The 72,089-nt window shown below is 43.0% G+C and overlaps 3 protein-coding genes across 3 annotated transcripts; 2 read left to right on the top strand and 1 right to left on the bottom strand.

Moving 5' to 3' along the window:
- Positions 1-18,988: 18,988 nt before the first annotated feature.
- On the top strand, positions 18,989-44,975 carry LOC147451126 (peptide methionine sulfoxide reductase A1-like). Its single transcript, XM_086520094.1, has 4 exons — positions 18,989-19,187; positions 43,387-43,528; positions 43,634-43,810; positions 44,551-44,975. The coding sequence occupies exons 2-4, from the start codon at positions 43,445-43,447 to the stop codon at positions 44,800-44,802; spliced, it is 513 nt and encodes a 170-aa protein (XP_086376220.1). The 5' UTR covers positions 18,989-19,187; positions 43,387-43,444; the 3' UTR covers positions 44,803-44,975.
- A 5,444-nt stretch (positions 44,976-50,419) lies between these two features.
- On the bottom strand, positions 50,420-58,032 carry LOC147451127 (Polynucleotidyl transferase, ribonuclease H-like superfamily protein). Its single transcript, XM_086520095.1, has 6 exons — positions 57,493-58,032; positions 56,983-57,042; positions 56,783-56,895; positions 56,422-56,490; positions 51,252-51,303; positions 50,420-51,175 (listed from the first exon to the last, which is right to left on the bottom strand). Exons 1-6 carry the CDS (start codon positions 57,934-57,936, stop codon positions 51,029-51,031), a joined length of 885 nt encoding a protein of 294 aa, XP_086376221.1. The 5' UTR covers positions 57,937-58,032; the 3' UTR covers positions 50,420-51,028.
- Positions 58,033-70,357: 12,325 nt separating this feature from the next.
- Positions 70,358-71,205, top strand: LOC147451128 (uncharacterized). The gene is made up of 2 exons (XM_086520577.1): positions 70,358-70,921; positions 71,029-71,205. The coding sequence occupies exons 1-2, from the start codon at positions 70,358-70,360 to the stop codon at positions 71,203-71,205; spliced, it is 741 nt and encodes a 246-aa protein (XP_086376703.1).
- Positions 71,206-72,089: the final 884 nt, after the last annotated feature.

The following is a 72,089-nucleotide window of genomic DNA, read 5'->3' on the forward strand; positions in this document are numbered from 1 at the left end:
GGCAACCACCAAAGATCCCTTTGAGATCTTCCACCGTTTGTTTTCGAATGCAATGTTGTGACCTTCATCATCCAATTGTCCTGTAGAGATCAAATTTTTGCGAAGAGAAGGAACATGCCTAACATCTTTAAGCTTCCATTCATTTCCATTAGCAGTTTTGACAGAAACTATACCTTTGCCGACAATCTCACAAGCTTCATCATCTCCCAAGTATACATACCCAAAATTACCTTTGGTGTAGTCTTGGAAATGTTGCTTGTGTGGTGTCGCATGGAATGAAGCCCCGGAATCTACTATCCAGGAATTAGACACATTGTCTAATGAGAGAATTAGAGCATCTTGCTCTACTTTACCTGCCACATTGGCCTCCGATGTTGGCTTGTTGTCTTGAGACTCTGTCTCCTTCTTCTTCTTGGACCAGCAATCCTTCTTGACGTGGCCCTTCTTGCCGCAGTTCCAACATTCAAGAACTGACTTTGTGCGTGACTTGCTCCGCCTTGAGCGATCACGACCCTTTTGGTTTTTGAACCTCTCCTTAAGCCTTCCTCTTGTTTCCACTGATAGTGCAGCACTTGATGATTCTCCTGTGCTTCTCCTTCGCATTTCCTTGCTTAGGAGAACACCCACAACATCATCAAACTTAAGAGTATTTGTGCCAGAGATAGAATTACTTACAGCCATCACAAGGCTGTCCCAACTATCCGGTAGAGATGATAGTATAAGGAGAGCTCGCACTTCGTCATCGAAATTGATTTTCACTGATCGAAGTTGACTTATGTTTGTGTTAAAGTCATTTAGGTGTTCTGCAACTGAACCATTCTCTGCCATCTTTAGATTGAACAAGCGCTTCATAAGAAATACCTTATTGGATGCCGATGGTTTCTCGTAGAAGTCATCAAGTGACCTCATCAAGTCCTCCGTGGTCTTCATCTCCGAAACATTGAAGGCCACCGTTGACGCCAAGCTTAACCGGATTGTTCCCAGTGCCTTTCGATCAAGGACAATCCATGCTTCATCTGCCATTGTTGCGGGCTTCTTCGCAAGACCGCCTAGTGGCAAATAGAGGTCCTTCTGGTAGAGATAGTCTTCAATCTGCATCTTCCAATGTTGGTAGTTTTTGCCGTTGAACTTCTCAATCTTGAGCTTCCCTTCCTCCTCCATAACTCCCACTCAATTCAAGGAATCCTTTCCTTGAGATAATTTAGCTACGAGCAAACCTTGCTCTGATACCAGTTGTTAGGAAATAAGACGTAGCTAAATAGATAATTGAGTAGATTACTTAATGGAGAGAGACAGATTTACATACACGAGATTATAGAGTAGAGAGAGAGAGAGAGAGTACACACGATATACGTGGTTCACCCAATGTGGGCTACGTCCACGGGAAAGCAGCCACTCAATGGCTTTAGTACTTTAAAACAAGAAGTAGTTTACAAAGGGATTATACCCTTAATGGAGCTCCCGCCTTGCTTCACTCTCACCACCTCACACTCACCTTGTTGCATCAACTTCACACTATGAAATGTGTGTAGAAATGGCCTCCTTTTATAGGCCAAAAGGGCTTCCCTCTCTTATGAGAGACAGCCATGTGTAGCCGCCCTTGTGCGAATAAGTCCAAATCGGACCCTCCAATCCGCCCATGTGTGGCCGCCCTTGAGAAGACAAGTCCGCTTTTGAATTCGGCCACCGGCCATTGAATTCGGCCACCGGCCACCGGCCATTGACTTCCGACCACCGGCCAACCGACCGGTTGTTTTCCGACCACTTTCCGGCCGCCATCCGGCCATAATATTCCGGCGAGAAAAAAGTCTCGGGGGCCTCCGCCCCCCGAGGCCTTTAAAGTTTCCCTTGATTCTTGTCCGTGAAAATTTTGGTTTCCGGTGAGTGATTTTCCTTCACGCACGATGGCTTCTCCTCATAATGGGGGCCTTACAAATGTGCGATTTTACCACAAAAAATTACAAGGGTAAATCAGGCTCCATACTTAACAAAGACATTGCCAACCCAAAAGTGGCAATTATGTGCCCGTTGTACAACCAGCACTTCCACATGTGCACTAAGAGGCCACAGAAGTACAAGATGCCTCCAGGTGTAATTGCCACGACGTTTACTTGGGCAATGACAAAAGGCACCCCAAAGATAATCAACTATGCGGCATACATACATGACAGCTTGGTAAAGATGGGCAACAAAAAGCCAACCTACATAGTGCCAAGAGAACTCATAACCAAGGTGGTTTATGCAGCACTACACGCTAAAGGAAGGTGGCCTGACCCACCATCTCAGAATGATTGGCTAAGGGTAAAAGAAGACAAGGAAGATGAGCCACAAAGAGCACCAAGGGTGGCTACGAGATTGAAGAGACGGTTAGAGCCAGTTGAAGAGGAGCAACCTGAGCAGAAGAAAGGAAAGAAGGAGTCTGCTCAAGTGCCGGCCAAAGAAACCAGGTCTCAAAAAGCGGCAAGACTCGAGAGGATGATGGAGAGTTTCCGAGTAGAAAGAGCCCTCAAGGGTGATTTAAACGAACTCTGGAAGCCATCTCTCGAGTCTATGTCCGGATCATCCAGAAGAGTGCAGAGGGACCGCTTTGAAGATTATATCAAGAATTTCGAGATTCTTGATGCTGCAGCGGAAAACATTCCCCATGTCCCTTTCACCGAGGAGGAAGTGGAGCAGATAAGGCAGACATTGCTAGATGAACAAGAAAGCCAGGAAAGGGAAAGAAAAAAGAAAGCAGACAGGGACTTAAAGGGAAAACCGGCAGCTTTACCAAATAGCCCTAAACCCAGTCCACAACCATCTCCACCGCCCTCACCACCTCCTAGCAGCCCTCCACCAGAAGACAAGGAGGCTGAGGACAAACACGAAGAAAGGCAAGCTGAGGAGCAAGAGCAAAGGCAAGAACCTGAGCCAAAGGAAGAGGCCAAGCCTGAGTCTGAGCAAAAAGGATTAGACCAGGCCTATTATGCATTTTTGGACCTGCTAGGTGTAGGCTATACAAAGGAAGAAGCCGCCACAGTCGCATTAGACTTGGCGAGAACAGGGCATAAAGATCAGATGCAAGGCATCTGGCTAGTGGAACTTAAAGAAATTGCTACAGACACTGTATACCTGCACCCGCCCTCCAATGACTGGGGTGTGGTGATGACAAAGCTAGCCGGATTGCGAGCACAATCCATGGCTTCAGAGGAAGAAATGGTGACTCTCAAAGCCACTAAAGAACAGATAAAAAAGGAAGTGGATTCTCTACAGGCACAAAGCCAAAGGCAAAAAGAGAGAGAAGATGACCTGCAGGCCAGCTTGGCAACGGCTCTACAAAACTGCCAAGCAATGGAAGAAGCAAATGAGGAAGCAGCAAAAATAATACAAGCAGCTGAAGAAGAGTGTCTGCAGCTCAGCAAGTCATTGCGAGATGCTGAAAAAGAAGGAGATAATCTAACACTACAGCTGGTAGAAGAAACAAAAGAAGTAGAGGCCATGAGAAATGCCAAGGAAAAGGCAGAGATAGAGCAAGAAGCAAGCCTGGATGAAGTCCTTGAGCTCAAGGACCAATTAAAATTCAAAGATCAAACCATCCAGAGGCTGCGAGCATCACCTGCTAGAGTTAGAGCTACGAGCTCGACTCAAATCATTTCCGAGAGTCAAATATATGAAGAGCAAATGCAAGAACTTCAGAAGGAGTTGACTCTCGAGAAAAAGCAAAGGGTAATGATGGCTGAAGGATCTATCGCAATGCAAACAAGAATGGAGGACAACCAAAAATCCCTACAAGAAGAAGTGGAGAGCATAAAGATAAATCTCGAGGAGGCGGAAAGAGTAAACGCTGAACTTAATGACCTCCTCATGAATATGGGCGGAGAAGCTGAAGCGAAAAAGCAGACACTCCTCAGGCAAATTGAGGAGTTGAAAGGCCAGCAACAAGCAGAGGCAGAAAGCTCAGGGCCAGCCGCCAATGAGGGCATCGACCTCGAAAATGTGGCAGATCCTGTGGACACACCCACGCAAGAGGAAAGCATAGCAGGATCCTCTCAAGAGCCGCAGGATCTAACACAAGAAGAGGAGGAAAAATTGCGCAAGGCAATAGAGGCAAAGCTAAGAGAAAGCACAAAGGAAGCCTTGGAATGGGAGCAGAGGGTCTTCAAATCTATGACAATTCAGAAGATCGACGCCAGCAATCTCAGGCGCGAGTGGCTTCAACCCTATCTCCCATATCCATTGCTGAAGTATGAAGCAGCAACAATAAACAGGCGAATCAGAGAAGAGCCAACGGTATCTCTCTACAATGCAGACACCTCGAGGCCAGAAGGAGTTAAGCTCATAATGGATTCTCAGCCAAAGTGGAGGAAGGCTTGGCTTACCAAGTACCCACAATACCTAATCCACTTGGTAGAGGCACCTAAACATATCAGAGACAACCTCAGCTTCTGTCCTCTACCAAGGGTTAGGACATGGAAGGCACAAGAAATTTTGCAAAGAAGCCAACCCACTTGGTTGAATTACCCAAAGCTGCCGGGCGTGAAGGCAGGTGAGAGAATAAGTGTCCAATACATGGTGAAAACCCTAACGGGCGCCATAAAATTGTTCATTGGCTCACCTGACCTTACATGCATTATGATGAGAAAAATCTGCAGAACCATCCTAGCAGTGTTCGAGACCTTCAAGCCGGGCCAGGTGACCGACAACATATTCTTCTTCCAAGATACATACAGATGTGCTTACGATCTGTCAGGTCAGCCTTCCAAGGAGGTGATACATGCGCTGTACCAAAGAATCATGTTTCTACCATCCTATCACCTCCAAGATTTTGAAGAAGCATTCTATACGGGGTTCTTCACCATGAATACAGATATCTTTGGCCTGACAATGCTGAACCTACATGCAAGGTACGAATCACTACTAAAGATTCAGGAAACGATAAGATGAAGCAGTTGATCAAGGCCATGTCGGGGACGACATGAGCAAGGAGGGGGGGATGTTAGAAGCTGGACACACCCCACGGCATCTAACTACTCGGCGGACTATTATCTTTGTAATTGAAGGAGTACGAGTGGAAGTGCGACGCGAGAGAGAGTGCGAGAAGAAGATCACGACGATATGGTGAACTCGCTCTACTGTAATGTGTAGAGCATAGTGAGTTCTTATTAGGTTTTTACAAAAGAATATGTGTACATACCTGGCGGACCGCCCACTTACATGGGTGACCACATTGGGCTTTATACCCCAACAATCTCCCACTTAAAGTCCAATGTGGTACTTTAAGTGTGACAGAAGCTACTATACAAGCTAATATACAAGAGATGTAGAGAAGTGATGTACTACCCTACACCTAACTACTTGAAAAAATGCGCAAAGCTCTCTGAGGGAAGTCCTTTTGTAAGTAGATCAGCAGGATTTTCTGTGGTGTGAACTTTGACAAGCTGAAGTTGCTTATCCTCGAGCATTTCCCTGATGAAATGATACTTCACATCCACATGCTTTGTCTTTGAGTGATAAACTGGATTGCGAGCCAATTGTATAGCACTTTGACTATCACAATATAACATAGGCATCTCTTCTTTGATTCCCAAATCTGTTACTAGTCGATTAAGCCAAATTGATTCTTTGCATGCCTCTGATGCTGCAACATATTCAGCCTCTGTAGTAGACTGAGTAACACAATCTTGTAATCTAGAACGCCATGATACTGCTCCACCAGCCAATGTAAAGACATACCTGGACGTAGACCTTCGGTTGTCTAAGTCACCTGCATAATCTGAGTCTGTAAAACCCTTTACACTTAGCTCGTGACTCCCATAGCATATATGCATACTCTTTGTAGCTTTCAGGTATCTCAATATTCCTTTCACTACCTCCCAATGTTTCTTGCCTGGGTTTGACATGTATCGACTTACTACTCCCACTGCAAATGCAATGTCTGGGCGAGTAGCAATCATTGCATACATCAAACTACCCACTGCAGACGCATATGGAATCTTATCCATTTCAGCATGTTCTTCCTCAGACAAAGGACAATCTTGTTTGCTAAGTTTCACATATGGTGGCAATGGAACACTCAGTGCCTTTCCCTTCTCCATATTGAAACGTTGCAAAACCTTGTCAATATACTTTGTTTGAGATAACCAAATCAACTTCTTTGATCTGTCTCTCTCAATGCGCATACCAAGTATATGACTTGCCTCACCCATGTCTTTCATGTCAAACGATTTTGCCATCTTTGACTTCAAAGCTGAAATTTCTTCCAAGTGCTTGCCAGCAATCAACATGTCATCCACATGCAAAATAAGGATCAGCCAACTACCATCCTTAGCCTTCTTTGTATATAGACAGTGATCGAACTCACTACGTTTGTAGCCTTGAGAAAGCATAAACTTGTGGAATTTATGGTACCATGCCCTCGGTGATTGTTTTAAGCCATAAAGACTCTTTAACAACTGGCATACCCAATCTTCCTTGCCTTTCTCAACAAACCCTTCTGGCTGCTGCATGTAAATTTCCACATCTAAATTACCATGCAAGAACGCTGTCTTGACATCCATTTGGTGCAACACCAAATCTAATATGGCAACCAATGCAAGAAAGAATCTCAATGTAGTCATCTTGACCACCGGAGAGAAGACTTCATCAAAGTCAATGCCTTGTTCTTGCTTAAAGCCCTTGACAACAAGCCTTGCTTTGTACTTTGGCTGACTATCATGAGCGGTGATCTTATACCTGTAAACCCATTTACAGGGTAGAGCCATTTTGCCCCGTGGTAATTTAACTAGCTTCCATGTCTGGTTTTTATGCAGAGCTGTCATCTCTGACTGCATGGCCAATTGCCAATTCCCGGAGTCCTTCATTTGCACTGCTTCCTTGTAACATGAAGGCTCATTGCAATCAGTCAACATGACATAGTTCATAGATGGAACAAACCTATCAGGAGGTCGCGTGACACGTCCAGATCTACGCACAATAGGTGGCTCAGTCTCAGCCACAACCTGTGGTTCCACTCTATCTTGTCCTTGCTCCTCTTGAGCCCTGACATTTTGTCTTGCACGTGCAGGTCCATCGTCTTGGAAGACAACTCTTCTAATCTCCTCAACCCTCTCTGGTTTAGAATGATATTTGGATTCATTAAAGTGAACATCATTGCTGCGGACAACCTTTCTGGATTCAGGATCCCAAAGTTTGTACCCCATCTCACCAGAATTACCATAGCCTAGAAAGATGCACTTTCTACTCTTTGGCTCAAGTTTGTTCCTAAATTCTTTTGGAACGTGAGTATATGCCTCACAGCCAAAGACTCTGAGATGCTTGTATGAGGGCATTTTGCCTGACCATACCATCTCTGGCACTGAATCCTTCTGCAAAACCTTGCTAGGAGATCTATTTACAAGATGAACAACTGTTGATACAGCTTCAGCCCAAAACCCATTTGGCAGATGTGCATTAGACAACATACTTCTGACCTTCTCTTGTATGGTCCTATTCATCCTCTCAGCAACACCATTTTGAGGAGGATTGTAAGGAGCAGTAAGTTCACGTTTTATACCTTTTGACTCACAAAAGTCCTGAAAGGCCTTTGAAACATACTCTCCACCATTGTCAGTGCGTAAGCATTTAAGCTTCTTGCCACTCTGATTCTCCACAAGTGTCACAAACGTTTTGAAAACACTAAACGCTTCATCCTTGTGCTTGAGAAAGTAAACCCATACTTTCCTCGAGTAATCATCTATAAATGTCATAAAGTAAGAAGCTCCCCCTAGAGATAGGTTAGGCATAGGTCCACACAAATCACTATGAACAAGTGCCAACTGTGTATCTCTTCTACTGCTTCTATGCTTATGTGGCTGCTGTGTTTATTTACCATACAGACAATGTTCACAGAATTCAAAATCATTAAATGAAAAGCCAGGCAAATAACCAGAACGAGACAAGATTTCCATTCCCTTCTTGGACATATGTCCTAACCGGCTATGCCACAAAGAAACGTTCGGCTACTCGGTTACATTGATTACATTTTTAGAGACATTTGATACATAAATCATGTAAATTCCTCCAGACTTTACTCCATGTGCTACTGTCATAGAACCCTTGGATATCTTCCACATGTTCTGTCCAAAAGTGGTGACGTAGCCAGCATCATCAAGTAAACCTGTGCTGATCAAGCTCTTTGTAATTGCGGGAACATGTCTCACATTCTTCAGCGTGAAAGAAGAGACATTCTGAAACTTCAATTGAACATCTCCAACACCTAAGATCTCACATGTCTGCCCATTGCCTAGCCGAACATGATCTTTAGTGGTCACATAAGAAGTAAACCACTCCTTGTTTGGAGACACATGAAGTGATGCCCCTGAGTCTATAATCCAGTCACTCAGTGCATTTCCATCAAATGTTGTAAGAAGAGCCGAGTCCATTGTATTCTTCAAGAAGTAGATGTCTCCTGACACTAGACTGTCATCCTCTGCAACAGTGTTTGTCACATTTATTTCTTGAATCTTCACTGAGGACTTGTTCTTCTCACCATGGTCTTCAGCTTTCTCTTTGCGTTTTTCTGCTTTCCATTCTCTGCAGTCTCTTTTCATGTGACCCTTCTTGCCACAATGGTAGCATTCTATGTCACTCTTGCCTTTAGCACTGCGGGACTTGCTACGAGACCGATTCCTCTTTCCACCTTTGTACTTTTCTTTGGTCCTTCCCCTGACAACTAAGGCTGTTCCTTTGCCTTTGTCCATTGTCTTTCTAATAGTTTCTTCAGTAAGCAGACTTCCTTCTACACCTGCTATGTTCAAACCATCTGGAGGTGCAGAATTACTCAAAGCTGTGCGAAAAGTGTCCCAACTTTCCAGCAATGTGATCAACAGGAACATAGCTCTAACAGTTTCATCAAACTTGACACCTTGAGCTGACAACTGTCTGTAGATGGTGTTGAATTCATTCAGATGATTGGACATAGGTGTCCCTTCTTTCATCTTCAAGTCAACAAGCTTCTTAAGCCAATATACCTGTGAAGCTGCACTCTGCTTCTCATAAAGATCACTCAGCTTTAACCATGCTTGATAAGCAGACATCTCATCTGCTACATTGAAGTAAACGCTTTCTGCTAAAGTCAGCATAATGGTAGAAAGTGCCAATTCATCCATTTCGCTCCATTCATCTTCGTCCATATCTTCTGGTTTTATCCCCTTGAGCTTTATAGGTTTTATCTACTTCTTTTGTACCAACACGTGCCAAATCTGCTTCTTCCACAATGGGAAATTGGTTCCATCCAGCTTCTTGATATTGTAAAGAGCAGTGTCCTGTGATCCAGCCATAGCTACGCTTCACAGTAGTTTACTTTCCTGGGAAAAATTCGGCAGAGTTTCCCCTGTAAACTGACCTCTGAACCAATATCAACCTGTCAAATGAACCAAGAAAGCTTCAGATTTTGCATAAATTTCGGTAGAGTCTCCTTTGTAAAATGGCTCTGGTGTACTCAAAAATAGACCAAAAAACAGCTCAAAAACACTGTCTCTCTGACACTGTAAGCTGTGGGTAAACCTGTCCTGCACCTGTACTGTCTCTGACTGTCCTGTCACTGTCCTGTAAGCATAGACTGCGACAATGCCTCAACGGCAGTAAAGCAAAGATGCAATCCCAACTGTCTAACTCACAGTCAATACATCCTAGCTGCCTATCTAAGGGTGCTCGATGGATCGCTCCAAGACCTGTATCACCGAAAGGATCTCAACATTCGAGAATCCCCCAGCTCAATAAAACCTCACTCGACCCTCAACAAAGGCTGCAGTAAATCTGACAGTACATAGACTTCCCACAAAGTCATACATCCACAAATTTCCCATTGTATGCTGTAACCGCTACGGCGGTTGTTTGCTGCTTGACTCACAGCCAGCAAACCCTCAACAGACATACATCATCTCTGACAATACATCCCATGTGGAAGTACCTGCAATGTCACGATGAAATCTGGAATATCAAGCAGCAAACACAAGCTACCTGATGAACTAATGGATGTCGCCTACAGTCTGTGTGTAGATGCGCCGGTGTAGTATGTGACACGCCTCCAAGAACTGTGAGCCGTCCTTCGATGTGTAGACAGCCACAAATCAACACTCTGGGAGTGTCGATATCCTCAGCACCTGCAGTCGTAGGCCGAAAACCCCAAATTTGCAGAGTCGGATCTGCGCCCGCTGAGACCACGTAGTTGAAAATGGCCTGCGCAGACCTTTGTCGAAGCCGAACGGTGGCCGTGATGACCTCAGAATGAAATTCTGACAACACCAAGCCCTTTGGGCTTACCCACGAGATTTGGGTCCGTGTCTTCGCCTGTCGAATTTCACTCCAATCTGAGTTGGTGACTCTAGCCTCCTGCAGTGCTACCCCGAGCCTCGATCTGAGCTCTGATACCAGTTGAAGGAGTACGAGCGAAAGTGCGACGCGAGAGAGAGTGCGAGAAGAAGAGCACGACGATATGGTGAACTCGCTCTACTGTAATGTGTAGAGCATAGTGAGTTCTTATTAGGTTTTTACAAAAGAATATGTGTACATACCTGGCGGCCCGCCCACTTACTTGGGCGACCACATTGGGCTTTATACCCCAACAGTAATTATTCATTCATTGAGGAAAACCCGATCTTTTACCTTGTAAATATTGGGACTTACAGAAGTTTCCGGATTGTATCCCAGTTTTGATAGTTAGATTGAGTAGATGGTTGATTTTGGAACTTTAGGGTTTGAGAAGTTGTAAGGTATATATACCACTTTTTGACCTTAATGAACAAGACCTTTTGTCATTTTAAAAAACAAGTTTGAAGTCTATGAGTGAGTGTACTGTGTACGAGAGAGAGTGTGAGCTTCGTCTTGACGCTACGAGTTCTACGGTGGTCGGAATCGAGTGCGGAGAAGTGCAGCGTGTTGCCCCCGACTAGAGCTACGCGCCGATACTAACATTGCGCGCGTACAGCCCGGCTTTGTGAGCTCCTTCTACGAGCTTCATCGGTTGTTTGGGTGAGCATACGTTGTCCGATTTTGCATTGCAGCATATCCACGCATTCACATTGAGTAGAACTACACATTAGGCACTTTAGATTTCGAAAACGAAGACCTGCAGATTTCGGCCAGACATCCTACATGTTTCTGCACCGGGTGTTTTGGGTCGTGATTTTGGTTCATAGACCTTAGGGAGAGCGGCCTATTGGTATTAGTAGGGTCTCCTTCAAGTTCTATGGTGTTTCGAGATTGTTTGATGGGTGTTCGGCTCTAGAAAGCGTTGTAGGAAGTTTCCTCTTTTGCACTCTTGAAGGCTGTGACTTAGACAATTGGTAGAGACCTCTGTATGAATTAGTTAGGAGTCGGTCAAGTGTAGGTTGACACCTTATGCTTGCTTCCACGCGCCTGCGGGTTGAGCTTCGTCCTTAGCTGACATTACATGTTAGGTGAGTTCTCGCTGTGCTGACGTCCATCGCGGTGTATCCATCTAATAGTAAGCCTGAGCATGAGCTTGGGCTTGGGTCTAGGCTTGGGTCTAGGAGATATTCCCGATTCCGGTCCTACTTTTAAATTTATTTAGTTATTATTTATTAGTTTTATTTTTAAGGATAAGGTCACCGCGGCCTGCGCGAGAGCACACACACACTCTACCTACCTACTTCCAACTAATACACATATTGTTACACACTAACACACTCTATTAGCTCTCACAGATCTACTTCCTACTTATTGTACATTACATTACACAGAACTAACAGCCTTAATACTAACACCTTACACAGAGAAAAAACACAATACCTTTGAAAAATCCATTAACAAAAAAAATACACATTAGTAACACAAAATCCTTCTTCTCAACACACACACCCTCCTTCATTACCTTTCCTACAATTGAAATTGCACCACAAAAGAAGCACAGAGTGCCATTCAAGCTTAGTGTATGGCATTCCCCGGCAGCGGCGCCAAAAATGTGCGCGTATGTCGCACGTGTCAATGCAAGGAACTTGCCGATACACTGTGTGCAAGCCACACATGGCTCTAAGCACACAACAAGCCTAAACTAGTAAGCTCAAAGATGGCGTTGGTGTGTCACTCACCGCTCTACGCTTCCTGTCGTGGAGGATTCCTCGCCGCGAAGAAGAGGGAGACGCCGCTACGCCGCACTCAACCGCCTTGCCGCCGTCGTGCTGTCGCAATGCTCAATCTCTCTCTCTCTCTCTCTCTCTCTCACACACACACACACACACACACACACACACACACATACACATACACATACACACACACACACACACACACACACACACACACAAGGAGATGAAGAAGAAGGAGATGGAGATGGAGCAAGAGCACTCTTCAATTGCACAAATGAGAGAATGAGTGAATTTTAGGTTTAGTTGACTTTTATATGAGCTCGCCCCATTCACACTTGGGCGTCCATGCTTAGCCAACTAATCCCTTGAATGTTCCAGTTAGAGTGCGCCTCTCATCGACGATCACTCTTACCCTTTTCCTATTGGACCGACAAGCCCGGTACCTGACTCTACCAAGTAAATAATACAACGTCCGTCGTAGGTGATAGGGTGTCCGTGAGCTGTGAGGGTTAACATGCCTAGAGATTGCTCAACAGGGTCGAGCCTTCGACTTTCATAGCCTATGGTGTGCCCTTCTTGGAGCAAGATAGTTCCAAGGAAATCACCACAAGCATCACATTGGACCTCAAATGGCTTTGAGAGATCCGGTAGTGTAAGCACAGGTTGAGAGATAAGTTTTTCTTTAAGCTTTTCGAAAGCATTGTTCTCCTTGGCAGACCAAGTATACCTAACGTTTTTCTTTGTTAGGTCATGTAATGGTCCTACTATTAGTGAGAACTTTTCTATGAAGCGTCTATAGTATGCACACATACCTATAAAGCTTCTTAGTTCATGAAATTTCTTGGTTTAGGCCATCCTTTTATTACCTCTAGCTTTGATGGATCCATTTGGATGCCATCTTGAGAGATAATGTGATCGAAATGCTGAATCTCTTGCAGGGTGAAAGCATGTTAATCTGCCATGCTTTTTCATGTCCCGGACAATGCTAACTAGCACAATTTTGACATATGCTAACTAGTACAATAACTTGAGCTACATCTCCAAGATCTATGACATATGATATATCAATAGAAAGCACTTGAAACAAGGAATCCATATGTACAACCTCCGACAAATTTTGATATTATTTGTAAAAAATTTACCGAACGCCCAACTTTTTGAAGATGTGCTAACTTGAAACTGCTAACTAGCACAAAAAGCGCGACAGGTTAACATGCTTTCACGCTGCAAGAAAAATCACTTTTCTTTTGATTAACACAAAGTTTATTCTCTCTTAGAACTTGAAAGATTACCTGGAGGTGTTGCTTGTGTTCATCTAATGAATTAGAGTAGATGATGATATCATCAAAGAACACTCCAGTAAAGGTTCGGTGAGGCCCGAATAGCTTTCCATCAAGCGGTTGAATGTGGCTGGTGCATTGGTCAAGCCAAAAGGCATGACAATATATTCGTAAAGACCAAACGTAGTGCGAAATGCGGTCTTTACAATATCTTGATCAACTATCCTTATTTGATGATAGCCACTTTTTAGGTCAATCATACTGAAGTAGGTAGACCCTTATAGCTTATCAAATAGGTCTTCTACCCGTGGAACGGGAAACCTATTCTTGATAGTGATCCTATTTAGTGCTCTATAGTCGACACACATGCAATATGTGCCGTCTTTCTTTTTCACTAATAGCACAGGTGAGAAAAATGGAGATGAGCTAGGCCTGACCATGCCCTTCTCAACTAACTCATGCACTTGCCGCATAATCTCCTCTTCTTGAGCTAGAGAAACTCTATAATGAGGTTTATTAGGCGGTGAACTTCCTGGAAGAAGTTCAATTGCATGGTCATGATTGACTCGTCTAGGAGGAAGCTCACAAGGGATGTCGTCAATAAAAACATCTTGAAACCCCTTGAGAAAATTGGATAACTCTAATTCCTTTTTATTGTGTATATTTTCTTTTGCTAAAACATTAAGTTCATTTTGAGAGTATTTAACAAAAATCATGTACACGGAAATAGAGCTCTTTATTGACTTATTGAAAGCTTGCGTATGTACAATGGGTATGGTGTTACCCATTTCCTTAGCATCCATGTACATGTCTTTTTCCCTGAACTTAAAAGGAGATTCTCCTTTCAAGGAATTTAACATTGGTAGCCATGCGATCAAACCATGGTGCCCCTAGGATTACATCCTCATGCTTGAGAGGAGAGATAAAGAAGTCCTCTTTGTCCACATAGCTTTGGACATGGAGCCTCAATTTCCCAATTAAGGGCGTGACTGAAGCTTCTTGCCCCTCAAAAGCACCGTTTGCGGGTAGGACATCTCCCATCTCGTAGGCTTGTATGCCTAGCTTGGTGGCCAACTCTATCGTTATAAAATTGTGAGGAACCAGGGTCAAAGAGAATAAAAGCATCATGTTCTCTTACCTTTCCTCAAGCATGGCATAGAGGAGATGCTTTGTGGTGATTTTTCTCCTCTTGGATTTCGACCAAGGTAGCTCTAGGACGTTCATGGCGGGTGTTCTTTTGGGGACAAGCGCGGTACGCATGCCCTTGCTCGCCGCACTTGAAACATCGGTTATCCTTGCGATAACGCTCAAGCTCTTCAGAGGAGAGTTTGTTTTTGCCTTTGTAAACTCCCTTCTCTTTAGCTTTGTTGGAGTTGCCCTTAGGAGACTTTTGGACATTTTCCTTCCCCTTAGGCTCATTGGAACCCTTGTTTGTCGTGGGCTTAGAATTTCTTTTAGTCCCCCGTTTGGAAATTGATTCGAGAAGCCACCATAGTATGGTGTATAACCGTCGATAGGGTGCGTGGCCTTTGGGAGTTGACACACTCCACCATTTCTTCGGTTAAGCTTGCACAAAATTGTTGCTTTTGCTCTCCAAAATCCAACCTTTTGAAGACAGTGGCTTTGAGTTGTAGCTCCCAAAACTTGTCTACATATTTGTGAATGGATTCGTAAGGAGAGAGCTTCAAGCTTCGCCATTCGGTGAGTACTTTGTCTTTGGCATCGGTGGCCAAAAACTGCTTCATAATGGAAGCTCTTAAAGCTTTCCATGTTCAGGGAGCTTCACCATTGGCCCGTAGGCTAGACCACCATTGAGTGGAGGACTTTTGAAAGTGCATAGCTACATGGCATAGCTTAGAGGACTTCGTGAAGCCCTCATCTCCAAACGCCGCATCAAACTATTGGATAAAGGCCAAGACTTTGTCCGTAGCACCAAAAGTGCCATTGTAGGTAAAAAAAGAGATGCTCTTCCCTCCCTCTTTGAACTTCTTGAGCTTGGACGACCTCTTCCACGCGGCATAGAATTTCTGATGGCCTCTTCTTTTTGATGGTTCAAAAGTTGCACCATCACTTTCTTCAACAGATGAAGAATTTGAGGAAGATGGAGAAGAGGGTGACCTCTTTCTCGCCTTTTTCTTGCCTTGATCTTCTTGGTCTTCACCATCACTTTCATAAGAGGAAGAGGATGAAGAAGATGGAGAAGAGGGTATCCTCTTTCTCGCCTTTTTCTTCTCTTGCTTTTTGTCATCCCTCTTTGAACTATGGTGTGGAGAAGTGTGCGATGGTCTTCTCCGTTTTGGAGGTGATGGAGAGCATTTAGCCCGTCCTCTTCGTGGAGCCACCTCCGTTGAGGTGGCGGGAGACTCACTTCTTTCTCGTTCCTTTGGTGGAGGCTCTTGATTTCTCCTTTAAGAAGAAGATGCGTCATCAAGGAGAAAATTTTTGAGCCCTTCGTATGGATCCTCTTCTTCTTCCCGAATGTCTCACAAGGAGGCTTCCTAGGTGCTCTCTCGTCATGGTGGGGAGCTAGGAGAATCCCATGAGCACGAAGCTGCCGTTGCACTTCACTTTGGAGGGATGGATTACCCATAGCTTGTTGTAGCCTAGAAACAAGGTAGTTAACAAGCATAGGGGCATCATCAGTAGCTTGCTCATTAGCAAAATCAAAGTTATCAACATTAATTTCACTCTCTTTATCATTGTCAGCAATTCTAACAACTTTTAGGTGTAAACTTTTTAGGTGTCTTTGGCACTTCAAGCCCTGGTTGCTACTCCTCTTTACCCCTTTAGAAAAAAGCACTCAAGCTACTGTACCCGTGGCTCGAATACCATTAATTGCAAGGAATAGAAGAGAGGGTCGTTCAACACCAAAACAACATCGGCTCCTGTCAAGCTTCTAATAGCTCAATAGTGGTTAAGTTGTAGGCAAGCCCAGTAGGACTCCACTATTAAGACCATAGCTCTCGAAGGTGATGCCCCGTTATCTACACAAAGGCAGGCGCACTGCAAAGCTGAAAAAACCCTATTCTACTTACTCACATGCAATTAATAATACCAAACCATTTATAGCTAGCTTGAGGACCTCCCTTCTTGAGCAAGAAAAGAGAAACCTTGTGCTCTCATACCAATGTTACATTTAATGGTCTAGTAACTTGTGTGTAGCGGAAAATAGCATGAACATAGTGAGCATTTCATTAGAATAGATTCCTAATGAGAATAACAAGAGTGCTTGGGTGGAGAGAGCAACAAAAAGTATAACACCTAGTTAGATAGCAACAATACTTCAAAAGAGAGAAATAAAGCAATCGACAACAGTTGAGGACCGGATTTGCATGGAACTGGTCCCCCCTCCAAAAGGCTTTGTATTATGGTTTCTCCCATCAACAGAGACATTTTACAATACAATTCTTTGTGTTCCCTTCAATACAACTAGTGCAATGAAGATGGAAACTTCATGCACTAAGAAAAACACTTATCAAACACAACATCAATTCCCACACGGTCTCAGACCTAAGACCTCACACACCTTCGAAGATGGTGAGAGCTAGTGGGGTATGAGAGTAGATTGATAGGAAGAAGGAGTATTCTTACGAGAAAGATACATCTCCTCACATAATAACTCATATTAGCATAGCTTAACTTAGTAATTAGCATGGTAGAGGAGATGAGCATGCATTGAAGCTTGGCTCTTAGTTGGATTTGCATCACAAAGCCAAGAGTTGTTGGTATAGGCCTCCCTTCTCACAAGCGTGGAGTAGGTGGTAAGCTTTCCGTTAAAGCTTGAGAAGGAGAGAGAGAGTCTTCTTGCTTCACACATTGATTGTGTGAGTGTGTAATGCAATAATGCCTTTGAAAAATCAGCCCCCTCTCTCTCTTGGTCGAACCCTCTTCCTAATTGTTCATGCTACAGTCCTATTGGCCCCCCAAGCCCAGCCAATGGGAATTAAGCAGTATAAGTGATAGCCTTCTGACATGTGTCCCCCTTTCCCCTTTTGTGAGAGCTTTAGGTAATTAATAAATGCAACTAAACTCTCATTGGATCCCTTTGCCTCCTGACCAATAGGAATCAGGCAAGCCATTGGGTTGCTGAATGCTCATTGGACCCATTGGGAGATTGTCCAATAGTCTTTTAGAGAGCTTAATTCTTGTTGGTTCTTTTATTAAGTGTTTTTAAATTAATTAAACTAGATCTACTCTAGACTAATCCTCATTGGTCCACCTCCAAGGCCATCCAATAGGATTTGAGTACACCTTGTGGGCATCTAGGCTAGGGAGCTGACATGTGTCCCTCTTTCCCCTTGTGTACAAGGGAAGCTTGTGTGTGTGTGAGTTTCTCTCTCATCCCCTACTTCTTGGGCTCGCCCCCTCCTATGTAGGGACTTGTGAAAACTTTTGTGCACACACACAAAGCATCCAAATTTTTAAGCTTTTGACCTTTGGACACAACCTTTGAATTTTGGAACCTTAGCATTTTGGAAGTCTTAATGGGCTGAACCTTAGGGTCTTTTAGGCCCATTGTTGCACATTGCTCTTTTGCAGATGGCCCCCCCTTTGGATCCCTATTTTCCCTTCTTTGGATCCCTACTGTGGCCGATCTGTCAGCTTAACCAATGATCTAGCTTTTTCTCCCCTTGCACTTCCCCATATTAAATGATCAGTTTAACATGAGAAAATCATTCAGGAGAATTAGATATTAGTTATTATGACAGTTGAGAGATGGCCGACTCTAAAGGAGACTCAAAAAGACAACAAGGAATCCTCCTCTACTAGAAAGGATGATGCTAAGAAAAGTTAGAAACACGTCTCAAAATTCAGCTTGTTTCTTCTTCCTACCCCAATTTTTGTAAAGTTTTCCTTCTCTTGAACACAATCTCTCGTGCTATTATAAGGAGCATAATAGATGTACCTCTTAAAAGAAAAGGAAGAAGAAAAGTTTTTCATAATAACTTTGCTATAGGCCAATGTGGCGCTAATCAACAAGCTTTATATCGGGGTTCACAATTTCTCCCAAGATGTGACTTAGGTTTGTAGGCCATGTTGCACTAGGGAGGACAAACTTGCACTAGGCGTGTGTCATGTTCCGCCACACCTTGGCTTTGCCAGGTGGCCCATCGAACAGACGTTACATTGGGCTATGAAATGAAGCATGTCTCATGCTCACGACCAATTGTCGTTGTATAAATGGTAGATCAAATCTAATGAGTCACGTTTAAGGCATCGAGGACGAGCGTATGATGGGCGGGGCGCATGTGATTTTGGGCTGTCCAATTGTCGCGCAAAGGGAGGGCATAATTTTATACGCGTGGTTTCACTTGTTGTGCATCAATGCGCGCTAGCTCGGATGGATAGAGCTTGGGGTCTTCGGAGGGGGGAGGACGTGGGTTCAATGGGCTACCGTGACGCAAGAGAACCCTAATTTTTTTCCTCAATGGAATGTGATCAACGACAGATTAAACCCCCGCCGTCGATCTCTTGAGTGTCACATATAGTCGAGGGTGGGACGGGGCCTTCTAACAATGCTTCAGATCCAAAAAAACTTTTTTCCGCGGACCATTGGCTGCTCGCCATCTCAGCCTGCCCTGATTTGGTGAGCTGGCAGGCCAAGTGTGACACATTATTGCCGCCCAACCTTACAGCTCTCTCTCTCTCTCTCTCTCTCTCTCTCTCTCTCTCTCTCTCTGTGTGTGTGTGCGCGCGCGCGCGCGCTCGCATGCGTGTGACCCGGATAAAACGCATACAAGTCTACCGTGACGCACACTATACCTATAAGGAGGTTTGCATCCTTCCCTTCAGACCTCAACGATATTGGAGCAAACCTTACGTCCACAGCCTCAGTCTCAAGGTGTGTTGTGTGTGTGTGTGTGTGTGAGAGAGAGAGAGAGAGAGAGAGAGAGAGAGAGAGGTGTCTTGTTTCCGCAATTCGTTATGGGGGTTCTGTGAGAAATCTCGCGTTTTGTTCTGTTCTCTCCCTTCGGTTCAAAAGAATAAACAATACTAAAGCAGGGTTTGCGACAAGACTAAAGTAGCGTTTGCTAAAGCAGGACTTTATCCCTTTCTTTATCATTATCACTAATAAAACTCCTCAGACGCAATGGCCAATGGACTCATCGGGAGTGCACTCTCTCTTACACGCACACATGAAGAAACTCAAGTTAATTTCTCTAATCTCTCTCTCTCTCTCTCTCACTCACACACACACACACAGAGACACACACATACACGCATATATTATGAGAGAGAGATTCATTACTGTCCATTGAGGTCACATATGACCCATGGGACCAAAGATGCATACAAAATTGTTTTCGTGGAAACTGTCTCCTTTTTACATGGGAGAGGGCGGCGTCCACAACCTACGATGGAGAGGTCTTACCACTAGCCGTTTCCTAGACAGACTTAGTGGCAGTGTCTAATTCCAGAAACTACTAATTATGTGGTGTCATTAGGGACTGCCTTGGTAGAATGAAAGTCCTCAATGATTGCATGTAGCTACTTTGTCTTTACGGACCTTGGTAAGCTCTTCTCTCTTACATAGGAGTGGCAAAGAAGTCAAGTTTTCTGCAAACCAAAAATCGGTGTCCTTGAGATTCTTTGATTGGTACAACATAGTATCACGGGCTACTTTGGACTTGAATGTTATGATTCCATGAGAGCCACCATTTTTGACTGAACCTGTGATGCATCGAGCATTGTATCCCACTTGATTGTTGGCATTAAACTAGCAAGCTAACGTATTGAAGCATGAAAATTACCTTGAGGTAGTCCTCCAATCTGCAGATTGAGGGATGCAACATCTTGGCGTTTGAACTCGCGTACGTATCTCCTTGTTGACATGATTTTGGATTTGGGATGAAAGACTTGTGGTGATCTCTTGAACTTGTGCTTCCAATTCTCCTTCACTGGTATAGTGCTTTTGTTCGAGGTTCGTGAGACGTGCTTCAACTGTATCTAGGCGTTGTCGAAGAAGGAGGTTCTCCTCTTGTAACGCCTGGATTTGTGCTTGGAGGGCATCCCAATCCAAGGCTCGTACGTCGGGTGGATTCTTTGGGGTACGCAGTACAGATGGAAAAGACTTTCTCTCACCGAGATGATGGGGTTGGAGAAGGGTATACCTGGAGGTATAAGACTAGGTGAGGCTCTCTGCAGGGCTCAATTGAGGGTGTCGGCTGGGTGATTGTATGTTGGCATGGGAACAAGTGTCTGTTCAACCTTGATAGGCTTTTTGGTTGCCATGCTATGCAGCTCGCGAGTGGGTACTGGGTCGAGCTAGGAGGAGGCAGCAACAAGTAGCCTCGACCTCTCTGGCTGATGGCACATGCTGTAGCACAGCTCGCAGGTCGACAAGTGAACAAAGACGAGCTGGGGCAGTTGGTGGGCAGAGATGCGATGGGGCAGATGGCGAGAGAGAGAGAACTTCAGCTTAGTTCAAGCTTGACCCGAGGGAGACGAGGAACACCCACCCATGCGCCCTCATCGCGTGAGCAGACCTGCGGGTCTAGGGTTCGGGTTCGGGTTCGGGTTAGAGAGAGAGAGAGAGAGAGAGAGAGAGAGAGAGAGAGAGAGAGAGAGAGAGAGAGAGAGAGAGAGAGAGAGAGAGGTCTTTAGTTTAACTCTTCCTAGTTGGTGCTTTCGGCATTGGATATGGTTATGACCTGCTCGGTTGGTTTGCACTCTTTACCCTTTTTAGGATAGTTTTTTCCTTGCTTTTTTTTTCTTCTCCTTGATTTTTTGACCATTGGCAGTTGTACCTAGTTTCCACTTTTTAGTTTCTTGGCTTCAACATGACTTAACACGCTTCTACGACCTAGTGCATATGATCAGTTAGTTGACTGCGATGAAGAATCAAAGGATTACAAAGAAGGGGGCGAGAATGTTAGGTTCGATACTTTTCTAGGGCCTTGGGATGAGAAGAAAGTGCTTGCTTTTATCCATACCACTTTCTAAGGAGGCAACTTTATTGAAGCCTTGAAAGTTAGAAAAGCATCTTTCTTTCTCAAAGGGAATGCTTTACAATGGTGGTCAACCCTATTGCTTCATGCACAAGCATTGAAGACTTTGTTGGGATTCAAATAGAAATGTGCTTCTCCTTGCAATTGAGATGAGCATCATATGAAGCAAGTATCTTGAGTGCGTGCAATCACTTGTGGATCAAAGAAAAAGACACCCTTCGGTCTTACAATTAAAAGTTTTGGGACGGTTTTTTCTAGTGGCTTTGTTTCAGATGGTCAACCTACAGAGGTAGTATTGCAAATCGCCTCTAGAGTTGAAAAGGTATTACTGTAAAAAGCCTTCAACTTATAGGGGATGATGGTCCATGAACTTGATGGTTATGCACTTGATGGTTATGTTGTGCTGACAGGGGAGTTGATGTTCAATAATGAGGAATCCAACGGGAAGTGACTCAGCTCAGAGGACTAGCAAGCCACTAATTTAAGTTTGATCAAAAGATGGAATGGTTAAAGCAAGGAAGTGTTACACGTGGGAGAGAGGGCCACATTTCGGCCACGTCTCTGACAAAGGAGGAGAACAAAGTAAAGACATCAATCGTTGCCGTCACAAAGTGATGACATGGCATGGTCTAAAGGACATTGAGCCGGACAGAAGGGACTAAAACCTTAGTGAAAGAGGTAAAAGAAGTTTATTAACTTGCAGATTATGGTTGAGTAGCCCAGAAGGGGTTAGGGTTAAAAACCTAACCCATCTTAACTTATGAAAATTGGCCGAGGGGCCTAAATTCCCTATAAGTAAAGCAAGGAGCCAAAATTGCGTAGAGTTGTCGATGTGACATTACAGTACGGACGCTCCGCGTTTTCTGTTGATTGCTGATGTGACGCCGTATGGATTTCCGCGTTTGCGGACAACTCATGGGCCTTTTGTTTTTGGGTTCCAAACCAGATGCTTTTAGAATTGTAGCTTTTTATGTAACTGCTTTTGAGTTGGCCAAAGGCCCTTATAAGCATGCCCAAGGCTATTAGAGTTTTGGCATCTCAAGTGAACTGCCCAATGTGATCCCATTATTTAGTTTGGTTTTTAGGTATTTATTTTACTTCTTTGTCAAAGCCTTGGGTAGGCAATTTACTGAGGTTGCTATATAAGCAACTCCTTGCCTCCATTGTATACACATTCACTTATTCATTGCCAAGGTTGATTGATTCAAGAGACTCTCTCTCTCTCTCTCTCTCTCTCTCTCTCTCTCTCTCTCTCGTGCTCACTCCCCTTGGTCTCTACGCTTCCGCATCGTGGACTTTGACATGGTATCAGAGCTGCTTGGTGAAGCTCCGTGCGTGAAGAGCCTTGGTCGTGGAGGAGCATTACAGAGAAGAGAAGAGCTGTGAGACCTCCCCCATCACCAGCATTCACTTCCCCCCACTGTCGCTGTCCTTTAGCGTTTTAAAACGTAGGCTTAAGGGGCAGTATCAGCGTTGAAGTCCTATCGGAGCATTTTGAAACGCTAGGTAGAGATGGAGTGCCTGCGTTTTGATATGCTAGGCGATCTGTGGCATTGACCCTGCGGCATAGTAACAGGGAATGACCGTTTTCAGGTCTCCGTTCCCCGTTCCCATTCCAAGTTCCCGTTCCGAATCCCCGTCCCGTGCTTCAAACGTGAGTACCCGTAACAGGAATGGCATTTTTTTCCGCGTTCCCGTTCCGGTTTCCCGTTCTTGGTAACTATGCCATGCGGTTAGCGTTCTGAAGCATTCTGAAAAGCTCCTTGTCCACATAACCGGCGGCCCCAACCGCGACGGCAACATCATCCCCTTGCGACAGCGGCTTGGGTGATAACATCTCTGCTCCCAGCGTTCTGAAACGCACTACTTCTTGATGGCTCTCCCTTGGTGACAGCCCTCCCCGCCCTTATGTCCCTGCGTTGACTCATTTACAACGAGGCACACAACATTGATCAGTAAAGTTAAATAGAGGGCATTGGAGGCGCATTAGTGATCAGGTTTTCGGGAGCAGCTTGGTGCAAAATCATGTGGTCCCTTTTTGAAGTACTTTAAGGAGCGCAACGCATCTCTCTTGGAGACTCTTTTGAAGAAGTTTCGTGAGCTTTTGGAGCAACTTGAGAGAAGTGTAGATTGCTTGCAAAAGGCCTCGAAGGTGTTTTGGCATGGCTTAGTAGGAGAGGATTTTGAAGTGGCGAAACGGCTTGGGAATTGTGTAGTCACTCTTTTGGAGTGCAAGGAGGAGTTATTCCTAGTCCTTGCTCCCTCCCTTGCTCGAGCGCCCCCGACGACATCGACCAAAACCAACCAAAAGATATGGATAACCTATCGTCAACCATCCATTTAGCGGCCTATAGTTGTTTGGCTTGAGTTTGTGAAGTCAAAAGCAAATGGAGGAGCTCGCTAGAGGACAGTGGCAAAGGTTAGGTGGACAAGGATGGCAGTACTAGTACTCAGTTAGCTGCCTTGGTACCCACGAGGTACGATCATAGTTGTCATGAATGTGACTCGACGCTTTGTTTGGCTCGAGAGTTTGAAGCCAAAGGCAAAAGCAGGAACTCACAGGAAGACAAGGATAAAGCCAAGCTGGACAGAGATTACGGTAATAAAGATCCGATAGAGGAGATCGACATGGCACTCGTGGCGGTGGCCGCAGTGGCCTCGATGTCAGCTTTCTAGTCAAATGACAGGTGTCACCACTAGCTTCAGCCAGAGAGAGGCTTGTGAGTGGCAGAGAGGGGCAAGCAATGCTCCCTATAATTAATTTGGACCTTGTGTTCGAGTTCAAGTTATTGATGTTTGGACTCGTAGGTCGGAGTTCAATGCACATGCATCTGGCAAGGAACCAATCATACGTCTAAAACACTATGGATGAGTGCACCAATCCATCGTTGTTGGTCAGATTATGGATAGGATGTGTTCCAATAGTGCATTATCTTGGAGTTTTATATTTTGGACGTGATGTGTTCAAACTTCACAGTTCACGAATGGGGATTATTGGACCTAGTATAGTCTACAGTTCAAAGTTTCTACAAAGGAAACCAATGCTCAAGATGGCATTACTTTCAGGTACAAAGTTGAGGAGAGCAACACCGAGGTGTATCCAGTTGGTGGCCACTACTGGGGTATCCATGGTAGCTTCTTCATCGACTTGGTCTCACTATTGATGTCCACTATGAGTTACAAAGAGGGTGTTAAGAGTTTTGGCATCTCAAATGAATTGCCCAATGTGATCCCATTATTTAGTTTGGCTTTTAGGTATTTATTTTACTTATTTGTCAAAGTCTTGGGTAGGGCAATTTACTGAGGTTGCTATATAAGCAACCCCTTGCCTCCATTGTATACACATTCAGTTATTCATTGCCAAGGTTAATTGGTTCAGGAGACTCTCTCTCTCGTGCTCACTCCCCGTGGTCTCTATGCTTCCGCATCGTTGACTTTGACAAGGGCCTCACTTTTGCTCATTTTGCGTGGGAGTGTTGAGAGGAGGACCCTCGGACAACTTACTTTGAGAAGCTTAATAATAAAGAAATACTGAGAAGGGTGGCTAGTCTTTGGGGCCAGTGCCTCTGGGTGCGAAACTCTGAAAGAGCTACTGGCTGTGATTCATGCGCTTCTAGTTGGAAGCACTACCTGCTAGGTGTTGATTTTGTTGTCCAGATGGATCCTCTGACCTTGCAATACTTCTTGACACAGTCAAAGTTATTTGAAAAGCATATGCGAAGGGCAAACATTCTTTCTATGTTCCACTTTCTGATTTTGCATGTGGAAGGCAAGAAGAATGTTGTGGTTGATGCGTTATCAAGAAAGCCACAAATTTCAGCTATGTCAATTTCTTATATCATGAGCTTGATGCCATGAAGGAATAGCATGCTACTGATGAAGATTTTGAAAGGAGTTTTGAACAGTTGCAAGATGGGCAATGCCATGAACAGTACCTCCTCAAGGATGGTTTTATGATGATGCATGGCAGACTATGTGTCACTAGGTCATTACGACATAAGGTTATGGTAGAATGTCACAAAGTGATGCCGTGTTTGCCCGAGAGCCGGGCTGTTGAAAACCCTAATTCTGCAAACCCTAATCAAGACTTTTGTAAGTCTTTTGGTTTCAAGTGCCAGCCTAAATTACCTTTTTTATATACCGTTTGGAAGTTCCACAAGAACCCTATAAAGCCTAGATTTATAGCTGCTTCTTGTAACACCTCTTTGACCGAGGTTTCCAAATGGCTTAGTTATTGTTTCAAAGCCATTTTACCTAGCGTAAATGAATTGTGGAAAAATATGCTAAAGGAAGCAAACGTACCTACCGATTCAAGTTGGATTTTAAATGATTCAGTAGGTGTGATTCTTGTTTTAAAGTTTTTGAACTCTTCAAGAAGCCTTAAGGAGAAATCTTCTCCTTTATGTCTCCAAACTTTGGACTTTACAACGCTATACACGAAGCTAAATTTGGAGGACCTTAAATTTAGAGTCAAATCTCTTATTTCAAAAGTTTTTGCGTACAAGCTTGAGAAGGATAGGTACAAGGCATTGCTAGTAGAAAAGTCAGCCTTGAACTTTGACTTCTTATGGCTGAAAAATAAGAATGTAGATGTAGACAAAGGAAGAAAGAGATTCACCAGAATTGTAGATGACATTGACATCATATCTTGGTTAGATTTTCTTTTGGACAATTTTTATATAACCATCGGCGACTCTCTTTTCAAGCAAATAATTGGTATCCGTATGGGCACCAATTGTGCTATTTTTCTTGCTATTTTCTATCTTTTTACTTACGAGTTTGATTTTATGGAGCGTCTTGTCCTTGCTAACACTTGTCCAATATTTTAGCACAAGTTATGCAATGTAAGACGCTTTGTAGATGATCTTTTTGTCCCTGACGTTCCTTCTTTTCAAGATTTTATGTACTTGAATTCGAGTTCTGTAGGCGGAGGAATTTATCCCAAGGAGTTTCGTGAACTTAAGTGTACCACAAATAGTGATTGTTGTGCCTTTTTAGACCTTAAGATTTTTCAGACTCCCTTGGGATTAGAAGTAGATATCTATGATAAGCGCCTTGAACCAGAATATGCCAATCTAAAAATCATCCGTATGTCTCACATTTTTTCGAACATTTCTCTTTTAACTAAGTATGGTGTCATTTGCTCTCAACCATTTAGATTTTCTCGTCTTTGTTCTAGTAAATCTACTTTTGTTGTTCAATCTTGCCATCTTATTTCTTTACTAGTTGAAAAAGGATACTCATTCACAAAGAATCATTAAAAACGTTCGTTCATTTTTGTATCGTAGTAAGTTTATTTTTAATGTTTCTTCCTTTGGAATGTTCAAGATAATCAGTAGTAAATTCAATAGAAGTGGGGAGCTAAAAAGGCCACTTATTGTTTGACTTAATAACATCTTATGTTGTTGTTTTGATCTTTAGCGCTTCTAGTATTTTTACTATAGCTTGACAAATGCTAGCCTTTATCATGGCTGAGTATGCTTATCACCTCCGGAGGGTGATAGAAACTCAGCTCGTTGGTTTTGTAGAGTACGTTCAAAGCATGAATGACCTCTATATAAATTGCATCTACTCTTGGGCACTCACGACGTGAGTAGGGATGTCATAGCTGAAACCGGCCCGTGGGGACGGTAGGCTTTGGCTTTCACTCGAAATTCTTTACTTTAGAGACACACACAGAGCACTTTGCAAAGGTAACCTGTAACGGGAATTAACACTTGAATACACACACGGCTCGGAAGCTAGAATGCGCTGAGTATGCTTATCACCTCCGGAGGGTGATAGAAACTCAGCTCGTTGGTTTTGTAGAGTACGTTCAAAGCATGAATGACCTCTATATAAACTGCATCTACTCTTGGGCACTCACGACGTGAGTAGGGATGTCATAGCTATTGTTGAAACCGGCCCGTGGGGACGGTAGGCTTTGGCTTTCACCCGAAATTCTTTACTTTAGAGACACACACAGAGCACTGTAAAGGTAACCTGTAACGGGAATTAACACTTGAATACACACATGGCTTGGAAGCTAGAATGCCCGGAGTAGATGCCGACAACCTGTAGGCCCCAAAATTGGCGCCCCTTTATTTCTTTATTCTTTGAGAGGATAAATTACAAAGTAAGGTCCTGGGAATCCTTTACCTGTATCACACTAGATACCACCTGATTTGGCCAAATTTCGGCAGCATAACAACCCCAAAACTTGTGCGAAATCAATTCCCCTGCTGGATCTCACTTGCACTGGCGTAAACCCTCTGATTCTTGCCCAAGAACAGTAAATTCAGCTCGCTGTATTTACTGGTTTTTGCCCTATTTTCAGCTTCAAACAGTCCCCTAATTGTCCTCTGCCAGTGGGGCACTATTCCCAATGGTTCTGGCGTCCGTATGGCTGAAAAACAGTCAATTTACAACGTATACACAGCGCTGAAAATGCACCTGTATGGTGAGGTTATGACCCTCACCGGTGCCTGCTTTGGAGTAGCAGTTAGCTACCCCTGTTCCTGCTCAAGGAGGCTCTTGCCTCAGCACAAAAGCATGAACCCACACAGCTGTACATAAGTCAAATGAAGAGCCCTCTTGTGGGGCATCACATAACTGCACGTGGGGGGAGAGAGTAGTGTGTAGCGTGCAGGGCATCACTCCTAGCACCACACTGTACATGGGAGGGAAAGAAAGCACTCCATAGCTCTTAACCTGGGACAAGTTCTCAATGAAGCATCCCCCAGCATAAATCGAGTGCCCCCTCTTTTGCCCTTGACCTGTAATGCATCTGTGAACAAATAGATGCAAAAGGGGAAGATTTACATGGCTGCCAAAACGTGCATATCGTTGAAAACGCAGCAAAACAGCCCTGTAAACACGCATCTGATGCCTTCCAATGCTGAAAATGAGCTCGTTGGACCTAGGTAAAGTCATGGGAAGCTCAAAAATGGAGAGAAATGGCTGAAAATCAGAGTTAACAGCCTCCTAAATTGCTCCGAAAAGTTAGTTACGAGTTCATGTTCTCCCAAACTTGGTAAATTGACCAAAAAGTGCCACTTGGCACTCATACATGCAATTTCTCCTCATTGGGCTTCCTGTTTAAAAATCTCTCAACTGGTGCATCAGTTGACTTTGCAGCAGAGTAATAAAGTGTTCCCTTGGTCATACCGAAGGTAATGACGCGAACAAATTTCATGGCCCAAAATAGGAGTTTCCTAAATTTTAGGAGATGCTTCCGTTGGGCTCCCATTGGTCATCTGACCATCAATGCCCACTGGGACCGCACCCAAAAATGCAATGTAGCCGAGTTGTCGGGTACTTTCCTTTGGTGATCCCATCTTGACTTTATGCCTTTATTGAGTTCACTTCCCAATATCCACCAACTTGCTAAGTGCGACGGGGGGACCTACATGATCTTGAATTGAGCCTAGACATCCTTTTACTTTACGAGTTCCAGTGCCGACCAACTTCCCGTCTGTGGGTGAAACTACCGTTCACATTGGCCATACAATGTCCAACCATTTGCAACTTCAAAAAGAGGGTCTCAAAAATTAAACAAAAATCATTGGAAAGAAACCAACAATTAAGGTTAGCAATTGCCACGTCCTCGGACAATTGTCCAAGCTATGCATGATAAAGGTGATAATCTTATTTTTCGTGTTTGGACAAGGAGCGAAGTTGAGATCACATATTGTCAAGTTTGGTTCTTTGCTCTTAGTAGGTTTGTAGTAGTATTCATTTTTCGATTTTGTATTTAGCTTACCTGAGGACTTAAGAATGTGTTCCGTTAGAAGTTGTTGTGTGAAGTTTGATTTGTAGGATTAAGTTTTTAAGATGTCTTATTTTTTTTTTAAATTTTTTTTGGCTTAAAGTTGAGCACCTGTTTTAAGCCAAGTAAGTTGCGTCAACTTATTTTACACATGCCTTTTCTAAAAACATTTTTAAGTTAATAATGTTTTGTTTTATCTAGTTTTGTTTCGTAGCAAACAAAGTGATTTAGTTTGTTTGTTTGTTTGTTTTTGTTTTTCTTTTCTTTTCTTGTGCCCCTTGCTTTTATAGTTTTATGAGTGCTTTATTCCCTCTTATAATTCGTGAGTTCAGACTATTATGAACTTATGAAGGTACATAATTCTGCAAACCCTAACCCTAAAATCTGCCAAAAACCCTAACCCTAAAACTTGTCCTAAACCCTAACCCTAACCCTAGCAGCAGATACATATTTCCGTGAAAAGCGCCAGCCTGATGACGTGGCAGTACGGCAGCCCAGAATTTGCGGTGCTGGCTTTTCAGCTTTTTCTCTACGCAATAGCAAGGGGGGAGAGAGAATTACATTGCTTTTTACAAGACTCAAGAGAGCTTGTGTGAGATAGAGAGAGAACACTTTGCTTTTGATTTGGAAGCTTTTGGGGCTCTGCTTTTGGCATCCCTTGTAAACAATAAATAAGCGGTGAGGGCTCCCACTCTGCAGAGCATCTGGACGCAGAGTCTGAGAGTGAAGCCCGAAGCACTCTCTTGTACTTTGGCAGGACTTCTTCTTCTATTACTTGTTCTTCTTAGGGTTTAGGCCCCTCGGCTAGGATTTGCAAGTTGGCTCCATTCTTCAGGGCTTTGACACGTCAGCAATTTGTGACAGGTACAGGTGAATTCAGAGAGATTTCACAAGAGAAATTTTGTCCGATTCAAAGGGCAAGTACCCTCTATAGGTGTGGGAGCTCGAGAGCTTGCTACGGATGCGACTGTCACACGAAACGGAGCCCAAAACAGTAAACTACAGCGTGCTGCATCTCTCTGCAGGTTTAGGGTTTTGACCCCAATTGATCCCTAGGAGCTTCGGGAAGCGTTGGGATTACTATACAGGTGATCCGGTGCATTTTTAGGGCAGAAAACAGATAAGTCAACGTGTTGCATATTCTCGCTAGGTTTGGGAAAGTGTCCGCATGTGTCGGGAAAGTCACATTTGGCATGGGGATTTTGTGTGTGAAGCTTCCTACCGTTGTTATGCTGCCGAAATCGGGCTAGAGAAGGCCATTTTCAGCCGGTAAAAGCGGGACAGCTCGTAGGAACTTGCAGGTTTTCTCCCAAGTTTTATAATAATAAAGAAATACCGAAAGGGGCGCCAGCCTTTGGGGCCTATAGGGTGTCACTGTCTGCTTTGTAGCATTTTAGTTGCCAAGCTGTGGTTTGTTTGGAGTGTTAATGTCACCAGGAGGTGTATTTTTCCTGTTGCCTTCTGTAAATAAGTACTAGATATTTTTATTTATTTTTATTTTTACTTGTTTTCCTCGGAACCCTTGAAAAGGTGCAAGTGGACATTGCATGGCCAGTGTGAAACGGTTGCAGCCAAATGGGTTTCTCACATCGGGGATCTAGGTCGGTCAGACAGGGACTGCCCGGGCCAGTTAGCACTGAATTCTGATGAGTATGGAAGCTTGTGTGCGCCAAACTGGAATTTGGGCCACTCGTCAAGTCATTGCAACTTTATACGTTGAAAGGGGCCAGTAAATTAACCCACATTGTAGATGGTGGTCAAATGGTAGTCTTCAATGATGGTCAGGAGACCGATAGGGACGCCATGGAAGCATCTCCTAAAATTTAGGGAACTGCTATTTTTGACCAGAAAATGTGTTCATGTCATTAGCTCTGGAATGACAAGGGGAACATTTTATTGCTCTGCTGCCAAGTCAACTGACGCATCAGTTGAGATATTTTTAGCAGGGAAAGCCCAAACTCGGAAACTGGGCGACGTGTCAGCCTGTGAGCGATTCTGCCACTTTGGGAGGCAAAAACGAGCTACATATCAACAAAGGGGGCACCATTTTCAGCCTCAGGTGGATTGTAGCAAGTACAGAAGCTATGGAATGCTTACCTTGCCCTCTATGCACAGTATGGTGACGGGAGTGATGCCCCACACGCTACATACTGCTCTCTTTCTCCCCTACGTACAGTATGTTATGCCCCACCAGTGGGCTTCTCATTTGACCTATGTACAGTTCTGGGGGTTTATGCGCGTTTGCCAAGGCAAGAGCCTTCGGAACAGGAACCAGATTAGCTAATTGCTAATCCCCCACAGGTACGCACAGTTCCATCACGAAAGATTGCGAGTTTGGAGAGTTTTCTCGCGTGAAAACTCGTCCAATTCACACGGGAACTGTCCCATTGCGTGCGGGAGCCCTTGGGACACGCGTAGGCGTGTTCGCTCCGCTAAAAACGATCCGAAACAGGGAATTACAGCTTGCTGTGTTTTTCTGCAAGTTTAGGGTTTCGCACCTAAACTACAAGGGAACATCGGGGGAGCCTCGTGAGAGCCTTGGGATGTGTGTACAGGCTTTTGGGCTCCCGGCAGTGAAAAACAGAGAATTACAGCCTGCTGAATTTCTGTGACAGCTCACCAAAAAGCTTCCTGATATCGAGGGAATCCGTCCTAGACAGGTGTTTTTGACCTACAGGGGTTTTTGCGCCGTTATGTTGTCGAAATCCGGTCGAAAACCTGTGTTTTCAGCCCTCGCCAGGTTTGGACAGCTTTGTGAAAGCTTGTGCTAAGTGGTCGGATCGTCTACCTTAATTTAAATAAAGAAATACCGAAAGGGGTGCCAGTCTTTGGGGCCTACAGGGTGTCGGTCTCGTGTGCGCAGTGATATTCTAGTCGCTGGACGCAACTGTGTTCTCTTCCCTTCTCAGTGCTCTGTGTAAAGTTAACAGGTAATTGAAATAGTACCGCCCTCTACGTTGTACGGGCCGGTTATATGGTTCCATCGACGGGATAGCCACTTTTTCTTCAAAAAGTGCAGCGTGGATTGTTGTGGGTGAAAGCAACACAGAGCTTGTCGATATGGCAGAGAAGAGAGACCAAGTACCTGAAGAGGGATCTTCCTCACATGGCACAGAGAAAATTCCTTCAACTCTTCAAGAAGAGGACAGGTTGTTTAGAACTCAACTGCGTTGTTGCATGGACATGTTTCAGTAGTTGGCTAACAACCCAAGGATGCAGGAATTCTTACAGGCTCCGACACAGGGTTTTCAGCCTCCTACACAGGGCATCACTGAGCCGTTGCAGGAAAAGGAGATTTCCAATGCGCAGAGGACTCATGATGCTCGAGGGAAATCCCATGTGGTTGAACAACTAGCGGTGTCCAATGATCCAAAGCAACTTGCTTTAGCTGGAAAGGAACCGTTTGTGAATGGTCAAGGGAGCAATGAATAGGCTATGCGTCAGACCCTTCCATTACCTAATACTTATCCTGGTTATTTTGGAGGTGGTTCAGTGTTTCAAGCTATGGCTGGACCTTCCACAGGTTATATGCCAGGGAATGTGTTCGGGACAATGCAAACAGGCATGGGTAACCCTATCTACGCGAACATGGGTGTCCAACCAGGTTTTCAGGGTGCCTACGGCCAGTTTCGAGTGCCTGGAACACAATTTGGTATGGCTGGTTTTTCGCAGCCATGCGTACAAAATGCAGATATGACAGGGAAAACAGTTGATGCGAGTGCTGGAATGAACACTCATGGAGCACCACTGTTACAGGCACCTGTTTATGATAATGTGGCTCCTTTGAGTCAGCCTAAGGATTACAAGGAAGGTGGGCAGGGAGTGAAGTTTGAAACTTTCAGAGGAACTGAGGACCAATTGAAGACTTTGACCTTCATACATCAGTTCGATGCAGCTTATGCTGGAGGAAACTTCACAGAATCTTCAAAGATACGCAAGGCTGCCACTTTCTTGAAAGGGAATGCGCTCCAATGGTGGACCGCATTGTTGAACCAGGGTCAAGCCCCAACAACGTGGGTCCAATTCAAACAGCTTTTTGCGCCTGCATGGTTGACAAACACTTTGAAGTGGATATGATGACAGAATGGCACGAGTTGAATGCTAAACAGTGTGCGAATTTGGAAGAGTACAATAAACAGTTTTGGGCCGCACTGTTGCCAATCACCTCTTACAGGTTTGTGCCTTTGTCAGAACAAATTGAGAAGTACTGCTGCGGATTGCCCAAGAAAATTAGGGACTACTGCACAAAGACTACTGTCATGAATATGTTTCAGTTGATAGAGAATGCAAGAGTGGCCAGCAATCTGTCGAAGGGAGATTCCGATGGATTTAATAGCCACAAGAAAGGGTCCCAGGGCAAACAGTTTTCAGCCAAGGGCAATGTTGCAGCAAAGCCTTCTGAGCCTCCCACAAAGAAGCCCTCCACTGAAGAAGGTAATACGTCCAAGAAGCAGTCTAAATCTTCTTCGGAACGAGGACAAGGACAAAAAAGGCATTTTTCTGGCAAAACTTTTCAAGAAAGGAAAGCTCTTAGGGAGGCCAAGAAATGCTACATTTGTGAACAGGAAGGACACTTTGCAAATGAGTGCCCACAGAAGAAGTCACAGGATAAGGATGACAAGTCAGACCATAAAGGGAAGAAGCCAAAGCCGAGTGCAGGACTTGTTCCAGATTTGGTTGGAGATCAGCCAAACACGGATGCCATGGACCTGTGCAGAGCTTGGGGCAAAGTTAGAGACCAGATAGTGCTGGTTTTCTTTGATCCAGGAGCGCGTGCAAATTTCATATCACCAGAATTGGCATCAAAGTTGGGCATTCGTGCAGAGGAGATGGGTATGACAGGCGAAGCAGGTTTGGCATGCCCAGGACATTCAGAGCCTGTTACTCCCATTCTGGGAAAGCTTCGTCTGCACATTCAGAGCTATGTGGATGCGGAAGAATTTCATATTATGCCGCTTGAGGGCTGTGATGTGTTATTGGGTATCCCATGGTGTTACAGGTTGCATGCTATGGTGGATACTTACAACAAAAAGATTACCCTTGTACATAGAGGAAAGACTCATGTCCTTGATGTAAAGCTTAAAGGCGAGTCTGTTCCAGTTGTTTCTGCTTCTGCTATTTCATCTATAATAAAGAATCATCTTTCTGCGTACTTGATCTTTGCAAAAGAAGTACCTCAAGTTGTATCTAATTTGTCTACCTTAGATAAAGACAGGTCAACTTTTTTGAGTGGTTTCAGTGATTGTTTTTCGGACTCTTTGCCAGGGGAGTTATCTCCTGAGAGACCTGAGGATCATACTATAGATCTTGTGCCAGGTTCTAGTCCACCGAATAGACCACCATACAGGGTTAGTGCAGCCCAGCAGAAAGAGATTATGGGTCAGGTCAACGAGCTTTTAGAGAAGGGGCTGATTCAGCCCAGTTCATCCCCTTTTTGTTCGCCTGTACTCTTAGTGCAGAAGAAGGATGGTTCATGGCGCATGTGCATTGACTATCGCGCCTTGAATAAGAATACTATCAAGAATAGGTTCCCCATACCGAGGATAGATGACATTCTTGATCGGCTTGAGGGAGCGTCATTGTTTACAAGAATAGACCTAAAGAGCGGGTATCATCAGATACGCATTAGACCAGAAGATGTCCATAAGACTGCGTTCAGGACAACATTTGGTCTCTATGAGTTTCTTGTCATGCCATTTGGTCTCACAAATGCTCCTGCCACATTTAATAGAATGATGGACAGAATTTTTAGACCACATAGAAACTTAGTGGGTACCTTCTTTGATGACATGATTGTCTACTCAAAGTCTGAAGAGGAGCATAGGGATCACTTGACCGCAGTTTCCAATGAGCTACGCAAGAATAGGCTACTCATCAATGCGAAGAAAAGTGAGTTCTTTTTGCAAGAAATTCACTTCCTTGGGCACATTGTTTCAAAGGATGGGGTACGCATGGATCCCGCTAAAGTGGAAGCAATTAGGTCATGGTCAGACCTGAAGTCCGTACATGACATTCGAAGCTTTCTAGGCTTATGTTCCTATTACAGGAGGTTCATCCGAAATTTTGCTGAGATTGCTTCTCCACTCCATGCACTGCAAGGAAAAGGAGTTACTTTCAAGTGGACAGCCAAGGAAATTTTAGCGTTCAAACACTTAAAAGAGAAGCTGACTTCAGATCCGGTAATTATTTTGCCAGATCTTTCTAAACCTTTTGTGGTTCAATGTGATGCGTGTGGCCATAGTCTTGGTGCAGTTTTAATTCAGAATGGCCGAGTAGTTGCATATGAGAGCATAATTCTTTTGAAGACTGAAAGGAACTTGCAAGTCTATGAGAAAGAATTGCTGGCAGTAATTCATGCTCTCACTAGTTGGAAACACTATTTGCTAGGGGCTGATTTTGTTGTCCAAACGGATCATCAAACCTTGCGATATTTTCTTACACAGACGAAGTTGTCTGAGAAGCACATGCGATGGGCAAACATCTTGTCAATGTTCCATTTTCAGATTGTGCATGTGCAAGGGAAAAAGAACGTGGTGGCTGATGCGTTGTCACGAAAGCCCCAAATTTCAGCAGTGTCAATTCCGTACCATTGTGAACTAGACGAAATGAAGACACAATATGGTGAAGATTCAGATTTTGCAAGGATCTATGACCAGCTTGTTGATGGGCAACATCATGAGCACTATATGCTTAAGAATGACTTTCTCATGATGCATGGAAAGTTATGCGTTACTAAACAGTTACGGCCAAAGATTTTGATGGAAAGTCATGCTCCACCTTATGCTGGGCATCGTGGAATTGATGCGACAGTGAAAGGGGTTGAGGCATTCTTCTATTGGCCAGCTTTGCGTCAAGATGTTGACACGTTTGTAAGATCATGCTTAGTATGCCAAAAAGTCAAATTTGACAGACAAAAGCAACCTGGATTGTTGCAGCCATTGCCGATCCCTGATAGGCCATGGGAAAGTATAGCAATGGACTTTATCTTTGATCTTCCAAGGACGCAAACAGGAAATGATGGGATTTGGACTATCATTTGTAGGTTCAGTAAGCAGGCCCATTTCATTCCTGTTAGAAAGAAGATAAAGCGAGAACACATGGTCAAGATATTCATGAGCAATATCTTTAAATATCATGGGATGCCTCAGTCAATTGTCAGTGACAAGGATCCACGTATGACGAGTCTTTTCTGGAAGGCATTGTTTGAGAACATGGGCACTACGCTCAAGTTCTCTTCTTCGTTTCATCCGCAAACTGATGGACAGTCAGAAGAGGCAAATTCTACTGTCTTGGATCTGCTCAAATGCTATGTCTCAGAGCACAAGGCAACTTGGGAACACCATCTCCCATTGGTTGAATATGCTTACAATAACACTGTGCATACATCAACAGGTAAGGCACCATTTGAGATAGTGGAAGGAGGGAAGAAAGTCCCGCCCATTTTGCAGACTAAGAACAAGATTTTTGAGGCAGACAAGTATGTGCAAGATATGGATGAAACATACAGGAAGATAAAGATTGCTCTTGAGAAGACTCAGGCTTAGCAAAAGAAAGCTGCTGATCGTCACCGTCGTGAACTTGTATTTTCACTTGGTGATTGGGTACTTTTGCGCTTTGAAAAGGCCAGGTCAAGGAAAAGGAAAGGCAAGGAACGCTTGTTTCCTAAGCTCAGTATGCGATATTATGGTCCTTTTCAGATTTCAGAAAAGATCAGCGATGTAGCTTACAGGTTAAAGCTACCAGAAGGCTGGAAAATACATAATGCTGTTCATGTCAGCCTTCTAAGGCCCTTTGTTGGTGATGTGCCAGAGAATATGCTTGATGAGGAATAACCCGAAGTGGAAGAATTGGATGAAATCCTTGTTCCTGAACAGATATTGGCACATAAAGAAAGAAAGGTTAGAGGAAAAGTTGCAAGACGCTATTTGGTGAAGTTCAAGAACTATCCATCATTAGATGCCAAATGGATGGAAGAGTCTGAATTGCTTGATTCACCTCAGCTATTGCAATTGTATCTTGAAGCCTTTCAGATGGAACCCACAGTGACTTGATGCAGCCTTTTTGGACTAAGGCAAGAGCATGGTTCATGATGCTCAAGAGAGTAGTTAAGCAATTGTATCTACTCTTTCCATACAGAATTTAGCTAGAGAAGTTTGTGCTCAAGAGTACACTAGAAGACTTCTATGCTTGATATATGTGTCGTAGCCAGGTTGGTGGGATTGTTTAATCGTCCAACGCTACATTTCTGGAAGCATGTATATCTTGGATTCCAATCATAGAATATATGTGATATCAGGAGATATTTGCATGTATTATTGGCATGCAAGCGAGGTCGCTTGCAGTATTTCAAGGGTGGGGTGTGTCACCAGGAGGTGTATTTTTCCTGTTGCCTTCCGTAAATAAGTACTAGATATTTTTATTTATTTTTATTTTTACTTGTTTTCCTCGGAACCCTTGAAAAGGTGCAAGTGGACATTGCATGGCCAGTGTGAAACGGCTGTAGCCAAATGGGTTTCTCACATCGGGGATCTAGGTCGGTCAGACAGGGACTGCCTGGGCCAGTTAGCACTGAATTCTGATGAGTATGGAAGCTCGTGTGCGCCAAACTAGAATTTGGGCCACTCGTCAAGTCACTGCAACTTTATAAGTTGAAAGGGGCCAGTAAATTAACCCACATTGTAGATGGTGGTCAAATGGTAGTCTTCAATGATGGTCAGGAGATCGATAGGGATGCCATGGAAGCATCTCCTAAAATTTAGGGAACTGCTATTTTTGACCAGAAAATGTGTTCGCGTCATTAGCTCTGGAATGACAAGGGGAATATTTTATTGCTCTGCTGCCAAGTCAACTGATGCATTAGTTGAGATATTTTTAGCAGGGAAAGCCCAAACTCGGAAACTGGGCGACGTGTCAGCCTGTGAGCGATTCTGCCACTCTGGGAGGCAAAAACGAGCTGCATATCAACAAAGGGGGCACCATTTTCAGCCTCAGGTGGATTGTAGCAGGTATAGAAGCTATGGAATGCTTACCTTGCCCTCTATGCACAGTATGGTGACGGGAGTGATGCCCCGCACGCTACATACTGCTCTCTTTCTCCCCTACGTACAGTATGTTATGCCCCACTAGTGGGCTTCTCATTTGACCTATGTACAGTTCTGGGGGTTTATGCGCGTTTGCCAAGGCAAGAGCCTTCTGAACAGAAACCGGATTAGCTAATTGCTAATCCCCCACAGGTACGCACAGTTCCATCACGAAAGATTGCTAGTTTGGAGAGTTTTCTCGCATGAAAACTCGTCCAATTCATAGGGGAACTGTCCCATTGTGTGCGGGAGCCCTTGGGACACGCGTAGGCGTGTTCGCTCCGCTAAAAACGATTCGAAACAGGGAATTACAGCCTGCTGTGTTTTTCTACAAGTTTAGGGTTTCGCACCTAAACTGCAAGGGAACATCGGGGGAGCCTCGTGAGAGCCTTGTGATGCGTGTACAGGCTTTTGGGCTCCCGGCAGTGAAAAACAGAGAATTACAGCCCGCTGAATTTCTGTGACAGCTCACCAGAAAGCTTCCAGATATTGAGGGAATCCGTCCTAGACAGGTGTTTTTGACCTACAGGGGTTTTTGCGCTGTTATGCTGTCGAAATCCGGTCGAAAACCTGCGTTTTCAGCCCTCGCCAGGTTTGGACAGCTTTGTGAAAGCTTGTGCTAAGTGGTCGGATCGTCTACCTTAATTTGAATAAAGAAATACCGAAAGGGGCGCCAGTCTTTGGGGCCTACAGGGTGTCGGTCTCGTGTGCGCAGTGACATTCTAGTCACTGGACGCAACTGTGTTCTCTTCCCTTCTCAGTGCTCTGTGTAAAGTTAACAGGTAATTGAAATAGTACCGCCCTCTACGTTGTACGGGCCGGTTATAGTTAATTCCAGTCACAGGTTTATTCGTGAAGTTTTCCTCTGTGTCATAAAGTCAAGTAACGTTTATCAAATAAAGATTTGGGTGAAAGCTAAAGTCTACTGCCCTACGGGCTGTTAGGACAGATCACTTTTTCTTTAAAGAGTGAGCCTTGGTTGATTTGCGGTGAAGACACGGAGCACAAGAACTTGGAATTACACTATGGCTGACAGGACAAACAACGCCAGGGAAGAGGGTTCCTCTTCACAGGACATACAGGCTATTCCTCTAGTGTTCGAGGTTGGCGAGAGTTACCGGCTAGTGTGTCTGTACCTTTTGTTGATATACTTCTTGGGTCACATCATCTCCTTAGGATATTTGCATGGATCTGGCAAAGAGTGATGTCAAGTGCAACGGAAGTGTTTAAGGATTTAGCTCGGATCTAGTACTCTGCACAAACACAAGCGACACTTTACTTCACTTGCAAGAACTGAAGTGAACTAAGAGAGAGAGAGAGAGAGAGAGAGAGAGAGAGAGAGAGAGAGAGAGAGAGAGAGAGAGAGAGAGAGAGAGATGACACTGAATGTCGGGTCTCATACCTCGAAGGCCCCCTTGCTTTGTTGCCAGAGCAAGTACTTTCTTTATTCTTGCACAATGCTGATACAATGACTAAATGCTGAGATATTGATGCTAATGGGTACCGATGCTACTAATGCTGGGTACCAGTACTGATGCTACTGATGCTGGGTATTGATGGGTACTGAGAGGTTCTGTGTCGAGGACGAGGTACTGATTGTTCTATGCCGACGACGATGACGAGGTATCGATGGGTCTATGTTGACGACGATGATGTCGACGACGAGGTAGTGATGGAGTCTATGTCGACGACGATGATGTCGGTGAGGTACTGATGGATGTATGTCGATGACGATGATACCAATGACGGGGTATTGATGGGTTCTGTGTCGACGACGATGATGTTGATGACAAGGTTCTGATGGATCTTTGTTGACAACGACGACGAGGTTTTGTGGGTCTTTGTCGATGACGACGAGGTTCTGTGGGTCTATGTCAACGACAACGACGAGGTTCTGTGGGTCTATGTCAACGACAACGACGAGGTTCTGAGGATCTATGTCAACGATGACAACGAGAAGGTTCTATGGACCCTTATGCCGAGCCAAGGCAGAAGGGGTACTGGGTGTTGGGGTACTGCGTCGACGACAGTGACGACGACGATGCTATGGTTGAATGCCGGAATCTGCTAGCGGTGTCAATGATAAGGGGTCTGCAACCATGATGAGGCTAGGTTGAGATCTGCTGGCGATCAAATGCTGGAAACGCCGGCTGTCTTGGGCTAAAAACACTGGTTTTCTTGGCTGGAAACGCTGATCATGCTAGGTTGAAAACGCTGGTCATCAAGGGCTGAAATCGCTGATGGATCTGTTGCGAGGAATGGGGTGGATCTGCGAGGCTAAGGGATGAGAGCTGATGGTCCAAAGACGCTGATGACGGCGAGGTACTAAGGCTGAAAACGCTGATGCAATGGGTGGCAAAAACGCTAGACAGCCACTGTGCTTGAGAGGCTCTACTGCTCTGCTCCTCTGCCCTTCTCTCCCAGATCTAGGGTTTCTTTTATAAGAATTATAGGCTGGGTTGGGCAAGTTTTTCAACAAACTCACGATTTTTAAAAAAGAATTCCAAAAGTCACTTATAAATAAATGACCTATAAGAGGTGGTTCACGCGGTAAAATGCCTGTATGCTGAAATGATTGTACTGTGCAAGAGAGGGTATGCAACTATGACCGGCTTGGACATGCACGTCCTGCTAGAGGCTCACAAAGGTGCTAGGCTCAGTCCTAAGCTAATGACTCATGCTAGACTGCAGTAGAAGCTTGTCCACATGGCGCAAGTGTAGTGCGCACGTGACAAGTGAGGCTATTCGTAGTTGGCTACCTTTAAAGAATGTGCATGAACAAAGAAGCTTCTTGGGGCTATGTTCCTCCTAGCGGAGGTTTATCCATATGTTTGCAGAGTATTGCTTCACCGTTGGGTATCTGATTTGATTCCTCCAAAATTGGAACTTAAAAAGCAATTTTCAGGCACATTGCGATTCATATGGTAGTAGTCTGGGAGCGGTTTTGATGTAGGTTGGTCAGGTGGTAGCTTATGAGAGCAGCCTTCGCCTGAAGTGCAAGTGTTGCACAGATATATTAGGGATGATACATCCTTTGAATTCGTGGAAGCATTATTTGCTCGGTGCCGCTGCCGATTATCTAGGGCACATTGACTGTCAAAGCATTTCATCCATAGACTGATGGGCTGTCAAAGATTACCAACATAGTGATACTAGACCTGTCGCAAAGCAAAGAACTATGTCTTTAGTTTGAGAAGGCTAGACTTAGAAGATGAAGGGAAAGGCAAGGCGTTTCCCAGAGCTGAGTATGCGATACTATGGACCTTTCCGGATCTTGCAAAAGATCAACAATGTATCCTTCAGACTAGAGTCGCAAGACCATTGGAGGATCTTCCATGTGAGTCTTCTATGACCTTTCAAGGGGCAAGTGCCAAAGGATTTGGTGCCTGAGGAGCAGCCAAAGAAAAAGAGAGAGGAAATCTCTTGAGCATAGCCTGACAAGGTAAGTGAAGGGAAAACTGGTTTGGAAATACTTTGTCAAGTTTAGGAACTACCCGGCTTTCGATGCCAAGTTGCCAGAGGACGACTTGGTAGATTCTCCACTATTGTTAGAGCTTTACCATGCGGCTTTTGTTTTGGCTGCACCACTCGTAGTGTTCAAGCGTGGAGAAACCCGTGAATGCAGTGAAAATTTCTGCACCAATCTAGGGTGGTTGTATAGAAAGATGATAGGGTACAGCTGTACGTTGATGATGTAGTAGCCTTACGGTCATTTACGTGGCAAGCCTTATCGTTGCTTTGCTTTTTGGCGTGGCTTAATGTGCTTATGAGCATTGTTGTAAATAGCAAATAAGTTGAGTTGCTTTTTTGGGGCCAAGTGCCTAAAAGTTAAAGGAAGGCCAGGGTGCCATTAGCACTCAAATCATGTGAGTGGGCTCACAAATAACAGTTGTAAATGTGACAAATCATCATTATAAAAGAAATACCGCAAGGCACGCCTGTTGAGGTGCCAATCTTTTTGAGAGTGCAACTTTGCCACTCTGTGTGTCTTGACTAGAGTGTTCTCTTTGAGTCTGGTTTTGCTATTTTTCTCAGTTGTTCAATTGTTACATTGTTGCCTTGTCAAGTGACTTGCCAGTTTAAGGATGTTTAGTGTTGATTACTTTTTCTGCTTATTTTTGCCCGATGTCGGCTACTCTTGCAGTCAGCGGGTCCATACCTCCATCGATTACTGTCCAGGATGGTTAGGAACGTTTTCACCGATCTTCAAGATTGGTGGTTCCTTTCCAGACCACCTCTCTCTATTAAAATTTGGATGCGGATTTGGAGGAACCTGCAAAGGTTTTTGATGTTTGAGTTTGCTGGTAGGCCTTTGGTTTGAGAAAGGCACTTGTTTTTTCGTGTTTCAATCAACTACTGTGTGTACAATTGTCAAGTGAGAGACCACCCACTTATAGGTCCTACAGGCTACAAGCAATTTTGAAAGCTTCTGTTAATTACAACTGTTTGCCAAAAGCAACTTTGTTGTAATCGGCTTGGCATTGACAAGGCAGTAATCTCACAGCAACACATGAACAGACCTGAAAATTTTCAACACTTGAAAAACACATGGTAGTTGTGACATGAAGTGGCGGAGTTCCACTTCCAGATGCTTTTTTTTATAATGATGAATCACAGAGTACGACTACCAGGGAGTCACTCTGCAGTTCTGCTACCAAGTTTATCTGCCAGAGTGCTCCCAAGGCCTCACGTATAAAGGCCCCAGGCCCAAAAGCAATTGATACAAAAGCTGGCGCTGACCAAAAGCATGTGCTGGTCAGCGCCCAATTATGCTCTGACACTGTGTAGGCCAGCCATGTTAGCAGCTGTATAGGCCCCACAAAAATCTTCTGTAAATTACCGGTACCACATAAGCAATCCGTACGGTTGGCCATGTCATCAGTTGCGATCTCTCTCCCCCCCCTCTTCTGCCGGCATGTAGTTGCCACATCATCACTTTGTTGCATTTGCCCCCAAAAAAATCAACCCACTTGGGGTCATCTCCTAAAAGCTGCTACGCAGCTGCCATGTCAGCACTCTGGTCTGTACAGCCCGTATTTCCCACTGGAAAAAGCTATTAGCTTTGTGTCCTTTGCTTAATATCTTTTAACATTTTTTCTTGATGGCCAAGCTCACTTATCAGAAAGAGGAATGAATTTTCTAGTTCTCAATAGAGAGGGATAGGTGCTTCACTTGCTTACCGGTTGTGACATAGGTCCTCACTAAGTTCAATGATTACATATTCTTAGTGTTGCCATTTGCTTAACCTGTGTTTTCTTTCTTTAGGCCTTCACGAGGGGACCATTTTTTATTACCGACTTTATCAAGCAGTTTTAAGACAGCCATGCCTTTACAGCTGGCTACTTTTGCTGCTGGATGCTTTTGGAGCGTAGAGCTTGCATTCCAACGTGTTCCAGGTGTCGTCAAGGTTGCATCTTATCTATGTTTTTTGTGCATCTCTAGCAATGTTCACAGAGACTTCAAACTTTGTTTTTGCTAAATTTGATACAGTTTAATAGCCCATCTTGTGCAGACTACTGTAGGCTATACACAAGGGAAAACAAAGAATCCAACTTATCAGGAGGTCTGCTCTGGGAGGACGAATCACAATGAAGCGGTGATGCTGGAGTATGATGCTGAGCAAGTCACATATGAGAAACTTTTGGAGGTCTTTTGGGGCAAGCATGATCCCACACAATTCAATCGGCAGGTTTGTATGACAAAGCTCATCATTAGCTTCTTTTTTTTTAGGGTATTGTGCATACTCTGCTAGTGCTAGCAGTCACTACAACAGAATCATAAATCAGTTGCAGGGATCTGCTTCGGGCAATTGTGTCTGATTAGCCCTGCATCTTTGGAGCCATGTGAAATCGCAATACACGGCTTGTATAATATTTGCTCACACAGAGGAGGGTGCTTGCGCTCACACGACATGCATACTTGCTACCAGTCACATGTTGGACCTGATAGTTTCTTGCCTGTCACGAGCCCTGTATGCACGTTTGCGAGTGCATGTGTGTGGGATCGTGCATCCATTTTCTCCTGAGTTCAATCAAATTTAAGATCATGTTACAATAAAAATCGAGACGGCCCTGAATCCTGATGGTCTTTTTCGACTGAACCCCAGATCATATTAATTTCTATTTTGTGCTTTCGTTAACAGGTTCCTGAATTCATCTACCCACACACATAACTAATGATCAAGAAATTAGAAACCTTTTTCTTTCACAAGTATGATGTCAGATTTTTTATTTTGTGCAAGCGTTTGTCTTTCTTTGTTGAGCCTTCTTATATTATGATAGAATTTGGTTTCACATGCTTTATGCGAAATATCCTTCTTTCCATGTAGGTGGGTTAATCCAGTGTGTTCAGAAGCATGCATGCGAAAACTTCAGATATTTCGGGGGTGAGATTTCTTAGTTCTGTTGTTCTTTGATATGATAATTGCAGGGAAATGATGTTGGTACTCAGTATCGCTCAGGGATATACTTTCATAATCCACAGCAAGAGCAGATAGCAAGGCAGTCTTTGGAATCTGAGGAAAGACGCATCGGAAAGAAGATAATGACAGAAATTTTGCCTGCCGGTGAATTTTACCCAGCTGAAGAGTACCATCAACAGTATTTGGAGAAGGGTGGACGCTCTGGTTTTAAACAATCGGCAAGGAAAGGGTGCACAGACCCCATCAGATGTTATGGGTGAGATGGCAATGCTATGGGTGGGATGGCAATGCTGGCTTGAAATGACTTTATTGGACTTTTGGAATTTAAGTACAGCCCTTGTGGATATTCATTTAAATTGTAATCCAGCTATATCTATGGCTGGGGGACTCTATATACCTTGATCCTGTATTCAAAATAAGGTTGATTGCCTTCTCTGGCTGTTCTCAGTCATATTTTTCCAACTTCGAATGTGATTTTCTCATTGAGATATTGTGAATAAATTGTGGTGTGTCAACCAATTATGGTGATAATACATATCTTGGTATCATGTGAACATGATGTCACAAGGTATTATAGAAGGAATTTCTCCGGGGAAATTTATGTTCTTGGTTGAACCAAATACAATACATTTTTTTTGTGATGGAATCACTATTTTTGTGACCCTAAACCTTGACCCTTTCTTAGTCTCTATATGTTATATTATTTGACATAGTTGAGCAGTGTTTCCCAACACGTCGTCGAAAAATGAGCGAGAACATTCATTAGGAAATGAATGACCTTCGGTTCAAGGGCTCGTTTTAGTGAGCAGAAACATAAAGATCTCAAATTGAAGGTTGACTAATAGAGACAAGTTATACTCACCTTTCAATGTCAATCTCTTGGGCTTTATGCAAGTTTGTTGCTTTGTGTTCATTTTGAAAGTCAGTACCTTTGTAATGCCCATATGTTTGCAATGCCCAAATTTTAGCTCTACAATCATTTCATGTAAGCGACACAGGAATGAAAAGGTTAAGAAAGAGTAATTCAAAGCAGCTTGCATGTTTTTGTATTAATCTACTCGCAAAATTTGTAGATCACCAATTTCATTGAAAAGAGTCTGATTTATTTTAACAAAAAAAACATCTAAAACGCAAAAGTGGGGTGAGTTATGAAAGTGTTAGGAAAAAGGCCTTATGGCAATGAAAGAAGGTTTTGCACCTAGTCTTTTCTCCACCTTCAGTCTTTTTAAATCTCTTAGAATGGACAAAGTATCCTTATTATTTGCTTTAGATTTATAAACAAGCTAAAATAATTCACTTATAAAAGAATTAATACAACTTAGCTGATGAATGTGAAAGAGCTATATACAAACTGAATCCTCATAGTACATAACATTGGTAATGTTACTTTGCTTTTGAATAGCCCAATCTAATTGCATAGAATAGGAGGTTGATCAAAATAATTGATATCCTAGATGAACAATTGTGTCCGGTGAGACGTCACCCAAAATTAAGCATTGACACCCAAAATTAAGCATTGACACCCAAAGACAAGCCATGGTCTTAGCATTAAAATCCCATCATGCTTATCAAATTTGATGAGTCTTGGAATAAACCCATATTTTGCCTCATGCAAGTTAGAAAACAGGCATCCCTTCTTATAATTGACAGCTATCTTAGCGATATACACAAAGACTTGAGCTTGGAATGAGAGCTCTCTAATTTCGACAAGGAGTTTTAGAGACCGAACAAGATTATTCGAGTGAATAGAAAACCGAGCAAATCCAACGTTTCAAAGAGGACAACTAGCATAGCATAATCAACTTTGTATACATTTTGGTAATACTAAGTGCTGCTTGAGATTTCCAAAATGAAGGAAATATGATCATAAATCACGTAACTAAAGTCCCAGCACGTTGTGTACTGTACAGAACAGTGATGCAACACGGTAATAGATGTACATGGTTCAAATAGATAGATCTTTATGTTATCTAAGTTGAATGTTGGTTAAGGAAAAACTTTAGATGGCAAGTAAGGTCATTGAGTAAAGCAAAATTTTTGTACGGTTTTAGCTTGCAAGTAAAGAGAATTCCATGATTGTCAATCATCCATGGTCACACGGACAAAGGATCAATGGGGACAATTCTATTGACTTAGACGTGAAAAATCCTCTTGCTCACCTTCTTCTTCTTCTCTTTCTTCTCTCTCTTTCTCTCTCTCAAAGTCTAAAAGAGAAATGCATGTTCAATAGAACTACTTTCCCCTTCGAAAATAAAGGCAAAATATACTCTGTGAAACTCCACTCTAAAGCTACCTGACCAACTCATGATCAAGTAGGAGCTTGCCACCAGTAGGTGGCCACGTAGTTGCAATTTGCCAGGCCACCATCATCACACTTTACTTTACATGCATGTACCTGCAAGCGACGAAAGGAAAGGTGGTGGATGGCTTACGGAGGGCATCCATGGGCATTGACAATATTGCCTACAAGGCATATGGCAACATTGGTGGCATTTGGTAAATCACAGCCCGCAGGGCATCTAAGACACCGGTTTCAATTGGTGTGCAAGGACAAGGAGGTGATACAAAAGGTGGAGTGCTATTAGCTACAAGCAAGAGTTATGGAATCTAAGCTACCATTTGCATTGGTAGCATTCAAAGCTAATGAGAATGATTTCCTACAAAGCTTCACCTTATATTGTTATGAATATGCAATATATTAAGAGTAACTACAATCTTCAAGCATGGAGTCTTGATATTGGTGAGCGGCACTCTTTATCGCTTTTGAGGAGGCCGGAGTCAATGAGCCGGTGCCCCCTCTTACCAATGCTCCTATAATGTTAGCTCACCTACACTTAAGATATGAATCTTATCTTCATTCTTTCACCAAGTAATTGCGTATCTCCATTACCTTTGCTTGACCATCGGTAGGCATTGCATCCCTGATCGATCTCTCTCTCTCTCTCTCTCTCTCTCTCTCTCTAAAACTGCAAATCGAAACATTCTTGTATAGTAGATATACCTATACACCAAATATCTATTGTACAAAGAATTTTCGGGCCCTTTTATCATAACTAGAGCCTTGGTGTATAGATCCCACATTAGTACATAGTGTGTTTCATGATTCCAATAGTTTTAGAATTGTGTCTGTCGACGAAGGTATGGAATGCTCAAGAGAATCTACTTGGTTGCATGCAACCTTTCCTTCCACAACCACCCATCATGTATAATGCACAGATCCATAGGTGGGGTTGATTAATTTTTGGAGGTTCCTTGGCCAACTGGGGAAAACTCGTCGGCCAGTTATCTTCCATGTATGTTTATCGGCGTTCCATGTATGTTTATCGGCGACTGAGCTCTTTGGCAATGCTTGCTATGTCCTTGATCGAGATTGACTGTGGATAACAAGCGCGCAAGCTATGACATAGAAGTGAGAGAAGCGCCAACCTACCGAATTAACCCCTCTCTCTCTCTCTCTCTCTCTCTCTCTCTCTCTTGCATGATATCTCATGATCTCCGCCTGATTATTTCATCAATTTGAATAGCTCCATCGCATTTGAACGCTCTCTCTCTCTCTCTCTCTCAAGTCGCAAGCCAAAGGTTTTCGGAAGAGCCTTTTGAGAACTTGAAAAACTCCAAAATCAGTACGTGACGTCGCGGACTGATTTGGAGGCTATCTGCAGAAGGCGGTGCACAAGGCCCGCACGTAGAAACGAGAGCATTCCTTGTTAACTTGATTTTTGAGATTGAGAGAGAGAGAGAGAGAGAGCAGGATAAATTTGGTAACGCTCAGGAAACCAAAGCCAAAAAAAGTTACCAATTATAACTTCATTTGAGTAGGAGTTACCAAGTTACCAAATACTTGGATTTTCTTACACACTACCGTGTGGTAACACAATTTTCTCAAATAGTTACCACTAGGGTTCGTGTTTAATTTGTATAATATATTTATATACATAATATTTATGTATATATACACACACACACACACATATAAACACTCAATTACAAGAGTTACCATTCCAATTACAAACATTACCAATTGATAACTTAAAATTTTGACAATGTTACCACTCGTAATTTTATAAAAAAATCATAGTTACACACACACACACACACACACACACACACACACACCAACAATTCGACACATTAAGAGAGAGACAAACGTTGAGACTTCAAACGAGTGACCGAGACATGTGGAAAGAGCCTCAGACCTTCACGTTTTTCCAAGTCAGCTTCTCAACATTAGACTGGGCTCACAAGAGGTTGTAGAAGCCATGCAAACTCCTTAGTATCCAATATCATGGAACCATTTGGACCTGGTTGTTCATAAGAGGCGGTGGAAGTGGGGGATTTGGCAATCATGTCACAAAAATAACGAGCTTTGTCCCCCCCCCTCCCCCCAAGCCTTTTGACCCCTCGCCCAAGCAATTCTACCACCCTCCAAGTAGCCCAGCAACAAATCGTATTGCCAAGCATGCGTGTGCGCCTTGCCACCCTTTGTGTGTGAATAGTAGGCTGGCGAAACTCTCTACAACTTCTTTCTGGTTGGAATCAAGTTTTATTGCTCTCCACTGAACAAAGTCTTAGTGCATCTGGCCACCTAGCCACACAAGTTGGGCATTGAAAGAAGTGCCACCTTGCTCTAGTTACTTGAGATAATTTCAACAAGCAGTCATTTGAGATAATTTCAACAAGCAGTCACTTGAGATAATTTCAACAAGCATCCACATTTGTAATTGAGAAATGATGTTCAAGAGTAGTGAGTGTGCAAGGCTACTCTTGTTTCGTCTATGATGGAAGCACCTTCATCGCTCTTCAGGTTTCTCATGCACATGTCTCTACAACTATTTGGGTATCAAAAACATGTATATACGCAAGCCACCCACACTGGTACCCTCTGTTTTGGGAGATTCATAGCAAAGACAATATGAGTACCTCATGCATGGACAAAGTCTCATCATTCTCGCATTTCATATTACCAACATCATTATCCTTGAATTCCTTCAGATCACTAGTGCTAGAAAATTGTGTCATATTTTTTATTTGGGTAATGTCGTGATAAACTTGCTAAATATGTCAATTATTTTTTAGTTATAATGCCCAAGTAAGACGAATTGCACAATCCATTTTCACATGCACCTACCTCTTGTTTTTAGTACATAGATGTCACTCTCCCAACCATAAAGATTAGGCTACTGAGAATAATTGGCTTTTGGAAAGACCTCTATGATCTCCTACTAGTGCTACTGATGTCTTCATATTAGTCAAATGGGCAACCTATTCTAACCCCAATGCCTCTATGATCACCTATTAATGCTAGTGATATCTTCCTTATTAGTCAATTGGGCAACCTATTCTAACCCCAATGCCTCTATGATCACCTACTAGTGCTAGTGATATCTTCATATTAGTCAATTGGGCAACCTATATTAACGTCATTGAAATTCTCTGTTGCGTACTTGTGATTTTGTCCACATTTGAGAGTTATTTTATTGAAACATTTCTTATAATCTCCTTGCTTGCCATTACTTTCTTTGGTGGATCTACTCAACATTTACTTTGCTAAGAAAAACTTGCTCGGTATTTGGTAAAACTCTTTTCAGCAATTTCATGCATTTATTCACAAACGGCCTTTGCTTGCTTGACATGACCCCTTCACATTTACATTTTCCATTTCCCACAATCTTGTATAACTCTGGAAGTGTATCGCAGAACGAAACAAGGCGATATCCGAATCCACAGCCATACAAGGAAAAAAGGCAAAATAATAAATTCAACCACTGATTGTAAAGCCTCATGTGGAAGATAACTACTTTCGCCTAGCGAGCGTTCTCTAAATATTGAAGGATCCTTGAGTGGCAACATAATGGAAGCATGACTTAATACACAGTGAGATCAATTGACATCTTACATTGAAAAGAATCTTATTACTGCGCATGTAACCAATACCATCTGTCAAGTCGTGCTTGATAGTCAAATAGGGCATGTTTGAAAGTACATCCACCTAGATATACCTCAAAGATCCAAACTATACAATATGTGACCTCAACTTTGCTGCTTGTCCAAACAGGAAGAATAAGATCATCACCTTTATCATGCACCTAGATGTTCAAAACTATATCCTTAAAACACCGAGCTCATATTTAAGTCTATACTACAAAGCCCATACCCTTGCTGGCACCTTTTCTTCACATGCAGGATGGCAAACACCAAGTGCTCCTTAGACACACAAAAAAGTTCCATGTGATTCTTCAGAGGAAAGTGTAAAGCTAGCCATGAGACTTTTGTTGATGCTCACCGCGTTTTATATGTAGTCAAGAGCTCTTTCAAATGCATTGGACAGCACATCAAATGCACTTTGCTAATAAGTCATCCATAGAAACCATCAATTTGTCCAGGTCCGTTTTAGGTTTGCACCTTGTTGGAAATGTCCGATGCCATCACAAGCCAACAAGACGGGCATGCTCCTCTTGCCAACGTGTCCATAAGGATAGAAACCAGTCATAACTGCTCATCTTCTAAGTCACTAGCATCATCTGATTCTGGACCAATGGGAGCTTCACACAAACGCTCTTGCAAGGAGAGCTTCTTGGGTACAACAAGCTCAGCATGCTCACCAGAATTGTTGAAATACGCCTGCAATAGAACCTAAACCACAAAAGGTGAGTCAAAGCATACCCTCTTATGCTGTTTGTCACAAGCAATGACATGACACGGTTCTTACTACTGCTGCATAGGCATCAAGGTGCGTCTTTCTAGTTTTCTTTGTTGACCCCCTGCAAACAAAACGAAGCAATCTCAGCAAGATTTAACCAGGTTCTATCTACAAAGAAGGTGCTGAACAAAGTGCATAAAGGGACAGTGGAAAATTACGACGACTGATCTTGAAAAACTTAACAGAGAGAGAGAGAGAGAGAGAGAGAGAGAGAGAGAGAGAGAGAGAGAGAGAGAGATGGGACCATGACTAGCGTTGAAACGAATAATGGCTCTATCATTAGGGATCCTCAGGGAAATGTTTGATGCTTGCCAGAATTTCTATCATGATCTAGAAGAACAATCACTTGTCAGGGCTCATACTTGTGACACCTTGCTTGATACTGTGGACACTTGTGTTGAGAAAGCCAACTCCAAAAGACTTGAAGCAATCTTTGAAGAAAAAGAAATTCTATATGCCTTACAGAAGCTGGGTAAAGAGATTTTAGCTTATCTAAAGAGTCTCACACTTTTCGGAGAACTTAAAGGATACCATTGTTCCCCTTATCAATTGGAGACCCATCACAATGATGGGCATCCTCTACAAAATCATGGCTAAAGCCATTGCTATTAGATTGAGTCCCAACATGTCCACAAATCTCAATCTGGATTCGTTGGAGGCCTATCTATTACAACAACATTCTCACAATCAAACTGGTAATTGAACATGCCCTGAGATCAAAGCTAGACATTGTTCTCATGCAGCTGGACTTCACAAAGGCATTTAATACGGTTCAATTGGATTTTATATCTACTGTCAGGACCGAAGGGGTTTGGCCCCAAGATAAGTAACTGCATTCACATACTGGGAGACAAGGCCTACTCCAGAATCACCATCAGTGGTAGGCTCTCTGAGCCTATCCCTATGTCTTGATCTATGAGAAACGGCTGCCCCATCGCAATTCATGCCCATTTTTGTTCCCTGCTCCCCGTTCCGATTTTCCGTTCCTGGTAACTATGGGGTCATGAATAGGGTTCAGACTAAAGTTGCTAGCTGGCACTGAGGAAAGGCCCTTGCCTGTGAGACTCAGGATCTTGTAGGCCATAATCATTCCCTATCTAATGTACCTTATCCCTTTGCTTGATTGGACTCTAAAGGCTCTGCAGGGATTCAGATCCTTGAAGATCTACTTCCTTTGGGGTGTTGCAAACATAATGCCTCCTCCCTTGTGACCCGGGACATCATCACCCTTTCACAACACTTCGGAAGACTGTTAACCATATATGTGGTAGTGATGTGTGTGAACACACTTACAACTACCAGGGCACTTTTTCCCTCACTAGAAGAATTTCCCCCCGTGCATTGTATATACGCCCATCACTTTAGGTATCTCTCTATTTGCACACTAAGCAATACACTTTTTGTTGTGTGCCTTGAGCTTCTTCATCTTCTCAAAGCTGTGTGCGCCTCCCTGCAACCCTAATTCCAACAATTGGTACCAGAGCAGGTTGCATCCTCCCAGGCATAGTCGCCAACGTCAACAGGTCGAGTCGTCACAAAGTGATGACGTGGCATGACATAGAGGAGAGACTCCGGATAGAGAGAGGTCAGAGCCCCACTGAAAGATACAGAAGAAGTGGTACCAACTTGTAGAACCAAGCCGAGAGGTCAAAAATGGAAGGACTTTCACTTTTATAAGTTGTACCTGAATCACCTCCAAAATAACCAGGATGTGAAGTAGGTAATGGAAGGGTCTGGTGACGCATAGCCTGCTCATTACCTCCTTGACCATTCACAAATGGTTCCTCTCCAGGTAAAGCAAATTGCTTGGGATCAATGGACACTGTTGGTTGCTCAATCACATGGCTTTCCCTCGAGCATCACAAGACCTTTGTGCATTTGAAACCTCCTTTTCCTGCAATGGCTCAATCATGCCCTGTGTCAAAGCCTAAAAACCCTCTGTCGGAGCTTGAGATTCATGTGTAGGAGCCTGTAAGAACTCCTGCATCCTTGAGTTTGTTAGCCAACTGCTGAAACATTTCCATGCAGCTACGCAGTCGAGCTCTAAACAACTTGTCCTCTTCTTGAAGAGTAGAACTTTCTCTGTGCCATATGAGATAGATCCCTCTTTAGGTACTTGGTCTCTCTTCTCTGCCATATTGACAAGCTTTGAGTTGCTTTCACCCCACAACAATCCACGCTGCACTTTTTGAAGAAAAAGTGACTATCCCGCCGATGGAACCGTATAACCGGCCTATACATAGTAGAGGGCGGTACTAATTCAATTACATGTTTAACTTTACACAGAGCACTGAGGCGAAAAGAGAGCACAGAGGCATCCAACGACTAGAATGTCACTACGCACACAAAGATCAACACCCTATAGGCCCCAAAGATTGGCACCCCTTTCGGTATTTCTTTATTCAATTAAGAACAGACGATCCGGACACATAGATCAAAGTCTCACAAAGCTGTCCAAACCTGGCGAGGGCTGAAATTGCAGGTTTTTGACCCAATTTCGGTAGTATAACGACGCAAAACCCCTGTAGATCAAAAGCACATGTCTGGGACAGATTCCCTCACAATTTAGAAGCTTTTTGGTGAGCTGTAGCAAGATTTCAGTGCGCTGTAATTCCCTATTTTGTCACTGCCAGGTGCCCAAAGCCCTGTACACGCATCCCAAGGCTTTCCCGAGGCTCCCCTTGTGCTATTTTGCAGTTTAGGTGTGAAACCCTAAACCTCCAAAAAAACACAGCAGGCTGTGATTCTCTGTTTTGGATCGTTTTTAGCGGAGCGAACACGTCTACATGTGTCCCAAGGGCAGTTCCCCTTTGAATCGGACGAGTTTTCACGCGCGAAAACTGTCTGTTTTCGCAATTCTTTGCGATGGGACTCTACGTACTTGTGGGGATTAGCAATTAGCCAATTTTAGCAAATTCGGTATCTATTAAGAAGGCTTTTGCTATCACAAATTGTTGACGTGTCAAAGCCCTGAAAAATGGAGCCAACTTGAAGATGCCAGCCGAGGGGCCTAAACCCTAAGACGAACAAGTAACAGAAGCAGAAGTCCTACCAACTTATGGGACCCCGTCCGATGGGGCCCCATTAGACAAAAAGGATTAAAATAAAGTAGGACCCACACACACAGAGAAAGAATTGAATAGCAACTGGTGACGTGGCAGCTATACGGCAAATCCGGAAATTGCGCTGACATGATGACATGGCAGACTGTACGAATTTCCGCGTTTTGCGCTAACTGCTATACGGAATTCCGTGATTTACGCTGGCAGCTTTTTGGCTTTGCTTTTGGACCAGATGCTTTTGAGTTTGAAGGCTTTTTATTGTAAACTGCTTTTGGGGCCTAGGGCCTTTAAATATGAGGCCATGGGCTCATTCTCTGGCATGCTTCCCAGAGAAGGTGCAGAGTCTCGAGTATCGGCTTGTACAATGTTGATGCAATATAAAGAAATACCAAAAGGGGCGCCAAGGTTTAGGGCCAATACTCTCTGGGGTGGAATTCCGCCACTCCGTGTCACGTGTCGTCTCTCTCTCTCTCAGTTCAGTTGTTAATGAAGTGCTAAAAGTCTGTTCAGTCTGTTCTTTTCGATTGGCACGTGGTGCCCATCTTGTGACACTTGCCTTGGCAAACGCACATAAAACCCTCAGAACTGTACATGATCATCTGAGTAGCCCAACTGGTGGGGCATTACAATATGTGCAATGGGGTGAGAGAGATACCCGAGAGCAAATCGTCGCGCTACATGAGACAAAGGAGAAGGCAAGCTTTCCATTAAAGTTGTGAACCTTCAACCTACACCCACTACACACACACTCTGTAATTCACTTGTGATAGGAAATCAACCTCTACTTCAAAAATGGGCTCCCCCTCTTGAGATAGATCTGGCAAAAACCCTTTGGAGCCGCGAAGTGTCCAGTTTGCCTCTTTTGAGTTAATTCCCTAGTTAACACCAACTTATAAAGTTATAAGTGACTGGTAGAGGTGGCTCAAAAATTCCATTTGGCGCACACAGGCTTCCATACTCATCAGAATTTAGTGCTAACTAGGTCAACCAGTCCCAGATTGACTGACCTAGACTCCCGATGTGAGAGACCCATTCGGCCACAACCGTTTCTCACTAGCCATGCAATGTCCACTTGCACCTTTCCAAGGGTTTCGAGGAAAACAAGTAAAAAAATAAAAAATAAAAAATATAGTATATATTTAAAGAAGGCAATAGGAAAAATGTACCTCCTGATGACGGTGTCACTGGAGTTTCGAGAGCGTCATCTTTGACAACAAAACACACTCAAGGTCCGCATTAGAGGGCTCCCCTCGACACTCGATTCAAGCAACAATTTCTACAAATCTATCATGACAATCCAACGCACACTGCCACAAATTCGACTCAACGCAAGCAATGAGTCAAGTTTCAACACCAAGAGCGACCATCAACACTTCCTAGTGGCCATGCCATTCTCCGCTTCAAGAAAAGTGAATACTTCCAATCTCGTTTGCTTAAGGATACCAAGGTATGGATCGCAAAAGAGCTTACCCTCTTACAACTTAGAAACAAAGGAGAGGAACTCAAGAAGCTAGCTGAGTGGGCGGTCTACTGAGGTGGTAAAGCCATCATTCAAGAGTTTCGAACTCCCAAACCGGCTCCCTCCTCACTTGACCCTCCTTAGGTTATGTTCTTTTTGTTTGCTTTTACCCTTTTGATGGACCCTCAATCCTTAACTGGTATGTATCTAACGACTCACTTAGAAGCAAATGTTGTAATGCTTTGTTTTGGTCCCATGGGTCATATTTGACCTCCGCAGACGATAATATCTCTCTCTCTCTCTCTCTCTCTCTCTCTCTCTCTCTCTCTCTCTCTCCACTGTTATTAGGCTCTAATCACTTTGATGAGAACTCGTATTATTTAGCAACCTCTTGCAGCAATGCACATGCACAGCTACTTAAAAATTCCATGAGTTCAAGACTCAAGTGCTTCAATATAGAATACACAATGCCTAAAGGCACCCTATTCAAGGAAAAGATCTCCCCTCTTGAACTATTGGTAAAGACACAACCAAGCCCTTAAATGTAAGCTTTATAAAATCATAACTCAAGTTGTTGATTCGTAAAAAGAAATTTCCTACTAGATGAATTCCTAATAAGAACTTTGATATTGCCAATTCAATTCTTAAAAAAACTTACGTCATGATCATATACTCAAGGGCATCATTTGAACTCCCAAATTCATCATGCAGGTACACACGCCATCCCCTAAAAAGGACACAGCCATCCAAAGTAAGAAATAATAATAGCATCACTGCTTATTCTTTATGGGCACAAATCTGTACGTACTAAAAAGTTATCTGATCTTCACTTCCAAACCACCAATAGCCTACTACAACATAGATGGTTTCAATCCCTTAAGAATGACAGCTCACCACTCAAATGCTTCAAAAACAGCCCCATGACTGCCTGAGAAAACAGTCACCAAACTAAGCCACGTACTTCTACTTGACTCCTCAAGTCCAGCCACAAGGAGTTCCTCGTTTCAGTAAAGATATACCTTTGAGCAGCGAGCGCAGCAAGCCTGCCTGCAAAACAACGCGTCTTGTTCGATTGCCAAGTTTCCATCCCTCTTTCAGACTTTGGAAGGCCCACAACAAACTCAATTGCCCCCTACATAAAGGTACATAAGAGATCTGGTTAATCAGATGCCCTCTTAATCAAGGGGAAATCAAAAGAGCTATCAAATAGGAAACTTACCTCTTTATGAGCAATTTCTATAAGGCGAGCTTCCAGTCTTTGGCCTTGCAATTCCACGACCTGTCCCAGTGAGACCCCCATCCACAGATTAGAGAAAGACACGGCACAAGATCAGAAATGAAGGTTAGTACATGCTCTTTGAGATACTGAATTAGACCTACAGGTTTAATGAGAGGCTCCATGCTTGAACAACAAACCATGCACATGCATGAACCTATGCTACCCAAGATGATGGACTGCACAAGAGGACCATGGAGGCTTAAAACACATGCACTCAAATAAGTGGATTGAGAGCTAGTGCTCATAACTACTGTGGCGCAAGACTTCATGCTTGCATATGCAATTTCAATGCTGAAAAAAAAGGCCCCTTCAGGTGTCAAAGAATGCAAGTGATCCATCATACCAAAGTGCAACACCAAGGAAACCAGGGCAGCATATGCATATTGCTGCTGTTCAAGTAGATATAAAAAATAACTATGTATGCCTGAGAGTTGAGGAGTGCAACAGTACTTCAATGGGCCGGGGGGCAAAACCTTTGCTGATAGCCACACCAGTTCTTGCATCTCCAAAATCTATGCCAAGGCTGTAGCAGGGAAATTCGGAGGAACCATTCTTCAATCTCTCGGCATTTGAAAGAAGTTGAGAGAGCTTTTTCTTCAGTTCAGCTCTTAGAATCTGCTCGTTCCGCATTCTGCTCCTCTCATCCTCAACATCCGGCTTATCAACATATGCTTGTTCTCTTTCAAAATTCTCATGGCTGAGCTGGAACACATGTTCATCTCCAAGCGAGCTGTCCTCCTTTACTTTCTTCCTCGTCGTCTTCGTCAGAGGCTGAATAGTAGCTAAAGTGTTGAAACGAGCATGCTGCTTCAAGGTGAAGTTGGAAGATCGTAATGAGGGCTTCAAAGAGGGGAGGAGGCGAGTGCACAGGATAGGCGATGGTGCGAAGGTCATTGGCAATGCGGCCAAGTTGGCACGCGTCGTCGTGTGTTCAATCTTGCTAAACTAGAGACAGAGAGGTAGTTCTTAGGATAAAGGAGCCAAGTCGGAAGCTAAGACTTCAGGCCCTGAATTTGGAGGCCATTTCGGGCGTCATTGGCATCTTGGGAGTCAAATGAAGCTTAAAATAGTTGAAATACATGAAGCTTTTGTGCTAGGGACAAGGTGTCATTATTAGACACCCAAGTATAAGGAGTAAGGTGTCATACATATATATTGTTGGACAGAACACTACCAACACTATCTAGAATTTGTTACCATATACATGTGGTAGTGATGTGTGTGAACACACTAGGACCGTCGGGGCATTTTTTCCCTCTTTAGGAGGTTTTTTCCCCTGAGCATTGTATATACGTCCATCACTCTAGGGCTATCTATCTTTCCATTGCACATTAAGTAACACACTCTCTATTGTGTGCCTTGAGCTTCCTTCGTCTTCTCCAAGCTGTGTGTGTTTCCTGCAACCCTAATTCCAACAATTGGTATCAGAGCAGGTTACGTCCTCCCGGGCTTAGTCGCAAGCTGTTCCAGCACACGCCTGCTCACTTTCTTCGATTGCAGAGAGATTTGGCGAGCGTTCACTGATTCGGGTTCATTTCGGCCTCCGTTTCCACTGCAGGCAATATTGCACATGCAATTTCGTCATTTTGTGTAGAATTTCTATCAGTGCCGTTTTCTGCATAACAGGTGCCTTACAGTCTTCTATTTTCGTGCAGTTTTCACATCAGGTGCATCATTTACCATGGCTGACAACAACACAGATGTCTTCAAGATGTTTACTGCTGAGGATAGGTTGGATGGGACAATTACCCTATGTGGGCTTATATGATGCAGCACGTTCTTGTGTCAAAGAGCGTCTGGAATATTGTGCAGGGCATTGATGTACGTCCTGGTTCTGAGGATGTAGGCAATGTTGAGGATGTTGCAGGTCTTGTTGCAAGCATTGCTGCTATTAGAGTTGTTTTGCCTACAGTAGAACAAGCTCGTTGGGATGTAAAGGATGCGCAGGCTCATGCATTGATTGCATTGTCTGTGAAGTGCACTATTGTTCCTCACATCTGTTCAACAAAATCTGCAAAACAGGCTTGGGATATTCTAGCAGGTCTTTATGCAAACCGCAATGAGGCTAAAATTGCTTTGCTGCGTAAAGAGCTGGAGTCGAAGATTATGCATGAGGAAGATGATATGGACACTTTTCTTGCTGGTGTCAAGGATATCAATGAGCAACTTATTTCTGCAGGTGAAGTCATTTCAGACAGTTCCCTTGTACAGACTGTTCTTGATGCCTTACCAGATTCTTACCAGACTTTTGCTAGTACTTGGAGACTTATGACCCAAGGAAATCCAAACGTTTTCAAGTTCGATGCATTATGCACATTGCTGTTGCAAGAGTCACTTTCCAGAAAAAACAGGACTAGACAGCGTGCAGTTGAACAGGCTTTTATTGCTTCTCAAAGAAAGGGTGGTAACAGCAATCTAGCCACTGTTATGGTTCTGTTGCGAGTGGCAAAACTGCTGTTACTAATGCTTCTACTGGCAGCAATTCGTCTGGAAATTCTTGTGATAAGGGCAAAAAGAAGTTGCGTTGCCATTATTGTAAAGCTAATGATCACTTGATCAAGTCGTGTCCTAAGTTGAAGGCCAAAGAGGCTAAGAAGAAAGAGGGTGGTTCCATTGCAAATGTTGGTTCCACTACAAATGTAACCATGGTTGAGTCTTATGTGAAAGGAGACTATGTTGCTGATGTTGATGCAGAATGGGCTTTTAGCGCAGAGTGCACTTATAATCCTGTTGTCCATGATGCATGCTTGTCAGTTGCTGCAGATTCACATATGTGGTATTTCGATAGTGGTGCTACAAAGCACATTACCTCACATCGTGAATTGTTCACCTCTCTCGAGTCTGTCCCTCATGGGAATTCAGTCACTTGTGCCAACAATGCCTCTTATCCGGTTCAGGGAGTTGGAAAGATTGTGCTTACTATTGCAAATGGCAGTTCCTTCACACTTGTTGATGCACTTTACGTACCTAGGATCAAGAAGAATCTCTTGTCTATATCCGCACTTGCTAGACTTGGACTTGTAGTCAAATTTGTGGATGACAGATGTACAGTTCATGACCTCAGTTTTGGTGACGAAATTGTTGCGTACCGTGGGCTGTATAAGCTCACTTTGTATGACAAGTGTGGACAAAATTTTGCAAATGCTGTTGCAGATTCAAGGGCTATTTGAGATGCAAAACTTTGGCATGCACGTTTTGGTCATCTAAATTTTGCCAGTTTGCTGCGTTTGCAGAAATCTGATATGGTTGCTTCTTTGCCTCTTGAAGCACTTGTCAAACATGTTTGTGAAGGGTGTATATTTGGGTAAGATGCAACGTTCTAAGTTTCCAAACGATGGTTCAGTTCGGGCCACATGCAGGTTGCAGCTTCTGCATAGTGATGTTTGTGGGCCCATGCAAACTCCATCCTTGGGCAATTACCTTTACTTCGTGACTTTCATTGATGATTACTCCATGCATGCATGGGTATTTCTTCTTAAAGTGAAGTCCAAAGTTTTTATGTGCTTCAAACAATTTCTGGCTATGACTGAAAATGTCTCGAAATGTACTACGGGTACCCTCCGTTCTGATCGAGGGGGGGAGTATATGTCTCATGAATTCAATGCATTTCTGGTTAGTCGTGGGATAAAACACCAATGTACAGTGCCTAATACACCTCGGCAAACTGAGAGGAAAAACAGGTCAAAAGTCAAGATTTATGGTCAAAAGTCAAGCTTTGCCGCATTCTTTTTGGCTTGAGACCATCATGTGTGCCACTTATGTACTAAACAAGTGTCCTACGAAAGCTTTGTAGTCTATTACTCGATATGAAGCATGGCATGATAGAAAGCCTTCTATTGAGCACATGCATGTTTTTGGCTGTTTGGCATATGCTTTGGTGCCACAAACACAGCGCAGAAAATTGGATGATAAGGCTGTCAAATGTATTTTTGTTGGTTATAGTGCTGAAAGCAAAGGTTACAGGTTGTATCATCCGCAAACAAAATGTATTCTGGTTTCACGGGATGTAGTGTTTGTGGAAGATTCTGTTCAGACCTTGCTGTAGTGTACTAGAGACAGTAATGTAAGCTCACAGGACATTTATGACACTTTGTTGCCTCTTTTTGGTGGTGGAAATACGAATGTAAGTTCCAATGAGGCAAATGTACAGTCTACGGGGGTTTCTGAAAATGTTGCAGATCAGCCTATTACTGATGCAGATGTACATGATGTACTTGATGAGGAAAGGGCCAGGCTAGAGGTATGCCAAAATGGCTGGTGCACACTTTGCGTGACAGTAAATTGGATGCAGCTTTGTCTAGTCGTACTCGTTCAGGCTCTCGCCATGCATCTTATGCATCAGATTGTTATGCTTTGGTTGTGTCTAGCTTACATGATGTTGAGGAGCCTCTGTCTTTTGATGAAGCACAGAATTCAGAAAATTGGATGGCTACCATGCAATCAGAATATGATGCACTTATAGAAAATGACACATGGACTTTATGTGATTTGCCTCCTGGCAAAAAGGCCATTGGTACGAAGTGGGTTTACAAGTTGAAACGCAAGTCGGATGGTGAGATGGATCGCCATAAGGCTCGATTTGTTGCAAAGGGTTATGCACAACAAAAAGGCATAGATTATGAAGATACTTTTTTCTCCCACTTGTCGTATGACTACTGTGCGTTTTCTATGTGCATTGGCAGCTCATTTTGGTTGGGATGTACATCAATCAGACATTGTTACTGCTTTCTTGAATGGTGACATATTTGAGGAAGTTTATGTAACGCAGGCTCGCGGTTTTGTCATAAAAGGACAAAAGGACAAAGTGTGTAGATGTAAGAAGGCTTTGTATGGGTTGAAGCAATCTCCTCGTGCTTGGTATGAGAAATTCGACACTCATTTGGTGAAACGAGGCTTTTGTAACAGTCCAACAGAAAGCACATTGTATGCGTGAGGGTGATGTACTTCTCATTGTGGTTCTATATGTCGATGATTTGCTAATCATTGGACCAAATGAGAGACATATTGCTGAATTTAAGGCTGATTTGAATGCTACTTTCAAGATGAAAGATTTGGGGCTGTTGCATCATTACTTGGGTATACAGTTTAAGCAGTGTGATGGTGGTATTGCCTTGTGTTAGAAAAGTTACATAGAGACATTGCTATGTAAGTTTGGACTTGAGGATTGCAAACCTATTGCCACTCCCATGGAAACAGGTTTGAAGTTGAGTCTACATGATGCTGGCGATCCTGCTGATGTCACTCTTTATCAAACTACTGTCGGCTGCCTCATTTATGTATGCAACACAAGGCCGGATATTCAGTTTGTAGTCTCACAGGTCAACAGATTTATGCATAGCCCAAGGTCTAAGCATTGGCAGGCTATCAATAGGATTTTCCGCTACCTTGGTGGCACTTTACATCTTGGCTTGTTTTATCCCAAGGGGAGATCATTGCCGCCAGACTTACATGCTTTTTCGGACTCACATTGGGCTGGTTGTTTTGACACACGAGTGTCCACAAGTGGTTTTTGTTTCATGCTTGGCAGTTCATGTATATCATGGTTGAGCAAGAAGAAACCTAATGTGGCCACTTCTAGTTGTGAGGCTGAGTATAGGGCAGTCTTCATAGCTACGGTTGAGTGTGTATGGCTAAGTCGCCTTATGGCTGATTTGGGTGTTGGACAGGACACTGCCAACAATATCTACATTGGCAGTCAGAGCGCATTGGAAGTTGTGAGGAACCCAGTTTTTCATGCTCGCACAAAGCACATTGAGGTGCATTACCACTATGTCAGGGAGAGGCTCTCAGCAGGAGAGATCAGCTTGGCTTATGTGCCAACACAGGACAACCTTGCAAATCTTTCACAAAGGCATTGTCTCGTGAGAAGCTTGAAGCTTTCCGCAAAGCTTTGGGCTTACTCCCCTTTGTGGACTGATCATGTCCTCAGGGCATGGCACTTCCCTTTACTCAAGTGCCAGCTCTCGTTCACCGCATCACTCCAGGGGGGACTTGTTACCATATACATGTGGTAGTGATGTTTGTGAACAAAGGCATTGTCTCGTGAGAAGCTTGAAGCTTTCCGCAAAGCTTTGGGCTTACTCCCCTTTATGGACTGATCATGTCCTCAGGGCATGGCACTTCCCTTTACTCATGTGCCAGCTCTCGTTCACCGCATCACTCTAGGGGGGACTTGTTACCATATATATGTGGTAGTGATGTGTGTGAACACACTAGGACCGCCGGGGCAATTTTTTCCTCTTTAGGAGGTGTTTTCCCCCGAGCATTGTATATACGCCCATCACTCTAGGGCTATCTATCTTTCCATTGCACACTAAGTAACACAGTCTCTATTGTGTGCCTTGAGCTTCCTTCGTCTTCTCCAAACTGTGTCTGTTTCTTTGCAACCCTACCCTAATTCCAACATATATATATATATATCTACTAACACAATATGGCATTGGGGTTTAGTGGACCACATGTCGTGCACTGCGAGCTGAAGGCTTGCGACAAGGAAAAAGGGAGCTGGCAAGAAAAATAGCACACGATGGCTCTGCAGGGCTTTCAAGTACATTCAAGTACACGGTGACGGCCGCCTTGCAGCAGTAGGACCCCGCCCTCGCATTGGCTTCGTGAAGTACAAACGAGAGAGAGAGAGAGAGAGAGAGAGAGAGAGAGAGAGAGAGAGAGAGAGAGAGAGAGAGAGAGAGAGAGAGAGAGAGAGAGAGAGAGAGGTGCTGCTCTCAGGACTGCGAGAGAGAGCATGGTAATGAGAAAGCAGGAGAATACCTTGCAGGAGACGTACGCACACTTGTTCTTCTTCTTCTTCTTCTTCTCTCTCTTTCTCTCTCTCTCTCTCTCTCTTCCAGAGAAGACCCAATGCAACGGCGCTCTCGAGCCTTGAGCCTGCCGTCACCTTACACACGCAATATGGCGCTGAGCTCTCTCTCTCTCTCTCTCTCTCTCGGACCTAATCTCTCTCTCTCTCTCTCTCTCTCTCTCTCTCTCTCTCTCTCTCTCTCTCTCTCTGAGGCTCTCGATAACCATTCAATCTACACCTCGATAGATGTTGCAAGGCAGGTGGATGGCCTTATGGCTGCTGAGAGACGCATTGTCAGACGTGCAGCTGTTGTGGGATGAGGGCGGGGTGAGGAGACCAAATGGTTACAAAATTGTGAATGTTTTGGTTAACTTTTTATTTCAATTTAATTATTTTTTTGTCCACACAAAGAGAGAGAGAGAGAGAGAGAGAGAGAGAGAGAGAGAGAGAGAGAGAGAGAGAGAGAGAGAGAGAGTTGACAAGTGACCGGAAATGGTAAATTAAAATAATCCATAATCCATAAAAATACAAGATAGAGAGAAAGAAATGAAATGATATTAACGTCTTCAAAAGGCTAAAAGTCCTATGAGACCAAACTGTTACATAATTGTGAAGATAGAGAGAAAGAAATGAAATGTTATACTAACATTTTCAAAAGGCCAAAATGATCTATGAGACCAATTTGTTACAAAATTGTGAATGTTTTGACCTGAACTTAGATAAATTAGGTTAATGAAATGATATTAACGTCTTCAAAAGGCTAAAATGACCTATGAGATTAAACTGGTACAAAAATTGTGAAGATAGAGATAGAGAGAACGAACTTAGGTAAATTAGGTTGATAGGTTAATGAAATGAAAGGAAATTAGGTTAATAAATTGAAATGATACTAACATCTTTAAAAGGCCAAAATGACCTATGAGACTAATCTGTTACAAAATAGTGAATGTTTTGGTTAACTTTTAATTTCAATTTAATTATTTGATTTATTAATTAATTGATTTGTTTTGTTTATTCACACAAAAGAGAGAGAGAGAGAGAGAGAGAGAGAGAGAGAGAGAGAGAGAGAGAGAGAGAAAGAGAGAGAGAAATGAAATGTTTTGTTAAGTTAATGTTATGGTAAAAAACTAATTCATAAAAATAGAAGATAGAGAGAAAGAAATGAAATGATATTATCGTCTTCATAAGGCCAAAATAACCTATAAGAAATGTGAAGATAGAGAGAGAGAGAACGAAGTCGAATGAAATGAGATGTTATATTAATGTCTTCAAAAGGCCAAAATCAACTATGAGTCCAAACTGTTACAAAACTGTGAATTTGATACCATGTATGGGTGCTAAAAGACTAGAACCAAAATACTAGAAGATAGAGAGAAATAAATGAAATGATATTATTGTCTTCATAAGGCCAAAATAACCTATGAGACCAAACTGTTACAAAAAATGTGAAGATAGAGATACATAGAGATAGATAGAGATAGAGAGAACGAAGTCGAATGAAATGAGATGTTATATTAACGTCTTCAAAAGGCCAAAATTAACTATGAGCCCAAACTGTTACAAAACTGTGAATCTGATACCATGTCTGGGTGCTAAAAGACTAGAACAAAAATACTACTACTACTACTACTACTACTACTACTACTAGAATCCATCCTCATTTGCACTCTAGATATCGAGAGAGTATGGCTCAAATCCTCTATTGTACTCTTTGTCAATGCTATGTAGTCCCACTCCTCAATCATGGCCGTCTGGATCTCCATAGCTCCTGTGCTTGACCAAGAGAGAAATAAAATAAAATGAAATGTTATATTAACGTCTTAAAAAGGCCAAAATGACCTATGGGACCCGAGGTTTACAATGTGGTGAATCTAATACAAAGTCAGAGTAACAAAATGAAATGACAAAATGATAAAATGATAAGATAAAAGTACTATGGGATCCTAAATTGGTAGGTGTGAACTAAGTGCGCACACACACACACACACACACACACACACACACACACACACACACACACACACACACACACACACACACACATACACACACACACACACACACATACACACGTGTACACACACACACACACACACACAGAGCACACACACAAACACACATAGAGAGACAAAGAGTTGAAAATGACCCGAGTTTGAAGGGTACTTACACACATACACGCGTGCATGCTACACACACACACACACACACACACACACACAGAAGACCAAAGTGAATAAAATAATAGGTGAGAGAGAGAAAGAGAGAGACGACAATGAAATGAGTAATGGTAATGTGCTCAAAAGAGTACATCCATGTGCCCCTAGACTAGATTAAAGATAAGAGAGAGAGAGGGAGAGAGAGACATAGGGAGAGTTAAATGTGAGTAACAATTCTATCCAAACATGTATACTTTAATGTACTAGAGAGGGTTTCCAAAGATCTTGGGCTTGATGTAAATGCTTAGAGAAATTCCAGTAGACCTTAAATTCTTGCGTAGTCTTGAAAATCAAGGCATGATACTCAAAAGGCAATCCCAAGAGATCCTTCATACTGAACCAAGATGGGATCTTTGTCTTCACCCTAATAAGGAAGAGTTTTTTAGGGTCCTGCATATGGAAGTATTGAAAGATTCTATCTAATGATAGGGCTCCAAATCTAGCTATGCTATTCCAGTGATAATTAACATAACAAGTTTGTCACTCTCATATGAATAGTTTCAAAAGATCCCAAGGATATTGTAAGTGCCCTGACACTAGCATTTATATTCATAAAGAACTCTGAAGTATGAAATTCAAGAGGGCATTTGGATAATCAACATCTTATTCTTACCAATAAGATAAAACACCTGATTGTTCTATACATCATGCCAAGTTTGATAATTGTGGGAGAGATGATGTCCCAAAGAGGCAAGGACTGATATGATGCGAAGTGAGGGCTTCTCTCCTGATGCAATTACATATGCATTACAGTTCAAAATAAACCATAGTTTGATCACCAAAAGGTGACTTCATGGATAGAAGATCACATGAAACCATTATAGATTTCAAAAAGGGTTAGATAGAGAGAATAACACGTGTGATTGAAAGATTCAGTACTGCTTCCGAACCTTATAAATTTTAGATATAGAGTGAAAGTGAGAGAGAGAGAGAGAGAGAGAGAGAGAGAGAGAGAGAGAGAGAGAGAGAGAGAGGGATGGGAAACAGAGCTAGAAATCTATACTGCTTCGAGCACTTATCTAAAGAGACATATTGTAAAGTCAAGTTTTGTGGATGAAGTCCTAGAGCAACTACACTTACAATGTCTCTCTTTTTTTTCTTAGAAACTTTATGGCACCTAGGGTACCTACTGAATGTTTTGGTCATGGATTGGAAGCAATGGAGATAGTAATGGATCATATAATGATTCACTACTCTCCGGAAAACAAAGTTGACTTCTTTCAAAGCATTGTTCGAGGTTTCTTTCTGGGTGTTACTATAGAAGAAGCTTGGAGAACCTACGATCGCACTTCCATGACTCAAGATGGGACACCCTTTCACCAGGTGTTTGTCAGAATCCAGAATGATCCCAGTCAATGGTTTCGCAACCTACGCCTTTTGCAAATTTGAGTAAAGTTGGGATACTCAGATGCCCTCTACCTTGATTCTGAGTTAGGTTGTTGTTCTATATCTGAAGTTTATAGCAAAATTAATGCGCTAAAGAGCATTGTAGGACCTGATAAGATAGAGAATCATAAGGAGCCTATTTTCAAGCGTCCCGGCACTACACGCTCTTTTTCCATTTTTCAAATGTAGATGGGGTTGATCATGTATTGAGCAAAACTTTTATCTACTGACAAAAGTGATTCATGAGCATTTTGATTTGTTTTCCACTTCTCATGCAATCCTTTGTTGTTTTTCACATCTAGATAGAGATGGTGCATTTTTTTGATTCTAAAATAGCAAGCACTTAAAAAGTGAATATTCTATGATGGTTATTTTTTAATTTACAAGCATTCAAACCTTCTCTTTGGTTGTCACTTTTCTCTTTGCAACCACTGTAGTTTTTTGTGTATAGTAAAATGGAGATTACTTGTGCCATTCCATTGGCTATTGCAACCAACGCCTTGATATCTTCTGGAATAGCTATAAGTGCATCAGCAGGTGAAGAGGAGATATTGTCATCTCTTCCTACTGTTCGCAATGTGCGTGCAGCAAAGAGAGCATCTTGAAATGTCTGGAGGAATAGTGCATCAGCTAATGAACGGGAGGTACTTTCATCTCTTCGTATTCAAAATGTGCGTGTGGCAAAGAGAGCAACTCAAAATTTCGAGTGGAATTCTAAGAAGAAAATTATTGAAACCTTGCTAGAGATCAAAGCCTCCTGCAAATAGGATGGAGACAATGCAAACCAATGTCTCGAATGTGGTTGAAACTTTAAGCTCTGCATTGGAGATTGAAAGTGGGATACTATGGAAATTGCGAGAAGAGACAAAAGCATCAAACTTGCAGAGACTAGAGAGTGAGGCATACATGAGAGAGACACTTTCCAAAGTTGAGGATTCTCAAAAGATGATATTGGTATCTATTGAGAATCTTCGAAAAGAGGCTTCGTGGAGTCAACGTGAATCAAAAAGACGAATGCAAGACAATACTCTACAACAATTCGTGCCAGGATTGAGAAGCATCGTCAACAAGTTGGGTGCTTTGACAAAGTTCAAGGTTCAAGACTTTCAAATATCCGAGCTATCTCAAATAAATTAAGTGCTTTGGCTAGATTAGTTCGACCAAATCAGCGTCAAGTTTCTCAACGACCTAATCCTACTAATGGAAAAATATATAATGCTATGTTGTATCTTCATCAAACTGTACTTTTTAATTGAGTCACTATCAATGTGTCAAATGTATTTAGTTTAGAGGATATAATTAGATGTTCCTTTTTATATTGATTTTCTATTATGCATAAGAATGTCCTTTTAGTGTGACTGATCTAAATTATAGTAAGTATATTATATTTATATGAGATCTATTTGCACTTGATTTCATAGATGGCATCTGGACCACGTACATTATCACCTGGTCATGCACAACGTAGCCGACTGTGTGATGATTTGCGAAAGGCGAGACGCCAAATAGCACGAGAGAGAACAAGGCATTCACTACAAAGTACTATTGGAACTTTATTGGAGTGCAATGAAAGGCAGAGCATGCAAGATGTACATGAAGGAAACTCTGAAGCCATGGATGTTGGGACAACAATGAACATAGTAGAGGGAAACTATTCTAAAGTAGAAAAACATTGTTTATCTATCCACTTTGAATATCCAACGTCTCTCCTTTTACATCACAAGTCTATGGCACCAGTTCTATCCAAAAAGTGTGTGTTGCACAACTTAGGAAGCTTAGATTTTGTTTGCTCCAAATGTGGAGCAAAGGCCTGGAAGGACAAAGGAAAGACTATCCAAATGTGGAGCAAAGGCCTGGAAGGACAAAGAAAAGACTATCCAAACATTTGTGGGTAAATATTGCTGCTCTGATGGAGAGTTCAATTACTTCCTTTGAATGAGCCACCAAATGAATTGAAAGATTTGATGAGTTCAACCAGAAGTAGACAGTTCACAAAACATTCGGGGATATAATAATGCATTGGCATTTGTGTCTCTTGGTGCCCATATCGATGAAACTATTAATTATGGTGGGAGAGGTGTATACACTTTTAAGGTTCATGGCTCTATCTATCATAGCATTGGTTCTTTAGCGCCAACTGAAGGACAAAATGAAGTTCCACCCTTTGCAAAATTATATTTTTTTGATACCAAACCATGAGTTGAGCAACAGATTGCATCATGTTTCAAATTTAGATCGTAGTATTCTAGAGTGTTTACAATTGATGATGCATAGAGTAAATCCCTATGCAAATGCTCTACAATCTGCTGCTTCTTTGTCTGGAGATGCTATTGTACCCAATATGAGGATGGTTATTGCGGAGCATCGCTGTGATGATTGCTCGATGGTTGGCAATATCTTGCTCCAAGGGGTTCGGAAGTTGCTACAATTATGCCAAGACAAGGGGATGATAGAAATATTGGCTATCGCGACATTGTATTGACACGGGGGCTTAAAAAGAATCTCCAGCATGCATCGAGCTTACATGTCCTTATTGTATGTTTTATTGTTTCCAAGTGGAGAGGATGGGTGGCATATTTATTTATAGACTACAGATGGAAAAAAAATGAGTCAAAAGCAATATTATGTCCGCTTACAAATAAGAGATGATACTGTGGAGTGTCTTCTTTGAGGGGGTAGGCTATTACAACAGTATGTCGTGGATGCTTATAGTACTCTAGAGGAGTCGCGGCTTTTGTGGATGCAAAATAACCAAAAAACACTTCGTGGTGAAGTGTACCAAGGATTGGTTGACATGGTTGAGGCTAGAGATGGCTTAGAGAGGGCTGAAGGTCAAAATGTTAGCTGTAGAATTGTTTTGCCTTCATCTTTTGTTGGAGGTCCAAGATATATGTGTCAACTATTTCAAGATGCAATGGCAATTTTTCGTAGTAGGGGTAAACCAGATCTCTTCATCACATTCATATGTAATCCACGATGGAAGGAAATAGATGATGCATTACTACCTGGACAAAGTGTTGTTGATCATCCTGATGTGACTATAGGAGTGTTTTATCAGAAGTTCCAAGATATGATGCATTTACTTATCAAGCAAGCCGTATTTGGGGAGGTGATTGGACATGTTTTAGTGATTGAGTTTCAAAAGAGAGGTCTTCCTCATGCTGAGATATTGTTGATACTTGCATCCGAATATAAACCCATAGATACATTACACTATGACAAGTTGGTTTGTGAAGAGCTCCCTGAGAAGAATGTGTTTCCAGAATTATTTGATGTAGTGAGTCATTGTAATGTTCATGGGCCATGTGGTCCTTTGAACCCAGGTTCTCCATGTATGGTTGATGGAAAGTATAGATTCAAGTTTCCACGAACATTTTCTACGTCTACAAATGTAAACGAAAGTGGATATCCTGTGTATATGAGACGAGATGATGGAAGTTTTGTTCTGTCTAAAAATTACAATTTAGATAATCATTGGGTTGTTCCTTATAGCCCTCTCTTATCACTAAGATACCAAGCCCATATTAATGTGGAGATCTGCTCAACTGTCACTGTCGTGAAATACTTTATAAATATGTCTACAAGGGACATGATCAAACCACTGTTGTTCTTCAAGATTGTGAAGGAGCTGCTGATGAGGTCAAGAGTTATCTCAATGCACGTTATGTTTCTGCATTTGAGGCTATGTGGAGAATATTTGTCTTTGGCATGCATAGTGAAAGGCCAGCTATTCAACGATTGCAAGTACACCTTCCATCGTAGAATATGGTTACATTTCAAGATGGTGATGATGTATCACATTTGCTGGATAATGAGCAAAATAAAAAAACTAATTTGACAGAATGTTTTGTTGCAAATCAAAACTATCCAGAAGCAAATAGCTCCACATATACCGACTTTCCAAATGGTTGGGTATGGAATAAAAGTTGAAAGGCATGGTCTCCACGACAACAAGGTGTTTCTATTGGAAGAATGTATAATATTGTCCCTACTACTGGTGAGGTTTATTACCTACAAATGCTTCTCAATATTTGCAAGGGACGTAAGTCTTTTGAAGACTTGTAGATGTATGATGGTCACATTTATGATACATACAAGGAGGCATGTATAGCAAGAGGATTATTGCAAGATGATGAAGAATGGTCACTGTGCCTCCAAGAGGCATCTTTTTTCAAAATGGAATGAAGTTGAGACAATTGTTTGCAATCATATTAGTCTTTTGTGAGCCACTTCATCCGACTGCTCTTTGGGACATGTTTTGTACCGAATTTTGTGAGGACTATGTTTATGCCCTAAGGATGCGTATTTCAGATGCAAGTGTGCGATTTGATGTGGCAAAAAATCAAGCTTTGCTTCATATAGAATGCTTTTTGCAACAACATGGCAAGAGGCTTTGCGATTATACGTTGCCTACAATAGACTCAACAATGGTATCCTTAAGTGAAAATGGTGCTATGGCTGAAGAAACAATGTTCAACGTTGATGAACAATGTAGTATAGCAGATTGTATGGAGACTTCCTTAAATGAGGATCAGCGAGATGCTTACCACCAAGTGCTACAAGCTGTTGACACACATTCAAGGAAGGTATTTTTCCTAGATGGTCCTGGTGGCTCAGGAAAAACTTACTTATATAATGCACTTCTT

The sequence above is a fragment of the Adiantum capillus-veneris genome, chromosome 9 (genome assembly GCF_014529385.1).
Source record: "Adiantum capillus-veneris isolate H3 chromosome 9, ASM1452938v2, whole genome shotgun sequence".
Classification (NCBI taxonomy): domain Eukaryota; kingdom Viridiplantae; phylum Streptophyta; class Polypodiopsida; order Polypodiales; family Pteridaceae; genus Adiantum; species Adiantum capillus-veneris.

Bases quoted from the DNA above. Each gene is read 5' to 3' on its own strand.
- LOC147451127 (XM_086520095.1), bottom strand. From the start codon at position 57,936: ATGACCTTCGCACCATCGCCTATCCTGTGCACTCGCCTCCTCCCCTCT. The intron at 57,043-57,492 runs GTACTGTTGCAC...TCACTGGGACAG, and splicing joins TTGCCCCCCGGCCCATTGAA to GTCGTGGAATTGCAAGGCCA. The intron at 51,176-51,251 runs GTAAGAACCGTG...TTTGTGGTTTAG, and splicing joins TTGATGCCTATGCAGCAGTA to GTTCTATTGCAGGCGTATTT.
- LOC147451128 (XM_086520577.1), top strand. From the start codon at position 70,358: ATGGCAATTTTTCGTAGTAGGGGTAAACCAGATCTCTTCATCACATTC. The intron at 70,922-71,028 runs GTTGTTCCTTAT...TATGTCTACAAG, and splicing joins ACAATTTAGATAATCATTGG to GGACATGATCAAACCACTGT.
- LOC147451126 (XM_086520094.1), top strand. From the start codon at position 43,445: ATGCCTTTACAGCTGGCTACTTTTGCTGCTGGATGCTTTTGGAGCGTA. The intron at 43,529-43,633 runs GTTGCATCTTAT...CATCTTGTGCAG, and splicing joins GTGTTCCAGGTGTCGTCAAG to ACTACTGTAGGCTATACACA. The intron at 43,811-44,550 runs GTTTGTATGACA...TGATAATTGCAG, and splicing joins CCACACAATTCAATCGGCAG to GGAAATGATGTTGGTACTCA.